Below are 72,089 nucleotides of genomic sequence, written 5' to 3' on the forward strand. Positions count from 1 at the left end.
GGTTTTGGCACATCATATTCTCATTCTCATTGCTTTCTAGAAGCTTTCTAATTTCATCTCTGATCTGGGCCAGTACCCACTCCCTTTGCAATAGAGAGTTATTCATCCTCCAATTGTTTGGCCTTGTTTTCTTAACTGTCCTTTTGTTGATTTCCAGCCTTATGGTATAGTAGTTAGAGAGAGAAATCTTTATGATCTCTATGTGCTGGAATTTACACAGATTTGACGTGTATCCAAGCATGTGGTCTATTTTCAAGTATGTGTCATCTGACCTAGAAAAGAATGTGAATTTGTTTGTGCTTGGGCAGAGAGCTCTGAAGCTATCTACCAGGTCAAGTCATCTAATCGTAATGTTCTGGTCTGTAGCCTCCTTGTTAAGCTTCTTTCTCTGAGATCTAGCTTTCTCATTGAGTGGTCCATTAGCATCACCTACTATAATTGTTGAGCCTGTAATTTCTTTTTTCATCTTTTGGAGTGTTTGACGAATTTTGCGGGTCTCTCGTTGGGTGCATATATATTTATTATGCTCACTGGTTCTTAGTCTACTTTTCCCTAGAGCATTATATAGTGTCCCTTTTTATCTCTTGTTATGGTTTGCACCTTGAGATCAATTTTGTCTGAGATTAGGATCACAATTCCTGCTTTTTTAAATTCTCATTTGCTTGGTATATTTTTCCTCCAGTCTTTGATTCTCAGCTGATTTTTTCTCTGTAATCTTGAAATGTGTCTCCTGCAGGCAACTTATCGATGGGTTGTGTTTTCTAAGCCAGTCTGCTAGCCTCTGTCTTTTAATGCCTTAGGTCAGTCCACTGGTATTCAGGGTTATTACATCCATCTGTGAACTCTGTGATTTCTCCTTGTTCCTTTTGTGTTGGGTGTTTTCCTACCTCCCTTTCTACTCAGTGTGTTGTGCACATCTATGTGTGTGTGCATGTCTGTTTCATTCTTGCCTTCTTTCCATCCTTGAGCTAATGCTATCTTGGGGACTGTTTTCTCTTTGTTGCCCTCTGGGTGGGGTTGTTCTATGTGGTGGTCTCTTATTTGTGCTCATTGAGTACTATTCATCTGCAAGTATCTTTTATAGGGCTGTGTTTCTTTTAATGTATTTTTTGAGTTTTTCCTTGTCTGAGAAGACTCTTACTTCTCCACATATCTTGATAGATAATTTGGCTGGCTAGAGTATTATTGGGTTTGTGTTAATTTCCTTCAATTTTGGAATATGTTACTCCACTCTCTTCTCTTCTTCATAGTGTTAACTGATAGGTCTGAGCATATTCTTATTTGGGGACCTTTATAGGTTACTGCTTGTTTTTCCCTAGCAACTTTCAAGATTTTTTTCCTTTTCCTCAAAGCTGGATAGTTTAACTGTTATATGTCTTGGTGACTTCTTCTTGGGATTCAGTCTCTGGTCTTCTTTCAGCTTCCTGAATGGTTGCCTCATTTTCATTCATTAAGCTGGGGAAGTTTACCTCTAAGAATTTCCTTACTATTTTTGCTGTTGACTTATTCATTGTGTCTTGTTCAGGTAGCTCAATTATTCTAATGTTGTTCCTTTTCATAGCACCAGATAAGGACCTCAGGTTTTCTTCAGCTTCTCTGATGATCTTATTTGTCTGCCTTTCCTGTTTGTTTAAGTCTACCTGGGTAGCCTCTAGGTCACTGGTGTGATTCTTGCCTCCTCAAGTCTGTTGGCATAGTCTGTTAATTTGCCGTTGGGTTTTGTTATTTCATCCCGTAGGTCTTGTATTTCCCCTTGGTGTGTGGCCTGTAGCTTTTCTGTCACTTAATCCTTTTTTTTTTTTTAATTTTCCCTCATATCCTATGTAACTCCATGCAGCGTTCTGAAGATTTATTTTTGTGGAAGATCAAGGTCTGCTTCTTGTATGCATGCCTTTAGGTTCAGGGCTTCTTCCAACATGGCCTTCTGTTTCTCTTGATTTTTTCATTGAGGTTTTTGGGACTGATTGCTGTTTGTGTTGTGTTATTTTAGAGGAGCCTGGCGCTATTCTCCAGAGTTGTAGAGCACTGTGCTCTCTCTGGGAGACTCATAGGAATGCGTCTTCAAACTGCCTGCAGCTAATTTCACTGTGGGGTTGGGCTACAACTGGAGTGCTTCAGAGGGCAGGTGGATTTGTCTGCTTTAGTGTAGAGCTCTACAGATACTGGATGGACTTGCACTAGTCAGCTAGATCACTGCATAAGTCGGGCAGAGGTTCTCGCAGTAGTATAGATCATTGGAGAATGTTGTCGGAACCGCCTTAGGTCATATAAGGCACTATGGCAGACGGGAGGAAGTTCCCTCTGCTACGTGGGACCGTGGAGGATGGGCAAGGGCTCCCTCAGTCATGTGGAGTTCCCCAAAGGCAGGCAGGACTTCCCTCAGCTGCTTAGAGGGCCTTAGTAGGTAGACATGATTTCTCCTGCAGCGGAAGATGGGCTGATTTCCCCAGCTGCTTAAAGTGCCTTGGAATTAGGTTTGAGTTCCCCTGAGGCAGGAGGTGGGAGGGATTTCCCCAGATGGGTGTTACTCCACAGAGGACAGAACTCCCCAAGCTGGGTGGAGGGCAGGCATAATTGCCCTAAGCAAAGGGAAGTGGCCTGGAGGCTGGCAATGGCCTTTGAGAAGAAAAAGATGAGAAGAAAAACACATTAAACTGAGCCTGCTGACACTGGAGAGAAAGAATGAAGAGAGAAACAAATATAACAATATAGCTGAGCCCCCAACGCCTCCTCATGGGGCTGGAGGAGTTTAACCCTTCCCTGAGGAGGTGGCAAGCTGTGTCTGTGTTGAGATAAAGCCCTTGGGCCAGTGGAAGATGCCTGGCTCTGACTGAGACTGTGGCAGGGCTAAGGTTAAGCCTTAGCCGGCCTCCACAGTGATAAGCCCAAATCCTCCAGTTCCTCAAAACCTAGTTGGATCTCTACCTACTTATTTTTATGATGCTTCTTCTGTGACCACTCTGTGGAATTTCCCTCTCAGTGACTCTCCTGAGTTGATTTCTGTGGAATCCCTCTGGTGTGTGTGACTCAGTTGCCATGCTGCCAGAAGTCTCCATTTCTTTTCTTATATGCAAGATCCTGAATGGAGCTGACTCAATGGCAACTAGCAAAACTATAGGACTCCAAAGTGAAATCCTATTATATAACTAATTTGTCTTTGTCTTAGCTCAAGTGACTGAAATAAGATAGTATCAGGTAATAGAGAGACTGGAAATGTCAAACCCAGAGAGCAGGCATGGCCAGCTCAGTCCCATTGTGCAGACTGGCTACAGAGTCAAGAATGAATCAAGACTCTGAACCAGTAGTGTTCATAGCAGGTTCCTCTGGAAGTTGCATCAGGGAGTTGGATGTGCATTTGGAATGAAGAAGGTGATCTTGCTGAAGGGATGTTCTCCATCTTTATGGCAAGTGCTCCAATTACTACCCTCTTCCTTCTTCAAATTCTTGACCCATGTCATCAAGAGTAAAATAAATGATTGTTTTTAATCAATAAGTTCTATTATAGAATGGCACACAGCACTAAACCAAAACTGAAAACTCTAGATGATCAGAAAAGCATAATTTATTATTTTAAAGTAAGGAAACTGATGCTCAAAGACATGAACTCTTTATGTGGGATCGTAGTGCTCTTTGGTATATTGAAAGGACTAGATAGCGATGGAGAAAGCCTGGGCTTTCTACTCTCATAACAGTTACAGTCTCAGAAACCCACAGTAGGGTTCCTGTGAGTCAGCACTGACCTGATGGCAGTGAGTTTGGTATGGTTTATGAATAGAGATGATCAATCTAACTTATTGTTTTCGAGTCAATGCAAACACATAAGGGCGTTACATGACAGAGCAGAACTACCCCATATTCCAAGGCTATAGTGTTGACAGAAGCAGATTGCCCCATCTTTCTCCTGTGGAGCGGCAGGTGGTTCTGAAACATCAACCTTTTCATTAGCAAGCATGTACTTAACCACTGTACCACTGGGGCTCTTTGATCATCAACCAACTCAGTATTGTGCCACAAAGAAATTATGGGAGGGATACTGGATGATACAGAGGATTTAGTCATTTTTCATGAGAAGAAATCCAAAGGCCAGATAGGATGTTGTCCTGGCTTCCGGTTATTAGCAAGCCTGGGCTGTTGACAAGATAAGGCTCCCTCACCTGACCCCAAGGTCAAGTTGTCTGCCCTTTAGGATTCTAATTCTGCCATCACCTGAAGAGGAAGGGCCCAACTGCCTGCACAATTAGAATGTGCTTTTGTTTCCTTTGTTGCTTGGCAATACCCTGTGAAAGCCAGCAGCAATTCTCAAGGGGATGTAAAATGAAACATTAAAGAATGTCATTGCCATAGGCTGAACATTTAAAGGGAAATTTTCTGGGCAATGAATCCTCCTGTTAGAGTCCATAAAACTGGAAAGGGGAGGAAGCATGAGGTCTGTCTCCAGCACAGGAGGTACCTGTCCAGGAGAGAACCCTGGAACAGGCCCCTGGACTGGCCATTTGTTTCTTTAAAAGAGAACTGTCTCTATTTATGCACATAATATGGTTTAACATAAGCCGACCAACACAAACCCACTGCCAGCGAGTCCATTCTTATTTATAGCAAAGCTGCATATAATATGGCTTCTGAGGCAGTATTTTTATTGTGAAATAGGTGGGGGAGGGTATAGGTTTTAAATCTTCACAGGAGCAGACAGTTTACTCTTTCTCCTTCAGAGGGCTCCTATGTGCTTAATATAAAATAAATGAAAACAATACAATCATAGCCACAGAGGCAATCATTCTTGGTCCTGTTACCCTTCTAGAGATTACTACCACTAGAGGTAATGTAGGTGTCAGGCTGGGTTCTTTAGAGAAGCAAAACCAGTGACCCTTGCATATGTATGTAGGCAGAGATGTATATCAAGAAATTGCTCATATGGTTGTAGAAGTGGGTAAGTGCAGTCCAGTCAAAGTTCATGGGTCAGATGGAAGCTAAAGGCCTGGCTGACTCTTATAGCTGCAGGGGATTACTAACAGGACACAGGAAGATGAAACAAGAAGACCACAAGCTGGTGGATGCAGAACTAAATGAATCTGAGCTTGACCAAATGAATCCAAGGTCGACAGTCCGTTGATGTCTCCTGTGACCAGCAGGTTATATACTATGAGTTCATTAAACCAGATGTGTGATCCAGAGACAGTAGACGTCAGTTAACTTCTACACTCTGCCAATTTGTACTGTCTCCATTTTGTAGGTCAACACATTTAGTCAATGTGATGGGTAGAAGACATGGTGACTCAGAGGTTATAGGATGTTGCCCACAGCCTCCTCTTCCCCAGGAATATAGCTCCTAGGTCCATAATACGTTTTCAGGTTAGGATTTTAACTCTGAGGTCTGGGTCTAGTCATGTGACTCATAAGCATCCTTAGGCCAAGTAATTGGGGACAAAAAGAGATGCTCAGTGAGGAGCACACTGGGGAAGGGACCACAGGTAAGTTCAGGTATAAGGAGATAAGAAAATATGCATGGAGACAGGTGGAGTTATAGTTGGCAGTACTTGAATTTTACCTTTTTTTAAATTAAAAACATAATTTTCAATAGTTGAAACTAGTTCATGTACCACAAAAACATGGAAGTCAGTTTCCACTTTACTTTTCTTCCTTTATAACCACTCAGACCAGTGTTTAGGTCTGAAGGGTAAGGAATCTGGAGGGTTTGCAAGGCTTTGCTCCTTTCTTAAAAATAATTTTATTAATTAGCTAATTAAAATAAAAATAATCATTTAATTAATTAAAATTATTAATTTTTAAAATTTTATTGTGGATTATAACACATTTAAAGAAAAACATATTATACATAGTAACATATCCCATATTATGAGAACAGTGTCAGTATCCCAGTAACCCCACTCCCCCATGTATATGGCTGTTTCTTCCTCTTATTTTGTGTCCCCTTCTTTTCCCCACTCTCACCTCTTCCCTCTCCAGTGCCTTCACACCCAGGCCTCTTCATAGCCTTCAAAGTCTTTTCCTTTGGTGTGAAAACTATTTTTCTTGTTTCTTTTTGTTTTATAATAAATAATATTTATCTTTATGAGATAGACTAGCTTTGCTAGACACAATGTCTCCCAGTTTTGTCCATGTCACGATGAGCTCGACAGTCTCATTACTATTTTTCAGAGCTGCATAGTATTCTATTGCATGCAAGTGCCGGAGATTAGTTTTCCATCCCTCCACAGATAGGGTTTGGGTTTTCTCTGTGTCTTTGCTAATAGAAATTGTTGTGATAAGCATGTGTGTGTAGGTTTTGACTTTCTTTAAATAATAGAGATAATTCTAGAGATAATTCTGTATATTTCTAGAGCTAATTAGCTGTGTTTTAAAAATTAAGTACACTCGTATATTTCCATAATTATTTAAAATATTTTAAACTTACTATTTTCTGATGATCAAAGCAACATTTTCTACTCTGAAAATAAAGATAAATGTAAAGATGCCGAGAAAGGCGTACCCATCACCCCACTACCCAGACTTCCAAAACCAATGATGGTGTTTTGGCTCTCTGACTTACACGCACCTTGTTATTGTTGGACTTACCGTCAGGGACCAATCCCTGAAGAAGGATGTCATGCTTAATCACATAGAGGGTGAGTGAAAAAGAGGAAGACATTCAATGAGCTGGATTAACAGGTTAGCTACAACAATGGGCTCGGGTGTGACGATTATGAGAAGAGAGGCGGCCAGAGAAAGTCCTTTATTCTGCTGCACGTAGGGTCGCTGTAGCCTGGAACTAGTTATGTGATAGTAACCGCAGTACAGTTATGGAGGACCACTCCCTCGTGGAATTTTCCTGAATTGCAGGTAACCCAGGTCAGCCATTTATACAACGGTCAAAATGGAGAGAAGGGACCAACTGATTTACTTATTATTTTAAGACAAAATCTGGAAGATTCAGTAAAGAGAAAGGGGGATGGAGAAAAATCGGGACTTCGAATCGGAAAAGGAGCATCTAAGAGTGATGTTTAACACGTGAAAAATACCCGAGCAAACAGCTCATTATTCACCTTCCTTGCTGCTCAGCATCTCAGCTCCTAGGATTCAATCTCGCCATGTCTTCATTGGTGGAAGCGCAGGAGGTTGGAGGCAAGTTAAACTCACCTTTTTAGTGAGCGGAGAAACACGGGACTTCTACTCTGGTAAAGAGTTATAGTTTTGGAAACGCAAAGGGGCAGTTCTACCCTGCCCTATAGCACTGCTGCGCGTCGTCGGCATCCACTTGCTGGCAGTGAGTGAGTTCCTTTGATAATCAGGGAGCCGGGAGTCAAGCGGGAGGTGCCTCAGAGTCCGCTTCGACTCCTGGAGGAAACCTTATGTAAAACACGGCCTGAGCCTGCACCAGCTCATGAGCATCGATTTGTTTGAGAGCATTCATTGTTGCAGCTGCTGTGCAGTGCCTTCCAATTTAGGGGACTTATCTGTCAGCACTCTATCAGACAATATCCTGTTGTGACACATCACGTTTTCATTGCCTTTATGTGAACGAATGAAACGTTGTTTTCATTGATTTTTGAGAATAAATCAGCAGGCCTTTCTTCCTTGTGTCTTGGTCTAGAATCTGCTGAAACCTGTCTACCATGGTCTTGGAAATGTCATTTGCATAGCTTCCGGCATCATAGTAACACACAAGTCATTGCAGCAAAACAAACTGACAAACAGGTGGGGGGCACTGAAACACAAGTCCCCCAAATTTGAAAATCAGCCCCCAAACAGTTCAACCTTTTCTTTTTCTAATTGTAGTTTTTGTATCTCTAAGAGGGGAAATCAAATGGTAAAAAGGAAATAAAGTCAAACAAAAGGTCAACTAAAACCTTTATCTCTGAAACTCTGACTTACAGAAAACTGGCAAAGTGGCTGGGAATAGAGTCTGGAAACCAAGGACTCTGGGATTGGGCTTTAATTTCACGTACCAAATAAATGGAATCCAGGATGTGGCATAATTCTTTTCTGTTTAAAGCATGCTCAAAAGGCTTCTTATTTAATTATGGTAGTTGCCATGGCAGGCAAACGGCTCAGGCATTGTCTCGGCAGCCCTCTGTCAAGGAGGTTTACACTAGGCTGCTCCCCCTCTCCCCGGGAGGTTGACTGGGCCATGCAGGGACTCCTGACCTTGTTAAGTTTGAGGGGCTCCTTAAATGTCAAAACATTTCTGTTTTCTCCACAGATGGCACTTGTGCTTCTAGCAACCCTTTGTAATTTTGTTGTCGTTGTTCATTAGCATAGTAGCTTCTTTCCTTTTTATTTTCATAGCAGTCTCGATATATATATATATATATATATATATATATATATATATATATATATATATATATATATATATATATCCATATAAACGTACCAATACCATCCATTCTGTTTCCTTTTTTGGGGGGGTTAATCACCCTTAACAGAAAATGAGTTATTACCCTTAAACAGTATCTTGCTGTCTCTTCCTCTCATTTACCCCTCGTAACCACTAAGGAAGTCTGGTTCTAGAAGCTTGAGGCTTTGGAGATCCATATAGGTGGGCTATACGTATATATAGACATGTAGGATGTTCTTCCACAGCCACAATGTTGTCAAGGTCAGGTCCACCCAGGCGTCAGCACTTATCCAGATGTCATTTCTCTTTCTGGTTGAGTACTATTCCATTGGATGTATGTACAGCCACAGCAGCATTGTACGAGGGAAAACTATAAACTAGTGCAGGGTGTGTGTGTGTGTGTGTGTGTGTGTGTGTGTGTGTGAGAGAGAGAGAGAGAGAGAGAGAGAGAGAGAGAGAGAGAGAGACAGAGAGAGAGAGAGAGAGAGAACGAGAATGAGAACTTGTGCTCTTGCTCAGACTGGCTGCACCGATTCCTGGAGCTCTTTGGCTGCTGTGTCTGTCTCTACTAGACCATCCCTGTGTTGGTGTACAGGCTTTACTCTGGTTTCAGCCTAAGTCGGTGTGCTCACGGGCACATCCCTCTGAGTGCTGAAAAAGTACACAAGAAAAGGAAGACCGCGTACAAGATGGTGGACAGCACGCTGCAGCCATGGGCGCACACGCAGCAAAGATTGAGAGGCTCTGGAGCATGTGGGTAGGGTTGGGGATTTTTTGACCCTACTGAAATACTGCGCAAATACTAGTCTGTGTGTGATTTTCCATCAGGGTCTGTCAGTCCCCTCAGATCTCCCCAGAGTCTTGTAACCCAGACCAAGTCCAGAACTCCTCTGTCTTCGGTGCTGTCACGTCAAGACTTGGCCTGCCTTTCCTAAGCAGAGGACTGATGGCAATAGCAATGATGGTCACGGGAAGGTAGCATGAGAGCTCCCCACTGGCAGGGCACTCTGCTTTTATAACCCTGTAGCCTTATAACTGCCCCTTTTCCCAGAGGCTCCCAGAAGCTAGATGCCTTTCTGGGTCCTGCAGAGAGAGCACCATAGAGATGAGGGGAGTGGGGCCGAACCTCCACACTGGGCTCTTTCCAGAGTCACACAGGGGGGAGCTGATAATTGCTCAAATCAGGATGCCCCCCTGGGGGCCCTGCAAGTGCATGAGGGTCATGATCCTCCCTTCGGGCAGTTCTGGCAGAACTGGGAGGGCACACGTTTTGCTTTCCTCCTTGCAGCCAATCAGCTGAGAAAATCGGTCCTTGCAGGGAGGCCTGAGGTGAGGCCCTCCAAGCCAACAGCTGCAAACCTACGGCTGAGCTCACAGAGGCCCGGGCCTGTCCCAAGAGAAGTCGACTCTCGGCTCTCTTCATACCGCTGCAGACAGCAGGCCTGTGGCCTTGTTTAGAGTTGGAAACAGTGTTCTAAGCAAGCTGACCCTGGGCTTCATTGGCCCTTCTTTTGACTCTGCAAGCCACTTCTTAAACAAGGCACCTATGCCAGGAAAGGGTCCACCTGGGTCTTGTCACAAGATCTCGATTAGTATCTCTGGGCACAGCTGAGAACCCCATATTCTTCCCACTAATGTTTCTGCCCCAGACCCACCTGCAGACTCCACTAAGATTCACTGGGTTTCTTTCTTAAGCTTTCTATACCACTTACAAGCTATGTAGGACCTCTGGTGGCAGGTTGGGCTGCTAACCATATGGTCAGCAGTTCAAATCCACTAGCTGCTCCTCAGGAGAAGGTGGAGGCTTTCTGCTCCTGTAAAGAGTTACAGTGTCTCAGAAACACATAAAGGCAGTTCTACTCTGTCCTATAGGGTCAAAATTTTGAGTGAAAATTGATTCAATCATAGTGATTTTTTGGAGTACGAGCTGGGTGTCTTTGGACGTTTGTCATCCCTGTGCCTTGGTTTCCTCATGGCTACATTGGGGATAATAGTCATGGTAGTAGTTACATGTTGGGCTGTGATCTGCGAGGTCAGCAGTTCAAAACTACCAGCCAGTCCAAGGGAGGAAGATGAAAACCTCCATCAAGAGTTACAGTCTTGGAAACTCACAGGGTCAGTTCTACCCTGTCCTATAAGTTGCTCTGAGTCAGAATGGACTTGATGGCAGTGAGAGATAACCCATAAGGAGCCCTGGTGGTGTAGTGGTTATGCTTTGGACTGAAATTCACAAGGTCAACAGTTCAAAACCATTAGCTGCTTAATAGGAAAAAGATGAGGTGCTCTACTCCTGTTAAGAATTAGGGTTGTGATACACCCTAATATGAAAAAACAAAAGCAAAACAAAAATACAGAAATGCTGAAAACCTAATCAGGTCCAGCATGCACCTGAGTGGAGATCAGAGGTGTTATACATTGGAGGTCACCCTCTTAAGGTTATGTTACATGTTTTTCTATGTTTTGGTATATGAAACCCAGGATTGATGAACCTAAGAATTAAGGTTTGGGGGAGGGAGGTTGGGAGTGTGGTTTACAGTGGAGGTGGGGTACAAGGGGGACGATGTCAAGCAGATCAGGAAGAAAAGAATGTTTGGAAACTGAATTTGGTAGCAATTGTATACTTCCGCTTGACATGATTGAACTTTGGAATGATATATATATTAACTCCCAATTAATAATGAATTGAAAAACAAAAAAGTTAGGATTGTTGTGAGAATTAAGTGAGCCAAGGGTACAAAATGCTTGCCATAGTGGTAGGAGAAAGTTTTAAGGGCTAGCTACTACTTTTATAATTGATATCATCATTGTTTCTACTATTATTATGTTATTGGTCATTTCCAGAAGAACAACATATATGCTCTCCATTTGTTGTAGAAGAAACAAGGTGCCCACAAAATCCTTACCAGGCTTATCAGTCCTGCATCTAACGTAGCGCCCAGTCTCTCAGCCTCCGTCCATGCTGTTCCCCTCTAACATGCTGACTTCTCGGCTGTCTGCCCCAGGACCTGGGGATGTTCCTTCTTCCATAGAGCCAACCTGGTTCCCCAAGCCCTGGTAGCTGACCCTAGAGTGGTAGGACTTGGCTTTTCTCCCCCCATGTCATGTAAGGAAGTCCTCAGATGGGAGAGCCGATTTATTTGCCTCATATGATCAGGTCAGGCCAGTGCGACCCTCGGTCAGTTTTCATAGAGTGAATTTGTTGTCTGCTTTGGTGCCCAGAGAGAAACTTTCAAAGCCTGGCCTTATTAAGATGAAAGACTCCCTCTATTCTGATTTTCCTGAAAGGGAAGAAAAAAATCAAAGAAATGAACTCTGAAACAGCTTCAGTTTTATATAGAACATATTATTTCTGAGCTAAATGATTTTTTTTTTCTGAAGGAAAATTTAGAAATTGTGGCTCCTAGAGGAATTAAGGGAAGGGAAATGAAGTCATGCCCAGATTCACAGCATCTGAGGAACTCTGTTTTAGAACCTATTTGCTCACTTCCATAGCTTGGTGTGAAAATCCAAGCTTCTAGGCTCAGTGCATCTTTGCAGGCACATGGTCTCCCTTGGGCTTCTCCCCAAATTGTGTGTATGTTTCTTTCTTTCTTTTTCTTTTTTCTATATTCAGTCAATTATTTGCCTTGGACGCTATTAGCTTTAAAAAATAATTTTATTAGGGACTCATACAACTCCTATTACAATCTATACATACATCAATAGTGTAAAGCACATTGGTACATTCGTTGCCCTCATCATTCTCAAAATATTTGCTTTCCATCTAAACTCCTGGCATCAGCTCCTCATTTTTCCCCTCCCTCCCCCCTCTTCCCTCCCTCATGAACCCTTGATAATTTATAAATTATTATTTTGTCATATCTTGCTCTGTCCCACGTCTCCCTTCCCCCACTTTTCTGTTGTCTGTCCCCCAAGGAGGAGATCAAATGCAAGTCCTTGAAATAGGTTACCCCTTTCCAAACCACCCTCCCTATGCCCTCCCAGTATCGCCACTCACTCCACTGGTCCTGAGGGGATCATCTGCCCTGGATTCCCTGTGTTTCCAGTTCCCATCTGTACCAGTGTACCTCCTCTGATCTAGTCAGACTTGCAAGATAGGATTCGAATTGTGTACATCCTCTGATCTAGTCAGACTTGCAAGATAGGATTCAGATCATGACAGTGGGGGTGGGGTGGGGTGAGGAAGCATTTAGGAAATAGAGGAAAGTTGTATTTTTCATCATTGCTATATTGCACCCTGACTGGTCACCTCCCCAAGACCCTTCTGTAAGGGGATGTCCAGTGGCCTACAAATGAACTTTGGGTCTCTACTCCACACTCCCCTGCTCATTCACTATGGTAAGATTTTTGTTCTGATGATGCCTGATACCTGATCCCTTGACACCTTGTGATCGCACAGGCTGGTGTGCTTCTTCCATGTGGGCTTTGTTGCTTCTGAGCCAGATGGCCGCTTGTTTACCTTCAAGCCTTTAAGACCCCAGATGCTATATCTTTTGATAGCCAGGCACCATCAGCTTTCTTCACCACATTTAGTTGTTCACCCACTTTGTCTTCAGCGGTTGTGTCGGCAAGGTGAGCATCATAGAATGCCAATGTAATAGACAAAAAGTGTTCTTGCATTGAGGGAGTACATGAATGTCCCTCTGCTACCTTAATACTAGCCTTATAAATATATGCACATAGATCTATTTCCCCATCCTCATGTATAAATATATTTGCATATGTACATGTCTTCTCTGCAGGTCTGTCTAAATAAGACAGGCTGGATGAACAATTGGAGGAGAAAACAACAGGACCGATAGTTCCATGGGGACATGGGAGACGGGGAGGTGGGGGGAAAGGTAGTGGTGTTAATAAACCCAGGAACAAGGGAACAACAAGAGATCCAAATAGGTGCTGAGGAGGGTGTGGGAGAGCTGGTTGGGCATGATCAAGGGCAATGTAACTAAGAGGAATTGCTGAAAACCTGGTGGGGACTGAGCATGATAGTGGGACAGGAGGGAAGTCAAAGGAAATAGAGCAAAGAGCTGGGAGGCAGAGTGCTATTAGCTTTTACACAGTCTCATTCTTCCCATGCTTTGCTGGCGCAGAAGCCTCTGATTATAAACATAAATGGTCTTGAATATCATTTGGAAACCCAGGGGCAGAAAAATGTCCCACCCACCCCTTCTACCACATCAGTCCTTCCCCTCCACACCCGCATCTCATGTCACAGATATTACGGTGTCTTCTCCATACCAGTCTTCTTAGTCTTCTCATCCTCAGAGGCTCAGTGAAGGTCTTAGTTGGTCAGGGAGTTCTCCTGAGCTCAGGAACGAGGAGGAGGTCCAGCAGCAGTGAACACAGACTGTGTGTGTGTGTGTATGTGTGTGTGTGTGTGTGTGTGTGTCTATGCCTGTACGTGTTGATATGTGTGCTTCTGTGAGTCTGAGTGGGTATAGTGTAAATATGGAAATGGGGCCACACAGCAGTGAACCATGTAGAGGATTGGGGGCAAGAGTGATTTCACCACCCTGGATTTGTATTAGCATCTTGTTTTCTGTATCAGCGGTTAGACCAGTCTCTGGAGAACTCCCTTCCTTTTCCTGGAGCAATTTGCCTCAATCCAGCCACCCTTCCGTCTCTGAGCAGACATATCCTGAGTGGAACCTGTGTTGGTTTTTGTCTTAGTTACCCAGTGGTGCGAGGACAGAAAGACCACAAGTGGATCGCTTGAACGAACCAGGATTTATATTCTCACAGGTTGGGAGGCTGGAAGTAGACATTCAGGGTGCCAGCTCGAGGGGAATGCTTTCTCTCTGTGTCAGCTCTGGGGGAAATGCTTATCTGTGTTCAGAGGGCTGCCTGGGCTCTCTGAGTTGAAATTGGAGATCCTTTGAGATCTCGTTATGGCTAGACACCTATCTTCTCCCATCTCTGCTTGCCTACCTGCTTGTTTAATCTTTTAAATCATAGGAGAGATTGATTTAAGGCACACCATATGATAATACTTTTATTAACATAGAAAGGAAAACTCATCCCCAAATGAAAATATTACCACAGGCGTGAATCTGCTGCCAGCTAGTCAAGTCCAACTCCCAGTGACTGTATGAAACGGAGTGGAAATGCCCAGAGGGTTTCTCTGTTAGGTTTGGTCCTCTAGAGAAGCCAGTGACTCCTGTATGTGTTGTTTATAGAGAGAAATTTGTATGAAGATGTGGCTTACACAGTTGTAGAAATAGGTAACTCCAGGCCAGTACAACTCAAGCTTCTCCGGATTCATGGAAGATGATAAACAGGAGCAGAATGATGAAGCAGAGGCAGCAGGGGGCACAAACTGGTGGACACAGAGAGCTGAAGTCTGTCTAACGGATCCACCGTTCATAGTCCACTGATGGCTCCTAGAATCAGCAGATGATTCAACAAGAGATCGAAGACTCAGATGCAAGATCCAGCTCTGGAAGAAGGTTAAGGACCAACGAGGCATCCATTCTGCTTGGTCTCTCTCTTACACCAGAAATCACGTGTCTCTACGGAGGTGTCATCAGACTGAGACACAATTGTTAGATTGAGCTCTGGCCCCACCCTTTCCCAGGAGAGTCTAGTTGCTACAAGCCCTAACCATCATAGTTTCTAAGACTGTACATCTTTTGAAAACATACTATCGCATCTTTCTTTTAAAGGTCCTCTGTTGGGTTTCAACCAGCCACCTTTCAGTTAGCAGCTGAGCGCTTTAATTACTGTGCCACCAGGAGTCAGAGTGGAAGGTGTGGGCTTTTCAACACATTGTGGGTCAGGCACAATTCCATCCATAATATTCTTATTTGTTCTTTGGAGGGCTGCAACTGTTGAAATGATGTAAACATTCCTCCCCAAACCCCACTTCTTATTATAACTAACAAACAATCAAACAAACCAAACCCACTGGCATGTTGTTGATTCTGACTCACGGTGACTCGGCACAGGGTTTCCAAGACTGTAAATCTCCACAGGAGGGGCAGCCTGTCTCCTGCCGTAGGAGCAGTTGGTGGGACTGAAGTGCCGAGCTTGGGGCTAGCAGCTCCTATCAAGCCCAGGGTTGAGAAGCCACCAGGGTTCCTTCTGCTTCTTAAAGCAAAGGGGGAGCTGTGAACTCGGAGTTCAGCAGCTGGAATCGATGGACATTCTCTGAGTGTTTGTGCTGAGTTTCATATTTCTCCCTGCCTCTCTCCTCTTTGACGAGCTGTCATTATGGGAGATTTCCCTCTGTCCCACACTTTATTAAATTCCTGCCCATTATTTTTTTTAAGATTAGTTTGTTCATTAGCGGTTCCACTGGCAGTCAGTTCACATGTCACACATTTCAGTCGTGAACCACATTCATATGATGTGACAACCATCACCACAGTCAGCTCCAGGACAAGGCTTCTTCCTTGTACTCATTGTGATTGGCTCCCCCTTTCCTGCCAGTCTCCCCTGCCTGGCCCCTTTGAATCTTTAATCCTGTGTTTGTTTCTGTAGGTTTACCTAATCTGGGCTCCATACACAGAAAATTATACAAAGTCAAGACCGAATACAAACCAATATAAATAACAACAATGCTAGAGTGAAACCAGAAAAGCCTCAATAAATAACAAATCAGAAAATATTAAAAACTGCATCAATTAGACATTAGATCAAGAGGGAGATCAATGACCAGGTGTCATCTTGGGGCCTGACCACAGTTGCTTTCTACTCTTTCTTCAACACTTCCCTCGAGCCCTCCTACAGCCAATCAAACCGCACCAAACTCACTGACATTGAGCTCATTTCCACTCTGGTCCTATCCCATTGGTCTGAGAAAGCGTGATTCAGCAGAACCGCCCAGAGGCCTTTAGAAAACACATCTGCTTGTCCAGGCCCTGCCCCAAAGATCTGCGGCGGGACAACATCTGTGTACTATCAAAGCTCCACTGCAGACTCTTCAGGGTTTGGGACTCACTGCTTTAGAAGCAGAGTCACCTATTCAAGTTCCTAATTGCTTTCCACTTCTACTTCTGGGGTTTTTGTGGTTAGGAAGCCGTCTGAAGAGGGGAACTAGCTTCATGCCGCTCTGGTCTGCCCCGTAGAGCCTAGTCACATTTGGGACACTCCGTATCATTTTAGAAAAATCACAGTCACATCCACTGTTGACTCCTGAGCTTGTGTCCCCAGCCCAGGCCCATCCTTTGAGTCTAGTCTTGTATTATCGTACTGATTATTAAGCTGTTGTTTATTAGGCCTAAACTGTTCTTTCTGTACCTGATTTGCGATGTTGGGGCTGGGCCTTTGCATTTCGCTGACATTCAGCTCCATCAGCTCTAGCCAATGGAGGGCTGTGGAGGAACACTGGAACCCTGGGAGACTGGATGGGGAAAAGGTACTTCTTTATATTCAAGGTATCCGGGTAGCACCATTGCCATGTGGCTAACATTGTCCATCTGTCCTTGGCAGGAGCAACTGAATTCAGTAGCAGTTGTTGCTTTTGGTCTCAAACTTTCCTCCTGTACTCTTAGAACAGTCAGGGGATTAAAATAATTTAAGCACCAGCTGGCTGCCCTAATGACTGTTTTAAGTATAACAAATACCTAAAAGGTAGTTTATTATTTCATATAGTTAATGCTTAAATAAGAAAAATAAAAGAGGTACATAAAATGAGCGGGTTTTAAGAAAGAGTTTTAACAAATTTTAAATCGTTTTAATTAATATTAATAAAAATATCAAATAATACCTGACAAATAACAATACAAACTGTTAAGATATAACCATATTGCTTCTTGATGGGCGTCCTCACTTGCAATAGTCTTTGCTTTGACCTGAGCATCCTGAGCTGTGTGATTGATTCAGAACCATGTCTTCACTGAAGGAGTAGCAACCCGTTCCTTTAGAGGTAGACTAATTAGGCAGTAGTCATTGTGTCTGATATACTGGGAGCAGGCAACTTCTCTTCTCTGAGCTTATTATGTCCACCTTTGAAGACCCCTCTCTGCTCCTGCTGCACTTAGAGCACCTGTTCTGACAACATTTTTAGCTCTTTGAACACTCTCAGGAACTGCATCATTCATGCACGATACTTGGGAATTTGGGGCAGAACGCAAAGCTGGAATGAATGACAGCATGTCTCCCTCTGGCTGTCTGGCCATTTCTCCTTTACATCATATGTTTGTTGACTGAAGTAACAATGCAAGAGTGAAAATGCAGTATTTCCTCAGAAGTACCATGATTTTTGTGAAATACATAAATAAATAAGCAGTTTGATGCATTTTTTATACCTATGGACAGAAAGAGCATTACTACAGATGCTTAGACTATGCTGTTATGTAGATAAATGTTAATAAGGATAAGGAATGTAAATTTGTGATTTCCACATCGGGTAGCTGCCCAGCTTCCTACCTTAGAGAGAACCCTGATTACAAGTACCATTTTAACAACCGGTTCGCTGAACAACAAAAAATTAGGTATTGATTATGCCGAACGCATGCAAACTGGCCGAATCCCACAACTGTTTTAGAACTAGCCTCATGGAACCTTCTAAGAGACATGAGCACCAGACAGACAATGATCTCTCCTCAGAGATTGGGATTCTAGAGAGGAGGTTTCTGCTAACCTACTGTGGTAGTTACATAATTTTTGTCAATGTGAAGATATAAAAATGCAAGGGTGGAGTCTAGCATGTCAATCAGGCCACAGCCTGATGGCGTCACTTTGTGAGTGTGACCTTCTCATAAGGAGGGTCCTGGAAACCCACCCCCTCTCTCCTGCTATCAGAGAGCTGCCAGAGCCACCGCCATTGGATTCCCGAGACATTTTACCCATCAGTTGGTGATGTTCTTGCATTCTGCATCATTGCATGTAGCTTTATGAGTCTGAAGAGGGATTTATGGACTAGTATCAAATTTATGGACTAGTATTAGACTTATGAATTTGAGTTGAACTGGGCTGGGATGTTTCCTTGATATGGCCTCTGGATAGAAAGCTCTTTCTTACATATATACATGCTACTGGATTTGTTTCTCTAGTCACCCAGCCTTAACACACCTACTGTCTTCTTTTCAATCCCTCCGCCATTGGTAGTGACAATTGCTGTCTGAATTTGCTGTGTTACCTTGGTGTCTCTTTTCTGTCCTGGTCCTCTAATTTCTATTTAATCAATTGCCAAATTTTAATTCTCTATATTAAAATGACTGCTCAGGTTTATATTTTCCCAACTGAACTCAGACTATTACCATCTCCAACTACGACTGTTGGATTACACTTGGCTGTCCTTCAAGACTCTCACCCGTCGGCTATCTAAGGCAGAGCTCTGCTATTCCCTAAAACTTGTCTGTTCTCTTCTGCCGCAACTCTCTTCCACGCAGCTGTTTAGGCCAGATGTTGGGCACCGTTCTTGATTCCTCACCTACAACTGATCAAAGAGAACTATTCCTTTCATCTCCAGATTGATCTTGAATCCTACCTATAGGTGCTGATAGGCATGCTTTTGTGCCCAGTGATGGAAAACATTCTTCATTTTTCTCTTGCCCTCCGCTTCAACTCATTTTCCATATAAAACCCAAACGATACTTTTAAAATATAAAGATAATAATACTGCCCTGCTTAATCTCCTTCAATACCTTCAATAACTCAGGAAATTTCACACCATCTGCCATGACTTCCAAGCTCTTCCTCCATGTGTTCCAGGCACACTGGCTGTTTCTGCATATTGATTAGGCCAAGCACGCTATGGGCTCAGGACTTTGGTACCTGCTGCACCTTCTGTCTAGAATGCTTTCCTTCTTTGAGCACCACACACTGGCTCTTTCACATTCACCTATTTAAGGAGTCCTTCAAGGATACCCTTCTTTAGACTTGACACCCCAGTGACAAGCCACTTCCCTTCCTAGCACTTCTCATAGTTTTCAGTTTTGTACCTATTTGTTCCTTTACTTTCTTTATCCGATTTTCTTATTAGGCTACAAGATCGAGGGAACACAAATCATGTCTACTTAATTCACCATTGTGTTCCCAGCAACTGGCACAGCCCCCAAGTCTCAGTGCAGATATGCTCAATAGGTGAACAGGTCTAGAAGGTCCATCCAAAAAAAAAAGGGCAAGAAAACTAATGCTTCCACTTAGATAGCAGCAGTACCAATAGATGTTTTCATTTAGACACTGCCTCTCGCCCCACTAACTCTTCTATCAAACAAGGCTGACAGTGTTGTTGAAGTATGCAGCTATACGGAGGGATTACTGCTAAACATAGTAGAATATATTTGTAAAAACCTATTGATTATTATACATGACATAGATATTGGCATATACAGGAACATACAGGCATTTATACACATATACATATACTTTATAAAAATGTACGCTTTTATATCTCAGGGGGGAGACAAACCAGTCAGGGCATGATGTAGCAACGATGAAACATGTAACTTTCCTCTAGTTCTTAAATGCTCCCTCCTCCCCCAATTCTACCTTACAAATGTGGCTAGACCAGAGGGTGTACACTGGTACAGATAAGAACTGGAAATGCAGGGTATCCAGGGTGGATGAACCCTTCAGGATCAGTGGTGAGAGTGGCGATACTGGGAGGTTGGAGGGAGGGTGGGCTGAAAAGGGGGAACTGATTACAAATATCTACATGTGACCTCCCTGGGGGGCGGACAACAGAAAAGTGGGTGAAGGGAGACCTCAGACAGGGAAACATATGGCAAAATAATAATTTATAAATTATCAAGGGTTCATGAGGGAGGGGAAGTGGAGAGGGAGGGGGAAAAATGAGGAGCTGATGCCAGGGGCTTCGGTGGAGCACAAATGTTTTGAGAATGATGAGGGCACTGAATGTACAGATGTGCTTTACACAATTGATGTATGTATGGACTGTGATAGAGTTGTATGAGCCCCTAAATAAAATGATTATTAAAAAATTACCCTTTTAAATAGTATTTTTGTTTGAAACCTGCCTTCACATGCACAGTTAAGCCTGTACAAAATAATGGAAGTGTTTCATAAATAAGAATATAAAATAAAATAAAAACAACAACAACAACAAAAAAGAATATAAAATGTGAAGCCCTTGCCTCTTGGCATATCCTACACATCCGCCAATACTCTCAAGCTGACGCCTCGTCTCTGAACACTTCTCTCTCCTCTGATTGGCACCACTTCCAAGGGATGCAAACTGTTTCCCTTGTAAGCGTTCTTTGGGTTTGGGGAGCAAAAAGTTGTGTGAAGGCATAAAAGCAGAGCTGTAGGGTGGATTGGGTGGTTTCTGAAAAAGATCGGTAAGGCAGCCCTTGTCACCCTCCAGGAATAAGCAGCTACAGTGTCATGACAGGAGGGGACATCCTCAGCACAACTCCATTGGCCTATTCTCACCAGTGTCGTTTTCTGGAAATATACTTTTACTAAGCCCCAATGCCTTTAAGCAAATGACTATCTCGTTAAACCCCCCCAACAGCAGTTTTCATAACCTTATTGGCCTTCTCCCCCTTGAGTTCAACTGGTTCGCCAGATGTCCTCAGAAGCTGCGGTTTTAATCTGGACTTTTATTATTTTTATTTTTGAAGCACCCTTACAAGACTGAGACGTGTATTATGGGGAATGCATGTCTGAAGCCATGAACTGATCACAGAGACAGGTTTGAACAGGCTTATTTGCATGTATGAATACTTTTTGACTTACCCTCATGTGTTACCTCATTTGAATCTGAAAATGATCCTCAGAAACAGAGCAAGGCAAGGAGCATTATTTCCTTTTTATTAAGGATATCTGTTAAATATCACTAATCCAATTGCTTCACTGTAGAGCGAGGCAGCTAACACTGGAGTGAGAGAAGGACTTGCCCAAGGTCAAGTTAGGGTGAAGCAGGCATAAGCCCAGCTCTTTTGCCTCTCCTCTGTTTTCTAACCCCTCTGGGTGTGCTTTGGAGGGGGGACCCTCCTTGTGCATCAGAATCCTGTGGGCTCCCCAGAGAATCCGGTCGACTCTCCTGGTCCCTGAATGCGAGTTTGCGTGTTCTCTAGACAGGCAAGGCCTGGGTGCTGTGACTTACTTAATTCTGGCCCTCCAGTTTGCACCCCAAGTAGGTGTGGTCACTGTCATGCAATATTCCTACAGCTCTATTTTTTTTAAGTTTAATTTCATTTCCATTGATCAGTAGTAAAATCCCTGCTGGTGTGTCATTTAATTCCCTCTCTGCGTTGATGATCATTCTGAAGCATTTTACAGAAATGATTATTTGGTAATACCAAATCTGCTGGTGGATCGCAGGCATCATTTACAGCAATAGAATCCTAATGAAGCTCCCTGGGGTTTCCCTCCTCTTAGCGTGCTGCGCTGGGGGCAAGGCAGCTGGGGGCAAGGCAGCAGCCGCTTCATCTTGGCACGTGACCAGAGGTCCCTCACTGGGGCTTTCTGCTGGGGAAGGGGCCTTTTTGGATGTGATACTGTTACAGGGGGGAGGCGCAGCCGGCTGGCTGGCCTCTCCAATCAGCCCGCGAAACACTCCTAAAAGGAGGGCTTTGGAGGCGGTGGAGGGCAGGGAGAGTCTCCCTTTCCGTGCTGGCTCCTACTCCCACGTGTAGACCTTGACTGTGAGATGGACACAGCGGAGGGGCGGTTGGAGCGTGTTGGGGGGGGGGGGTCCTTCGCTCTACCTTGCAGCGGTGGCCCCGCCTTCCTCCTGATGTGTCATGGGCACCCCACCTCGCCAGGCAGGAAGGAGCGGAAGGTGATGGGGCGCTGTCTCTGGCTGGGGGCACGTGGAGAGAGACTTTCATGAATCAGACTCACACAAACCCGCAAGGCCAGGGTCGAACTGCCCGCCCTAGCCCGGTAGAAACCCCGTGGAAAACCGTGGGTCTGAGACTGTAACTCTTTAGGGGAGTTGGAAGCCTCGTCGTCGGCGTCTTCTGGTACATTTGACCTGCTGACCCTGTGGAATAGCAGCCCCATGGAGATGCGCTAAGCCGACAGAACCTACTAGACTGCAGGGAGGACCTGGGTGCTTGCTGGGAGGATTCGAGAGCTTGGAGCAGACTGGAGGTGGGAGAGGAGGGCTTGTTTTAGTAGGACCTAGGCAAGTAGGGAGGTGTCGTCCCTAAGGACTTCTCCGAGGAAATGGTGGAGTCGAAATTGGAAAGGTAAGTGGGTACTTTTAAAATTATTAGTTGGGATGAACACATATGTCAAAGCATGCTGTAGTTCAATCACTCCGCAGGATTGCACAGTTGCTACCAGTTTCCAAACATCCTTTGTCTATTTGCACTCCTTCCCCCCACCGCCACCTCCGTGTTCCCCTCCCCACAAAACCCTCATTCCACTTGCTGACTCCATCGATTCACCAGACCTGGTCGACATACACCAAAAATGAAACAAAAACATATGCTACTCCTTCAAGAAAGTGGCCCCCAGTGCCATAACGCTCCCTAGACCCCCCTTACTATATACAATCAAAAACCAAATTGAACAAAGCAACCCACAAATACATAAGATTTGGAAACCAGATCAGGTCCAGCATACATCCTAGGGGGAATCTGTTCAAGTCAGCCTTCTGCCTTTGACCTTCTATACTCCAATCACCAATGTTTAGTGACCTCTTTCCTCCCATCCCTCGATTGTGGATAGGGGGAGTGCCCCAGAGGCCTATTTCTTACACAGTTCCCCCACTGAAACTTGAGCTCCCGCTGTCGTTCACAGCCTTCTGCAAATCAGATTTTCAGACTTTAGGCTCTGATACTCATCTCTCCCTTCAACTTAAGCTTATATGCTTCACAATCCTCCAGTGACTGATGATGGTGTGCTTCTTCCATGTGGACTTCGGTGACATCTCACTTAGATGGCTGCTTTGTTCTGAGACAAGCCTTTAAGACCCCAGATGCTATTTCATCTGCTAGCTGGGCACCATCTAATTTCTTCACCATATTTTGCTATAGCACCCAGCTCCTCCATCTTCCTTTCCTGAGGGCGAGTGTTGAGCAGGGCCATGATGTTAGTACTAATTGTTCTTAAGTTGGAGCTGGTACCTTTAAAACAGAAATGGGATAGGGTTTAGGAAAGGGTCATTCTAGACAAAGAAGGCCCAGTCAGATTAAGAAATCTTGGGGCTTCGTATTAGCTGAGGACCAGTCTGTTCCGCAAGGATGGAGTGGACACTTGATGCTGCCCTTCTTTCATGCCTTGCCCACCATCTCTCCTCTGCCCCGAGGCACAGGAGTGAGGAGAGGGCGATCTTCAACCTCAGAGCTCAGAAGAAGACTTCAGAGAATGGGGCAAAGTTGTGAGAAGGCAACGTCGGAAGGCACTAGTTAGAAGGAGCATTCTAACCCTGTTGGCTACTTAATATTGAAATGGACTGCATTTGGGGTGTGCTGAGCTCCCTTGTAAATCTGCCTAAAAGGACCCAAAGGCACATCCCTGAATACTGCCCAGAGGCTTGGTGGATACCCAATACTAGTTGCACAGGCCTGAGTGGATGAGACATGCAGACTCAGTGAGTGCTTTCTGTCTCAATTTCTTCATAACAAGCAAACAGCACGCCACAAAATCAGGCACTTCCTTTTATTAGCTCTTAGAAGACTTCTGTTGGAACAGCTCATGGGTCCCAGGAATATTTGTTTACAATCTGGCGAGAAAAATACATGTACACATACACATGTATCTACGTCTGTTTTGTGGTGTCTCTGAGAAGCTGCTGCTTGCTCGGCAAGGGACTCAGAAGCGCTTCTGGAGGGCAGACTGGATGTTCTTCAGCAGGCCCCACTTCGCTCGGTTCTTCCCACGCCCGTCGGGTGTGACCACCTGAAACCAAAAGCAGAGAGCTCTGTACCAGCTTCAGGAAAAGCAGCCCTTCGGTGGAGTGCCAGGCACCTCAGGCAAAATCCCGAAGGCAGGTGCCATTGGCTCCATTTTACAGATGGGGCAGGCAGCTTTCCCAAAGCCCCACAGCTAATACTGGTAGGGTTACCAGTTGAGGTGGGGTTAAGATTCCCCAGGCAAGGTCTCACTTCCTTCAAGGCAATTTCTATGGAGAGTAATGTTTTCACAAAGCACAGCATTTCAATCTACCAAGCGTTAATCTTTCTGTTGTGCACAAAGCACCGTCTCTAGCCACCAAGCTTTAAACTTTCTGCTTGTATCCAAAAGGAAAGGGGGCAGGGGGAGATAGTATTAACACAAGTATGTTGTTTTACAGAACGTATTGCCAGTTTTAAGAAACGCAGGGCTGTGTGCAAGGTAAAGATTATATTGCATACATGCCTGTAGATTGCCCATTGTTGACTAGAGATGGCTTTGATAATAGGAATAACCCCAATGAAGGTAGTGTAAATAGGATAAGATACAGATACAGAGCGATTGAAGGCAATAAGGAAGGAGATGATGAGGGTCAGGATTTTAGCTCTCTGTAGTCAAGGTCTCTAAAGATAAAGACTGTGAGGATTGAAAGGGGTCTGTGAACAAGGGGCTCAGTAGAGAAAAAATGGAACTTGAGTGCAAAAGAAATTGAAACGATAGTTGTTGTCCTCCTTCTTCCAAGTATCCCCGACTAGATGGCTCTCTAAGTGATTTTTATCAGACTTCACACACACACCCACAAGGAGTAATAGGAAACAGGAAAAAGCACAAGCGCCTCAGGTTATTTTCTGATGCTAATGAAATATTTATTAAAGAACCAGGTAAAAACAATATAAGCAAAAAACTATAGATCGCATTCTGTAATGACCATTAATGAAATAATACCAAATAAAATATCACCTGACTAAAACCGAGTCTACTAAAAAATTAATGCATCACGATCACATACAGTTTATTCTATGAATGGATGTGGAGCTTAGCATTAGTAAAAGCAATCAATAACATTCACACCATTAATAACAGTCTCAAGGAGAAAAACCACATAATTACCTCAACAATACAAACAAGCTCATAAGATTCACTAATGTATGTACAAAATTTCCTAGTAAACTAGAAGTAGATGTTTTTTCTTAATTTAATAAAGATTATATACCATAGAAACTAAGTAAAAAATTGTATTCCAATGGAAAATTTCAGTATTAAGAATGAGAATGGTCTGCCATCGCTGCCATCATTTTAAGTAGTGCACAGGTCCCAGCAAAAGCTATAGAGAAACAGAAAATCTAGTCTCCAGGATTGGAAGGAAAGAGAAAAGGCTAGTATTATGTATAGACAATCGGGATACATCTGGAGAAAAGTAGCAGCAATGGATAGACTCTCCGAATAACAAAAAAGCTTCTAAAAATTGTTGCCCTCAAAGTTAACTTACAAACCCCAGGAGTTTTTATTCTGAACTGGCACTCCATTAGAACATATAATCAAATTTAAACTAATGTCTACAAAACCAAAATCTATTAATTATCTAATTTGAGCAAGAATACATAGCTTCTCTATAGAAAAACTTAAAAATCCTATAAAGCACATAAAAGATGCTATGATTAAACACTCAGGCATATATAAAAATATCAATTTTTTTCCAAATGAATATAGAGACTCAATGCCTTCCTAATAACATTCCAGCTTGAGCTGTATTTTTAGGAATTCAGTTTACTCAAACATTTGCATTTATATGCTTAGCAAATGAAACATGGAAAAGAAAAGTACAAGGCAGACTTGCCTTAGTGGTTTGTCCAGACAAAGCACAAAGCTGAGGTTAAAAGCAATAAATCAGCTATGGTATTGACATGGAGCAGCAAAATGGACCAACAACATGTAATACAGAGAGTTCAGAGGCATACTCCAAGATATACAGGCTTTCAATAAGCTCAAAGTGATACCCTGTTGTATATCAGTGGAGGCAAAGCTTTGGGAAAGAGTCTGAGGAAAACTGGCTCACTAGATGGCAGAAAAGTACGTCCCCACCCAGCACTATGCACAAAGTTGGACTCTGAATGGAGTCAGGAAACTTAGAATTTGAAAGATAAAACTCTACAGCTAATAAATTTGAAAGGTGAAACTCTAAAGTTAATAAAAGAATACGTAGAGGATTATGTTTGTGACCTAAGTCTAGGGAATAACATTTTAAGGAAATTTTTGAAAGGTTAATCCATAAGGAAGAAAAGTAATTGATTGATTTGATCACAGATGTCTGCTTTTTCATGAAGTACATTATGTACAAAGTGAATAAACTAGTGTCAGAATGAGAAAATATATTAATAATGTCTAAAACCATTCCTCAGACTATTTAAGGAATCCCTTCATGTGATCTACAGGAAGACCACAAAAGCAATAGAAAAAGGGACAAAGGTTATTTACAGAAGAGGAAATCTTCAAAATTAAGTCAGATGAAAATGAAATTTAAGACAATAAGGAGCTATCACCTTATGCCTCTTGGATCAGCAATCTGGATCATAGCAAAATATAGTTGGGGATTAGGATTAGAGGTTCCCTCAGCCAATCCAGTCAAATCAGAAAGGTACATACTTCATGACCCAGAGAGTTGACCTCTGGTCTACATCCCAGAAAATCCTCACACACCCATCCTGGACAGAAGCCCACAGATGTTGGGCGTACGGCAACATTACTGGAAACCACCCGTGTCCGTCCTGGCTAAGAAGACAGGCCAAATGCAGTTTACACTGCACATTGTGAAAGGTAAAAGAGCCTTAGGAATTAGGGGTTGCATGTTCAACAGGAATGGTAGACAGTACTTGGGGTAGGGGAGGGAGGTAAAAATAAAAATAAGAAAGAGTACCATTTGTTAAAAGTAATAACACATTTATAACAATAATATACATTAAGTAAGAACGTGAAAAAATGAAAAGCTACATTGATCAAAATAGTCCCGTAGGGGAAAATGGTCACAAAAAAACATAAATAACCAAGAAAAGGCTTATGCGTATGCAAATATTGATACTACACAAATATCAATACTATACAAATACTGATAATGGACTATAAACTAAGGTGTATGATTAAGTCAACCCTCTGTAATGATGTTTTTAAAAATAATAACAGGTCTAGTTTAAGCCTAAATTATGTTCTGGGCTCAAGGGTTCAAGCCTGATGGGAGGTCAGGTAGAGTTCTATTTGCATGATAGATCAAAGAGCTCTTTGGAGAAGAATTAATTCTAAGGAGAGAGAAAATGCAAACCATTTTATTTCACGCCAGAGCCCAGAGCCACTGTCAGTGTGTGGGTGGCAACAGAGGCAGGTTTAGCGTTGTTACTCTGACTGTAATCGTCACCAGCTGAGTGGCCAATCTCGACATTTCCTTGTGTATTTCCACCTAGGGTGATGGCCTGCAGTACAGAGATAGGGAAATCCAGATGGATGATTTCCTGAAACCAGCATAAGACCCAGAAAGGCAAGTTGTACTCTCTGGCTGGATTTTCAACAAGAGCATGGCTTGTGCAGGAAGGCACTGCAGAGACTAAGGTAGGGGGCTGGACTACGTCATGAGCACAGGAGAGATGCTGGTGAGGCCTCCCAGTGCAGGCTGACAAGGGATTTGAGGGCATGGCTATGGGTAAGGGTATCAGATTTCCAGATTATAGAGAAAGACCCAGAAAAGTACCAAGTGTTGTGCCTAAATATTTGCCCTCAAATCCCAAGTGACCTGAGACATCCAGGTTATAAATTGTGGATGGTGGAGTAATGTCTATCACTCTCCCAATATCCTAATTCCTAGAACCTGAACATCTATTACTTGGCAACAAACGGGAAATGTGTTTGCAGCTGGAACTGAGTTTGTTAGTCAGCTGACCTTAAAATGGGGAGATTAACCTGAATCACGCAGGTGAGCACAATGTAATTCTCTGGGTCTTTAAGAGTGGTACCGAGGATGAAAAGATTCAGAGAGGTGGCAGCCTGGGAAAGACTTTGCCCAGCGTGTCTGGGCTTAAAAGGGGGCAATGGACAACTTCTAGAAGCTCCAAAAAGACCAGGAAATAAATCCTTCCCTCTAGCCTAGAGAAGGGATGCATCTCTGTCGTCTCTTAGACTTTAGCCCAGTGAGGACCATCTGCTTGCTACTCAGGCCTCCAGACCTAAAAGATAGATTCTATTGCTTAAGCCACAGAGTGTGTGGCAATAGGAAACTAATATGCAGATGTGTTATGGGAAGACTCCATGGAAGTGGCCATTCTTTAGCTGAGATTTTAAAATCTGTAAAAGAGAGTTTGCCAAAGTTCAAGGGACTATTTCCAGAAGTGGGAGTAGTACACTGAGGGTTGGAGGAGGAGGAGCAGGAGCAAATAAGGCCAAAGCATTGTAGAACTTGCCTTAAAACATGCTAAAGGTGGTATTCCTTCAACATTACCCACCAGACCCATTCTTCATGGGGCTCCAGAGGGGTGTGCAGCCGGAACATGCCCCGTGGAGTGGGCAACGTGATCCAAGTGCACCACTTTTAATCCAATGTTCCTTTCAATGCGCCATCTTGCCTTTCAACAAATTAAAGTTCAGTTCTCAATGATGGTATCTTTGGTAACATTCTCCCAATAGGACTTGTCCCCATGTCCCCAGGGTTAAGCCCACATTTCCCCAGACTTAGTTGCATCTGATAGTAATACAAAAGGACAAAGAGTCTCTTCCTTGGATACCCAGGTCCCCACAGAACAATTTCATGTTACATGAAGCCAGATGTTTTCCCAATGGGGACAAAAAATCTCCTCCTTCCCTCGGAGTTAGGATGATCAGTGACTGTGACACCGAGTCAGTCTTCAATAAATGGGATCTTTAACACAAGGTAGAGTTGATTTCCATACTTCATTTCTTATACTCCAAATATAATCCCTTTAAAGATCAACAAGCTTCAGATCATGAAAATCAAATAGAAAAGATGTTATTTCACACACACCCCATTTCTTTTTCTTTTCTTTTACAAAAGTACACATGATGTAAATGGTGCAGTTTGGATAAGAAATTATTCTGCTGCCTCATTGCAACAATTTAAATGAAACCTTTCAGGAATACCTGCATAGAGCTGATGCCAAAGGAAAACTACTTCGATTTTATAGGAAAGAGCTGAAGTCATTTACTTTTATGAAGCTTTATAAATGTCATTCAAACACACCATCTTATTTTCATTTGCTACTGAAGCCTTTACTTATGCAAATCATGACAAATGTTAAGGAAACTAGTCTTTCCCCTGGAATGCTAATAGAATCACAAGAAGAGGAGGAAGAATTGCTTCTGAAGGGAAAATCTATATTGCAGCCCTGCAAGTCAGAAAAAAATGAAGTTTCCAGAAAACCTCATTAATTAGGGCTCTGCTCATTTAGAAATTGTGTTAAAAAGCAAAGGGATAGAAATGAGTTGCCTTTCTGTTCAGAGAGTGCAAATTAAGCGCATAAACACAATTCAGAAGGAATGCTATTTCCTGACTGGTTGTATAAAGCACTTCTTGGCTTTCAGGCATTGTATTGCATTTTATAATTATTCATTTTACTTATCAATTCATTTCTCCACTCTTTAATTTAGACACTCATCCTTAGATTCATTTGTTTGGTCGCGTTTTCACTCATGTCTTCTCTCAATAACCATTAAGAACCTGCTTTGTGCAAAGTGCTGAGTGAGCGTCCTGGAAGGAAGAAAGCGGAAATAGACGCGAGCTTTGTTCTCAAGGAGTTCCTAGTTTCAGAGGCATCACAAATCTACCGAGAGAAGCCTGAGAGGGACTGAGATGGCAGACAGATGACATATTTAGTCTCTCTAATCCGGTCCCTATTCCTTAAAAACTTAAGGACATAGTTTTTTTAAAATATTTTTTCCAAAAACTACTAATTGTACTACAAAATAGAAGATTATTTTCACGGAAAAGACACTTTTGATTAATTCCTAGAATGGCAGATGGAATTAGGTGAAAGAAAACCACACTCGCCTAAAGCACACGTAGGAAGATATGGCAGCATTCCCTGCTCGGAAGAGAATGGGATGAAGAAAGGGTCTCAAAGGTACCCAAAAAGGCTGTGAGGACACCGACAGGGGAGTTGATTGGGGCAAATCAGTAGGAGCAGATAGGCTGCTTTTCCCTCCCATTTTCTCCTCCCAGGAAGTGTGAGTGCTGAGCGCGATCAGGGGAGGCCTATGAACTCAGTACTGACAACCTGAGGGAGTAGGTAGCCCCTACTCTAGAAGACCTCCATTGGCCCAACCGCTAATATAAGCCCACCTCACACTACCTTACTTCCTTGTTTCCTTTATCACTAGAGGTAGCAACCAACTAGGCTCCTTTCCTCAAACATCTGACCAAAAAGAAAGAGAGAGAGTACAGCTAGGTAGACACCGGTGGGCATTGGAATCCTACAATTGCATACAAGTTGTGCCATGGCCATTCCCAAATGACAGGCAAGCCGAATCTAGGCGAGAGAAGCTTAAAGTCAGCACACAGTGCCTGGTGCAGATGGAGAGGGAAGCAGAGAGCAAAGATTGGAGGCAGGGAGGGAAGGAACAAAAGCCTCTGGTGGCTGTCCAGGTCCCTCAGGTAACAAACAGATGTGCTTCCTGGAAAGCCCTATGGATTTCCATTTTCTAAAAGTGAAACAAATGGGCTTGTCCTTTTTGCTTCTAAATAATCGCTAGTTAATCCATAATCTGTGATTCTAAAGAATCCGATCGTGATTTTACAGTAAGATAGCTCTGGACAGTCTTAATATTGTGTTTCCCTTTTCTCCTTTTATTATCACTAAACTTATGCTCACAAGTCCGTGGATTATAAAGATGAATTAGCCTTGCATCACTAAGAAGATAAGGATCCCTCGGTGTGTATTCCTTGATTTTCAGATACATAATGACTATATATAGGTGAGTGTATGTGTATATACATACATACGCATGGAAGTTCAAAAAGTTCATGGAAAACTCAAGTGTCATTTCCATGAACTTTTTGAAATGCCCTTGTGCTTTTTGCACACATGTATATGAGTGTCTAGATACACACATCTATAACGACACATGGCATTGGGTGAAGTTGCTGCACGAGACCTCTTAGAAGTGTTCGGAAGCAAGGGTCTACTTGGAGGACTCAGGTGCTCCTGCCCCGAGCCATAGTATTTTTATTTTTATATTTTGAGTTTTACTTTTAAAGTCATAGCATTTTAAATGGCCTCATATGCTAGTTAGCATTTTACATGGCCTCATATGCTTTCACATATGCATGTGAAAGTTGGGTGTGGATTAAGAAAGACTGGAGGTGAATTGATGCATTTGCATGAAGATGCTGGCAAAGAATGCGGAAAGTACCCTGCTCTGCCCAAAGACCAAATGAACCGATCTTGGAAGATGTGTACCCAGGGCGCTTCTTGGAGGCAAGGACGTTGTCTCGCGTCCTTGGGACATGTTGTCAGGAGAGACCAGTGCTGGGAGAAGGACTTACATCATGCTCAGTAGAATAGACGCGTGGTGAAAAAGAGGAAGGCTCTTGACAAGATGGGTGTAGGGGCAGTGAATTATTTAATGTGGCTCTTTTATAGCTAGAAGTCTAACTCTCACCAAAGAAAATTTCCCAGCATGGATCTGGCAAGAAGGTGGAGGAAGCTACTGAAAGAATTCCCCTGTGAGTAATTGTGACGAGGATTGACTGCAGTGCCATCCCACTAAATAGAAAACAAACTCTCTGAGAAGGGAGATGGGGCTCGTATTACCATGAAGAGCCAAGAGTGGAACTCGTCCTTGGCACTCGAGATACCTGTGCCGTGAGCCTCCTTGACTCAGAAGACAGCTATAACACCAGAGCAGCAACAGCAGCAGAACCAGAAGGCAGAGCATGGAACAGAGTGACCGCTTTCCAACCAACAGAGCACGTAAAGCTGAGTACTTTTGTGCAGGTGGCTGTCTTGAGGAGGGAGATACTTTGGGACACTTAATTGGGGAAGTTGGGCTTGTTCATCCATAAAAGTGGAACCGAAATGTAAAAAAAGAAAAGAAGAGAAAAAAAATGATTAGGGCAAAGAATGTTCAGATGTGCTTTATACAATTGATGTATATATATGTATGGATTGTGATAAGAGTTGTATAAGCCCCTAATAAAATGTTTTTTTTAAAAAAGTAGAACCGAGTGCCTTTGACCTGAAGCTTACTGGAGTGGGGTGCCTCTGGGCATTTGACCCAAGGAGCTGGGTTTGTTAATCTCCAGAGTTTGAGCTGAATGTTTGGGGGTTGAGGTTTACAGTGGAGTGGCCTGCCCCTTTGGGCATTTATTAGCAAACCTGAATGAACTTTGCACCATGTCCTGATAAACAACAAACGTGAGCATTTCTCACTAGTATTCAAGTAGTTAACTCCCTTAGCAAACCCTTCTTTATGAATTTTGTCTGTGAGTGCTGGGTAGCCATTGAAATCGCTATCAGATCTCAGGGAGGTAAAGGAGAGATCGTTACTGAAGACATCACAATGGGTTGACACACTAGCTGACCCAGTGGGCTCACACATAAGGACAGTTGCGAGGATGGTACAGGACTGGGTAGAGTTTTCTTTTGCTCTACGTGGGATCGCTTTGAGTTGAATCCAACTTGCTGGCACTTATATAGTAACATGTACGAGGGAACTTCATGGAAAAATTCATGGAAAAGTTCATAAAAATGGAGTTAAATGATAATGGAATTTTTTTCTTGAATTTTGTGAAGGCCGTATGTGCGTGTATGTGTGTGGTGTGGTGTATAAGTATATCCTTAATATTCCAGAAGGTATACGTGCATTGAAAATTATTATTTGAAATTCAAATGCAACTCTAAGGTAGTCTATAGATTTTTGCTGAATCTGACAACCCTATTATTGCCTTGAATCACCACTGTTAATAGCCCTCCCCCTCCATGTGTCCCTCTCACACCACAAAGCAGTTACACCTATTGTTCACTTATCAACATGGTTAGATTCCAAAGACCAGGTCATTGTGCAAAAATTGCCATAAGGCCAAAATGAAGGCAGACCACATCCGATTGCAAGATGGAGAGTAGCTACATCATTACACAATTGTAAAATATGCTGCCAGTTTATATCAATACATAATAGCTGCCAAATCACTGAAAACGGTGTCACAGCCAAGTTGACACACAGACAAGGTTACTCAAACCTCAGCATTCATTACTACCACATGCACACAATCATAGTCGGACAGCTTTTCCATTACTATTTGAGATGCAAAATGTCAGTTAAAAAGATATTTAAAAAGTTAATAGTAAGTATATTTGTTTATTAGACTATGAACTCCTGGAAGACATGGGTTATATTTCTTTTTTTCCCCCCAAATCTCTACATTTTAACACAATGTAGAGATTTTAAAAATAAAATGAACTAATAATTCTCAGGGTTCATTTGAAAAATCTGGGTGAGGTTAGCAGTCCTCTCTGTAGGATTAGAACATTTTTTGGGGGGCGGCTAGTGGGGGGCAATCTTGCAAAGTGTCCGTAACTTACAGCAAGTCTGTCTGAGAAATGATATGCACAGTACCTTGCAGATGTCACTCCACTGCCCAGGCCCGTTCTCATTGATGGCTCTAACTTTAAACAGATATTCAGTGTTGGGAGTCAAGTTATGCAGCTCCAGGTTCTGCTGCATGATGTCCCGAATCTGCCCACAGAGCTCTGTCTGCACATCATTAGAGGAGGTAGTGATGATTTCATAAAATTCCATCTCAAAAGAGTCCACATCTTCTGTTGGGCACGTCCAGTAAACCTGTGGAAGAAGTGAACATAGTGGGCTAGTACTTGTACATGACACTCAGCTTTTTAGCCCATAGAGGTTTACATTGTTGACTCCTTAAAGCTGCTAAGGACTTTGAATTAAATCATGTAGAGACTGTGTGTTGTATGAGGATTTATATGCTGCTATAATCAGTTTCAATATCAAAACAATGCTGCTGGGGGTTGTTACTGGCACATTAGCAGTAGCTACCATCTGGAGGCAGACTGACTATGCCCTGAGCTGCTAACCTCAAGTTCTGAGGTTTGAACCCGCCAGCTGCCGCAGGAGAGAAACGTGAGGTTGCTGTCTGCTCCCGTAAAGACTTGAAATTTCAGAAACTCAAAGGAGTAGTTTTACCCTGTTCTATATGAGTCAGCATCTACTCCACGGCAGTGAGCTTTGTGTTTGAGTCTGTTAAGTGTTTGCGTCTGTGTTGGACATTGCTTTTCCTACCTCATTTAATCTTCCCAAGCAGTTGAACTGTAGACCGTATTATCCCACTGTACTGCTGAGGCTCAACAAGGTCGCAGTTACTGAGTTAAAGTAGAGCCATAGGATACTAGATGCTGAAAAGTTGATCTATCCCAACCCTTCGCGTATGCATATATTTCATACAGAAGGAACTGTAATTGCAGAGAGGTAAAATGATTTATCTGATTAATGGAGAATATATGTTCACTATCAGAACATGGAATATCAACTCCTTGGAGAATACATATTAACAAATATTAATAAATTATCAGATTACTCCTGGTATATACATATTTTATAATAATTATAATTTCAAACAGATGTTTTATGTTTTTATTAACATTTTAATAAATTTATTTGTTGTTTTAAATCATAATTATTTCTACATATCTATGAATTTTATACATATACAGAATTAATTTATTACTTTTCTACATGCACATTTAACATTTTTATGGATTTACAAATCATATTTATAAAAATTGATTTATTTTTAAATTATTAAAACAAAATACCAATGTTGAAAAATATAGAAAAGTGTAAAGGAAAAATAACTATGACTATAATTCTACTTTTCAATGTTTAAGTCTTTATTATTTCTTCCCTATTTGGTACTATATGCATATGTACATATGTATGTATCTATGTGCTTATCTGTAATGTGACATCAGGATTGGCTCATTAATAAATAAGCTTCAATATGCAGATGATACAACCTGTTTGCTGAAAGCCAAGAAGAATTGAAGCACTAAGCACTCATTGATGATTAGTAAAGCCTAGAGTCTTCAATATGAACCACAACTCAATGTAAAGAAACAAAATGTTTTTAATCCTCACAAGTGGATGAGCAGACATGATAGCATGATAACCAGGGTAAACATTGTAGTGGTCAAGACTTTCATTTTACTTGGATTTACAACCAATGCTCATGAAAATAGGAGGAATTTATGTACACTGGGCAAATCTGCGGCATAAGACTTATTTGACATGTTAAAGAGAAAAGATATTGCTTTGAGTCCTAAGGTGCATGTACCCCAAACCATGGTGTTTTCATTTGTTTCATATGCTTATAAAAGCTGGCAGTGAATAAGGAAGACCACAGAGGAACTGATGCATTTGAACTATGGCATTGAGAAAGAAACTCAAAGTACCACGGATTGCCAGAAACACCAACACCTCTGTCTTGAAAGAATCACACCTGAATGCTCCTTGAAAGCAAGGTGTGTGAGCCTTCAGCTCACAGCCTTTGGTCATGTTGTTAGGAAAGACTAGGCCTGGGAATGGATACAATGCTCGTAGAAGGAGAGTGAGATCCTTGACCAAATGCACCAGTCCAGTGGCTGCAAGAACAGACTCTCGCATGACGAATGTGAGGAGGGTGCAGGGCCAACCAGTGGTTCATTCTGTTCATGTGAGTTGGAGCTCTCTTGATCATCGAACAGCAACAACATCCATCTACACACACACACACACACACACAATTTAGATTATACATGTTTTCCTTTGATCTCTTCCATGTTTTCTTCTTCAATTTTATATATTTCCCTGTATCATTTAAAAATGACAAAGTACCATCTTTAATAACTGCCACATAAATGGTGTAATCTTTCTATAGTTGAACATTTAGGTTGTTTCCAATTTTCCACTCTAATAAGTACTGCTACAATTAAAATTTTGGGGCATGAATCTTTAATTTTAAATCATTTCCTTGGAAGATTTTCCTAGAAATAAAATTACAAAGTTTAAAAAATCTATCTGGAAACTTTTTATTGCATATTGACAAAGTATAAGATTAATTTTGTATAAGGCATCCTAAAAAGGAGTGCTAACTTGCTCACTCCCTCATTCATTGCCATTGAATTGATGCTGACTCAAAGCAATACATTGGGCAGGCTAGAGCTGGCCCCATGAGTTTCTGAGACTGTAACGCACTACAGGAGTAAAAAGCCTCACATTTCTCCCACAGAGCACCTGGTGGTTTTGAATTGCTGAGCGATGCAATCAAAGACTTAATTTTTTTGTATTATTTTAGTACTATGATTCATGCATGAATTGCAAAATTTTGAAATAGAGATCAATAATATTTTGGCATAAAATCTCAGTTTGGTGGTAGGTTTAGGTGTCATCTCTTGTAAGCCAGGAAGCGCATAACGACCTGACAGAACTTTTCCATACAGGTCCATTGTGAGCTCATAGGTGACATGAAGTGCCTAGTTCCCAAGCTCAAGTGTAGGGCATACATCACCAGTCATTTCTTTGCAGAGCAAGATCCTGCCAACCTACGAAGGTTTGATATGGAGATGAGACCTAATGCCATGGACACTGACAGAACACCCTATATGTAAAGGGCAGGGAGACTGTGCTGTGTTCTAATAGCGCAGGCTTTCATAGTACCATGCAAAGAATGGTTGTGCTTGGTGCTAGTTACAGACCTGAAAACAGAGACTGTGAAGTCACCTGAGAAGGGAAGAGTGAGTTTTGTCTCTGCCCTTAATTTTCTTGATTTCATTCCCTTGATATTAAAATGTGGTGTGCAGATTTGGCAGCATTGGCAACACCTGGAAGCTTATTAGAAACTCAGAATGTGAGGCGCCCCTGAGACCTACTGAAACAGAATCTGTCTCTTAACAAGGTCCCCAGGTATGTATTAATCTTTGAGAAGCACTAAGTTAGACTTCAAAGATCCTGAAAGCCTCTGGGAGTATTCTCAGATTATGGCAACATAGAACAAGTCCTGCTACACAGGCTGACCTGGGAGGCCTCCCTGTAGGAAACCCCAAGAGAAAGTAAGCTGAGCTCTAATAAGATATCTCAAAACTCAAAACCAAACTCACTCCCATCAAGTCAATTCCCACTCATAGCCACGTTTGAGGACAGATTAGAAATGTTTCTTTGAGTTTCTTAGTGTGTGAATCTTTAAGAGAGCCGAAAGCCTCATTTTTCTCTAGCAGAGTGGCTGTTGGTATTGAACTGCTGACCTTGAGGTTATCAGCCCAATGTGTAACCCTCTATGGCCATCAGGTTAATCTCTTTTCCTCTCTAAATTTTAATAGGGTATTCTGTAAATAGTCCAATTTATGATGTGAAAAGTCACATTAAAGGAAAGGCCGTATGCCCACGTTAGGCCAACCGAGCTAAGGAGGAGTTATATATCCAGAGGCCAATGAGATGGCAGTCACAGAGACCTACAAGCAGTAGAGTTCAGCCTACCTCCATATAATCTCTCTTCTTCTCTAAATAGTTCCTTCAGCTATAACTAGCTCTGTCCTGCCATACTTCTGTCCTGTAATAATCATCTTTGAGACCTTGGATCTCAGATTGAAAGATAAAAAAGATAAGAGGTAGAATTCCACTGTGGACTATCCTTCCAAATGTTCCAACCCATGCAGAGTCTGGATATTTTCTTTAGGAAATGTAATAGCTTAGTTGATCGATAATGAAACCTGCATTTCTCATTCTAATTTTGGGGCTCTCTACAATTACAGGCTTTACTTTGGGTAAGTAGTAACTACTCTCTAAGTAGTCCTTTAAAATTACTTTGACTTCCCAAACTGGTTTCCTTTTAGGAAGAAAAGCTTCTTGTTGCCTTTTGGGCAAGGCTGGGCTTTCAGACATACTTCTGATTATTAGTTAAATAAATGGACTGCTTAGTTTAACTTGATCTTGGGCTACTTATGATTTCAGGAATTTATCCCTTTTGAATGAATTGACTCCAGGGAAACAGATTTGAATAATCAAGCCTCAGGGTTGAAAGAAGCAAGAACATTTCCCAAGCACCCACTTGCATCGCACCCCACAATGCCTTTTTTACCTTAGCTGCTCTTGGATATACCAAAGTCTGGTAGATAACAAGTGGGCCTGGCGTCTTCGTAGAGCCATCATTGAATGAGTACCAGTTGTGGACGCTGCTGCTGTTCTGCACGGGCTGGCTTTCTGGGGCTGCACTCCAGTAGGTATACAGGCCGTCGACAGGTTTAGCGGGGGCAGCAGACTGGGCTCGCCCATAGGCCTCCAGCCCACCCTTGTTCTTCTCACAGAAGTTGTTGAGGGATATTAAGGAGGAGCTCCGCTGGTATATCTGCTGGTTGGCTAAACTGTGGGTGCTGAAGGTAACCTTCCTAGTAATCATCATTTCTGAATGCACAGGGTAGGGGATGTGCAGGGAGTCCCCCGAGGAGCACACCTTCTTGGGTCCTGAGGGAAAGAGCTCATGGATGGCGCTGGAGAGCTCCGCAAAGTCCAAGGGCAGGCAGTGCAAGGAGTGCAGCCGCAGCTGGGGGTCAGGCCTGTAGGTGCTCTGGATGCCATCTTCAATCTGGTCCACCAGGATCTTGGCAGACTGCAAGAATGCCACTTGGCTGGTCTCCTTCAGCGCCTCCTTAGAGTAGGCAATGAGGCCGTCCATTTCATTCACTTTCATGCTTGTGACATACACATACTTCTCAATCTCTTTCTGCCTGGACACTTCCAGGTTTTCTATCTGTTCCATGATGATTTTCTCTTTCTCCTGAAGAATGCTGCGCAGTTTGAGGAATCCATTTCTGATCTCCTTTCGCTTTAACTCTTTGTCAGCTTTAAAGCTGTTTTTTAAAATGTTGAATTCCATGAGGTCATTATCAATTTCATATCGAACTGCAAAATAACCAAGACAGTTATTTCAGTTAAAGGTTTTTCTCTTGAAAAATAAATACCAAAGCCAATAGTCAGGAAGAGAAAATTGCCTTGGGCTCCAAGGTTGTGAATGGAGAGAGAGAGAGAGAGAGAGAGAGAGAGAGAGAGAAGGAACCATAACCCAAACCAAACAAAACCTACTGCCCTCAAGTCAATTCTGACTCCTAATAACCTTGAGGGACATAATAGAGCTGCCTCTTTGGGTGTTTGAGGCTGTAAAATGTTCCAGTAACAGGTAATCTCATCTTTCTCCCACAGGGTAGCTATGGGCTCAAAACTGGTGAGAGTGGAATTTGCATCTACAAGAGGTTTATAAAATAAATCAGGCTTTTCTCAGGAGATCATTTCCTTCTTTCTTCTCTTACTAGCTCCCTTAGTTATAATCAGTTAAGATTTTTTGTTTTACAAACTCCTATCTTATGTTAGTAATCTCTAAGGCCTTGAGGTTCAGGATAGAATTTCAAGGCCATCCTTGATAATAATTTTCACCTTATTTCAATTAATTTTCAAGTTTGACTTAAAAAGAAGTGATGTTACAAAGTGGTTGGCATTCTTATCCCTGTATGAAAGTTAACATTTTTCAAAATAGAACACCCAAACCCAAATCAATGAAAATTAGTATGTCTAATGATGACTTCTAAATGCTACCTTGTGTAACAAAATGCAATTACATACAGTGATTTGTGAGTAGATGACGGGGTGGTTTCACATTAGGGTGTGACTAGAAAAGTCAGCAATTCAATACCATCATCCACCCTGAGGAACAAAGACAGGACTTCCTACACCCATAAGGAGTTATGGTCTTGGATACTCAGAGGGGCAGTTCTGCCTTATCCTATAGGGTTGCTGTGAGTCAGCATCAAATCAGTGGCAGTGAGTTTGGTTGGATTTTTGTGAGTAGATGCAGGAGGAGACATGTAGGCTGAATGGGTATGAAAGGGAGAGTTGGAGTATATTTAAAAATAGAGATAATATGGCAGATTACTTTTTACATGGGTACCTTTGCTGCAAATATATCTATGAATGTGGTGGGGTGTACAAGGGGCAAAATTATTAAAATATCTTAAACATAGCTTTGAGGGAATGAGTTCCTAGACCTGGGGATACCAAGGTGAATTTGTATAAAACAGTTCACAAATAAAGTTTTCTCTAAATCCTACTTTTGTGAGTAGTGGATGGAATCTTTAAAGCTCTTAAGTGGCTATCGAATGTGCAACTACTTGTCTGTCCCTGTCCAGAGGAAAGAAGACTGAAAAAATTAGAAGAAGAATTGAAACAATTAGCCCAATGGACTGATGGACCGTGAAACCAGAAGAATAAGAAGATGTCCAGCTACAATTACCAAATGCTCCAAAAGAGATCCTGGGTAGAATGGTTAAAAAAAAATGTTGAACAAAACTCAAAATAAAAAAGACAGACTTACTAGTTGAATTGAGACAGGCAGAACTGTTGAAACTCTGATCATTAGTTACTCTTTGAGGTATGGAAATGAACTTACCCCAAAGGCTCAATTTTCAGCCAAACAATAGACAGGTCAATAAGGGAAGCAATAATACCAGTGAGGTACGCACGTCTAAAAATAACCAACACTTTGAGATGAAACAGGCATCATTTATGTAAGGGCAAATCTCAGAAGGGGTTAGGAAAGAAGGAAGGATGGAAAGGGAAACACAAAAAGGAATGAGTGTTGTTACATTGTGGGGATGCAATGAATTAGAGGAAGTAAAATGTGCGTGAATAAGAAATAAAGTGGTCAATGTCACAAAAGGACCCTTGGAAATAAAAATGGCAACAACAGAAGGAAGAACTGTACTCCAACAAATTTAAAACTCTGAAGAAATGGATAAATTTTTAAAAATCGTTTTACTGGGGGCCCGTGCAGACTTTATCACAATCCATACTTACAGAAATGGATAAATTTTTAGAAACACATTACCTTCCTAAACTTACATAGACTTAGGAGAAATTTTGAAAATGCCCTTTAAGAACAGAAGAAATTAATCAGAGGAGCTAAAAATCTCCACAATGTAAACGTCTGGCCCCAGTAGGCTTCACTGATGAAATCTATGAAACATTCGAAAGCTGCCACAGATTCTACTCAAATTATGTCAGATTATAGGAAAAGATGAAATCCTCTTGAATTAATTTTATGATGTGAGCATAACTCTAATACCAAAGCCAAGCAAAAATACCGTTTAAAATTAGAAACCAATACTCCTTATGATCATAGGCACAAAAACCTTCCACAAAATACTACCTAGTAGAATCCAACAGCATGTTAATAAACATATATCATGATCAAGTGGGATTAATACCAGATATGTAAGGATGATTCAACATTTGGCAACCAACATAATCCACCACATGAGTAAAATAAAAGAACCTATGATCATATCAATCAATGCAGAAAAGACATTTAACAAAATCAAGTACTTATTACTGATAAAATAAAGACATGTGCATATGCAAACACTTATAGATGAGGATGGGGAAATAGATCTATGTGCATATATTTATAGGGTTAGTATTAAGATAGCAGAGGGACATTGGACTCCCCACTCAAGTACTCCCTCAATGCAAGAATATTTTCATCTATTAAATTGGCATTCTATGATGCTCACCTTCCTGACACAACCACTGAAGAAAAAGTGGGTGAGCAACTAAATATGGTGAAGAAAACTGATGGGGCCCGGCTATCAAAGGAGATAGCATCTGGGGTCTTAAAGGCTTGAAGGTAAACAAGCAGTCATCTGGCTCAGAAGCAATAAAGCCCACATGGAAGAAGCACACCAGCCTGTGTGACCACGAGGTGCTGAAAGGATCAGTTATCAGGCATCAAAGAACAAAAAAACATATCATTTTGTGCTCACCTCCCTGATAGGACTGCTGAAGACAAATGAGTGCATAAGCAAATGTGGTGAAGAAAACTGATGGTGCCCGGCTATCAAAAGATATAGCATTTGGGGTCTTAAAAACTTGAAGGTAAATAAGCGGCCATCTAGCTCAGAAGCCACAAAGCCCACATGGAAGAAGCACACCAGCCTGTGTGATCATGAGGTGTCAAGGGATCAGGTATCAGGCATCATCAGAACAAAAGGTCTTACCATAGTGAATGAGCGGGGGAGTGCGAGTGGAGACCCAGAGCCTATTTGTAGGAGATTGTATATCCCCTACAGAAGGGTCTTGGGGAGGAGACGAGACAGTCAGGGTGCAATGTAGCAACGATGAAAAATACAACTTTCCTCTAGTTCCTAAATGCTTCCTCCCCCACTGCCCACTGTAATGATCCGAATCCTACCTTGCAAGTCTGACTAGACCAGAGGATGTAGACTTGTACAGATAGGAACTGGAAACACAGGGAATCCAGGGCAGATGATCCCCTCAAGACCAGTGGTGTGAGTGGGGATACTGGGAGGGCATAGGAAGGGTGGGTTGGAAAGGGGGAACCTATTTCAAGGATCAAAATGTGACCTCCTCCCTGGGGGACATAGAACTGAAAAGTGGGTGAAGGGAAATGTGGGACAGAGCAAGATATGACAAAATAATAATTTATAAATGATCAAGGGTTCATGAGGGAGGAGGGAGTGGGGAGGGAGGGGAAAAATGGGGACCTGATGCCAGGGCTTGAGTGGAGAGCAAATGTTTTGAGAATGATGAGGGCAAGGAATGTACAAATGAGCTTTAAACAATTGCTGTATGTATGGATTGTGATAGGAATTGTATGAGCCCCTAATAAAATGTTTTTTAAAAATCCTTAGCAAAATAAGATTAGAAGAGAAAATCCTCTACATAATTAAGGGTAAGTATTCAAAACCAATGACCAATGTTACTCAATGGAGAGAAAGTGAAAGCATTCTTATGTATCTTGATGGGGTAGTGGGTTATGAGTTGGGCTGCTAACTGCCAGGCTCACAATTCAAAATTATCAGTCTTTCTATGGAACAAAGATGAGGATTTCTGCTTTTCTAAAGAGTTTTAATGGCAGAAATCCAAAGAAGGAAGTTCTACTGTGTTCTATAGGGCCATTAGGAGTCAGAATTGGCTCCTCACGTACCTACCAACAGAAATGCACTTGCCTTCTCCAAGATTTGTATACTCACCTCCCCTCATCTTGACTTGAAATTTTCATTAGATTCGCTTATTACTCTGGTAGGAGTGTCTGTTGGATTGCCATTCTTTGGAATGGGCCTAAATATAGATGTATTTTACACAGTTGCCTAGGTAGCTGTCTTCTAAATTTCTTGGTGTCAAAGAATGGACACCTTCAATAGCACATCCATTTATTAAATCTTTTCTGTTGATTTCTGTCCATATCTAGAGCCAGCAGCTCCCCTGGAGAAAGACTGGCCTTTCCATTACTGTAAATAGTTACAGTCTCAGAGACCCACAGGGAGTTTCAATGAGTCAGCATTGACTCAATGCCAGTGAGTATTATTTACTAAGCACATATCATGGACCCAAACCAACTCTTGGGCAGAGTCTATTTTAACTCATAACATCCCTAAAGGACAGAGGAGAACTGCCTCCAAGGTTTTCTAGGCTATAATCATTTAAAAATTTGAACAGTGTTCTTGACATTGACCTTCACATATCATACAGTTCAATAGTTTAAACATATTTAAATGAGTTGTACAATCATCACTATAAGAAATGTTGAACATTTTATTTTTTGTACTTATTGTTCCCCATTTCTCCCCAATCTCCCTTCCCATTCCTCCAAGAAATTATCAATAGCTGGATTAATAAATCCAGTTAGTCTCTATACAGCTATACCTATCCCAGATTTCATATAAAGAAAAATATACAACCACCAAAAAAACAACCAATGCAATAACAAAATAAGACATGGAAAAATCTCAGTTGAAAATAGAAAATAATAACGACTAGAAAATATTTAAAATAGGTCAAAAGAGAGAACAAATGATAAGGTGTTACATTTTAATGTAATTATATATGTATTCATACACTTTCCAATGCACTCTGATAATAAGACTTTCACTGTCAACGATAGCCTTCTGAAAACTGGGTGTTCATAATTTAAGCTCTAATACTTTTCCCTCCTTTGGCCTTGAATTTTATTATTTACAATCCTGGTGAGCTGGTGACATAGCTCTCACCTCACTTAGACAGCTGCTTGTTTGAAGATAACTCTTTAAGACCCAGATGCTATACTTTCCGATAGTCTGATACCAGCTGCTTTCTTTACTGTACATTGTGATAGCATCCCTCTCTTCAGTGATCTCTTCATGAGGGCAATTATTGAGTGAGGCCACATTCTAAGAACTCATTGTTTAGGACTTCCAGCAAGATGGCGACTGAGTAACACATACCAGAGGGACTCAACAGAAATCAGTGCACAAGAGTCACTACGTGGGAAATTCCACACTGACGGGTTGCAGGAGGAGCATCATAAAGATAAGTCGGCACAGGCCCACTAGGTTTTAAGGAGCTGGGGTCTTTTAGCTTACCACTGTGGAGGCCAGCTAGGGTTCAACCTTAGTTCCACCACTGTCTTAGCTCCACTACCGGGGTCCTTTGGAGCCGGCCCAGAGACTTTAACTCAATACGAGCACAGCTTGCCACTGCTCGGAGCAGGGTTTAACCCCTCTAGCCCCATGTTCAGGGATCTGGACTCAGCTATATAACTACTTTTGTTTCCCTCTTTCCCCCCCTCCCCCAGTCTCAGTAGACTCAGATCGGTGGGGGGGGTGTTTTTAAAAATTTTTTCTCTTTTCTCTCACATGCTACTGCTGACCTCCTGACCACTCCCCTTAACCTAGGGCATTTATGCCTCCCACCACCCAGCTGGTGGAGCTCACCCTCTGCAGCATAACATGAGGCTGGGGAAAGCACCCTCACCTTCCTCTGGGAGAATTCCCACCCACCTAAAAAGAAAAGATTTGTATGAGGAAAACTGCAGAACACTATTAAAAGAAACCAAGAGTGACCTCAACAAATGGGAGAATTTCCCATGCTCGTGGAAGACTCTATAAAGTCAAGATGTCAGTTCTGCCCAAGGTACCATATAAGTTTAATTCTATCCCGATACAAATACCATCCTCTTTCTTCAAAGAATTGAAGAAAAACTGATTACTACATATGGAGAGGGAAGAAGCCCAGAATTAGCAGAGAACTCCTCAAGAAGAAGGACAGAGTAGGAGGAATTCCTTTACCTGGCTTTACCACATATTATATAGCCACAGGGATCAAAACAACATGGTATTGGTGTAAGACAGACACTCAGACCAATGGAAAAGAACTGAAACCCCAGAAATGAAATCATCAACATGCAGACAACTGATCTTTCATAAGGGCCCAGAAAATAGCCAATGGGAAGCAGATGCCCTCTTCAACAAGTGGTGCTGGACAAAATGGATGTCTACCAGCAGAAAAATGAAGCAAGACCCTTATCTCACTCCATCCACAAGAATAAACTCAAGGTGGATCACAGCCCTCGAGGTAAAACCCCAAACTATTAGGGCCATCAATGAGGGAATTGGGTGAAACCTGAGAACTTTGGGGCAGGGAATACATAGACTATCAGCAATATGGAAGGTCACAAATACAGAGGAGGCACAAATTGACAAGAGGGATATACTGACTATAAAACACCTGTGTACATCAAAAGAATTCACCAGGAGAGTGATTCGAGAGCCCAAGGACTGGAAAACATCTTTAGCAATGACACATCAGACAAAGGCCCTGTTACTAGAATCTACAATACTCTGCTAGCTTCCAAAAAGAAAAAAAACAAAAAAACGAATTGGCCACTGAGGAGGTGGGCAGAGGTCCTGAACAGGAGTTTCACAAGGGCAGACATCCGAATGGCCAATAAACATGTGAGAAAATGTTCCCGATCATTAGCCATAAGAGAAATGCAAATTAAAACAACAATGAGATACTACCTAACACCTCAAACAATCATAAAGCAACAAGTGTTGGAGGGGCTGTGCTGAGACAGGAACTCTCATCTGCTGCTGGTGGACCTGTAGGTATGTAGAGACACTATGGAAATCGATTTGGCGATATCTAAAACACATGGAAATTGAGCTACCAGGCGACCCAGCAATCCCCCTACTGGGCATATACCCAGAAGAGGCAAGAAACAAACCACGGTCAGACATCTGTGCTCCAGTGTTTATGGTGACACAGTTCACAATTGCAAGGAGTTGGAAACAACCCAAATTTCCATCAACAGATGAATGGATTTTAAAACTGTGGTACATACATACAATGTGGTACATACAAACGCATCACTTAAAAAGCAGTGACGAACGCATGAAGCACATCGCCGCATGGCAAAAACTGGAGGAAGTTATGATAAGCGAAGTAAGTCAAGCACAAAAGGACAAGTACAACATGAGTCTGCTGAGGTAAGCTTAAAAATACAAAAGGGACATTGGTAAAAAGGTACTTTATACATACTTTCCTGGGGTGAGGTCCAGGTAGTATGGCAGGGGCCAGACCATATCCAGGGATACATGTGGTAGCCAACTAGAAAGTAGGAGGATAAAAAGGAAAAAAGAAAAAAAGAGACATGGGTAGTGGGGAAACAGGGCAGTAACCCATCCAAGGGGAATGTACTGTTTATATCTCCACAGGGAAAGAGGGACCAGACTTCAACCTAGTGCTCCAAGAAGTGAATGCAACATACTGGCATGAGGCAGGGAACCAAAAGAGAGGTCTGAGGGGCCAGCCCCAGTCCCGACTACATGGACAGTGCCCCCTACCCCGCAGAAGAATTCACTTCAGAGGACAGCACTGAAGTTACAGCTCAGGGAGAGAGACATGTCTGATCAGAGCACATGGGAACAAATGAAGGGGGAGGAAGAGAGAGTGGAGCGCATACTGGCCCACCAAGCCCTGAAGATGATATTCCTGCTCAGAGCAGCCAAGGCACAGAGAGCACCATAGGGCCGTCCTCAATATGAGACATGATGTCCCTCATTGACCAATAGCACTATGGGGGACAACACTGGAGACACAGTCTGACCCCACCAAACAGACAAAACACTAAAGGCATGCAAAAGAACAGCAAGGGGAGCAGAGCATTGAAGTCCCCGGGGAATATAAAAAATACACTTTGGGCTCAGGGCGTGGCACTTCATCAGACTTGACCAAAAACACCCTTAAAGGTCAACAAACAGACCTTGAATAATTTATAGGCTTTTCTTTTTTCTTTTTGTCATTGGATTTTTTGTTGTTGTTTTGCTTTCTTTAGTTGTCTTGTTTTGTTCTGTCTTCTTTTTTTGTGTATATATTATTATCTCTGCAGGTCTATCTTGATAAGATAGGTGGAATAAACAATCTGGAGGAGAAAAAAATGGACCAATAGTTCTGGGGGCACTTGGGAGAGAGGGAGGCAGAGGGAAAGGAAGTGGGTGTTAAGCCCAGGGGCAAAGGAACAACAAGTGATCTAAAATCAATGGCTAGGAGGGTGTAGGAGGTTGGCAGGGTTTGATCAAGGACAATGTACCCAAAAGGGATTACTGAAACCCAAATGAAGGCGGAACATGATTGTAGGACAAGAGGAAAGTAAAAGAAAATAGAGGAAAGAACTAGGAGGCAATGGACATTTATAGAGGTCTAAATACAGGTATGTACATATGCAAATATATGTATGACGATGGAGAAATATATCTATGTACATATATTTATAAGTTCAGTATTATGGGAGCAGATGGATATTGGGCCTCTACTCAAGTACCCCCTCAACACAAGAACACTTGTTCTATTAAACTGACATTCCATGATGCTCACCTTTCTGACATCACTGAAGACAAAAATGGGTGCATAAACAAATGTGGTGAAGAAAGCTGATGGTGCCTAGCTATTAAAAGATATAACGCCTGGGGTCTTAAAGGGTTGAAGATAAACAAGTGACCATCTAGCTGAGAAGCAACAAAGCCCACATGGGAAAAGCATACCAGCCTGTGTGATCACGAGGTGTCAGTGGGATCAGGTATCAGGCATCAAAGAACAAGAAAATCATATCATTGTGAATTAGAGGGCATGTGGAGTGGGGACCGAATCCCATCTATAAAGATATGCAGCTGTGCTAAACCCAAGGGGGCAGCGACACTCTATCCTATAGCAACACTGTGAGTCAGAATCAACCCGTGGGCTTGGGATATGTGTGCATGATCTATATTGAGATTTGGCCACTGGTTAGAACAGAGTAGTTAGACAATGGAATGTTATGGAGCCAACACTGACATCAGAGTGAGGGAGACTGGGTTGGGAATTTGCCAGTTTCCATCACAACAACACTCCACAGCAATGGTCACGGGCAACTGTCGGAAATACCGCGGGCAGGCTTACAGAGGAGCACTCCGGGCTCTTTCCAAAGGTTCTTGTTCTCTCCTTGCTAAGTTCATTTACTTAGTTGTTTGCAACTTTTGGAGAAAATTGTGGGGGGAAACTGAACATTCATATACTTCCTAACATAGACTTAATCCACCACCACCATCACCACCCGCCGCTCCCCATCCCCCAACACCCTGTGCTCCTCCACAAATTGTAAAATAATGAAATCCAACGTTAGGGACACCTTGGACAGGCTTATAGAACACAGTCTTAGGGCTTAAACCCTTTACTCTCAGAGGGGAAAACTAGTTTAGAGGACACACTAGTTTAGTTTCGATAGTCGGGTTTTGAGCCGGTATTCTCTACCACATACTGCACATAGAATAACCAACTGGATACTCAAAATAACCCATTGGGGCAATACTACCCTTACCCCCATTTTACATGGGAGAAAACCCAGGCCCAGATAGGTTAAGCATCTAGTGGCACTTGTCAAGCCGTGGACCTGCAGGCAGCTTTGAGCTGAGCTCAGTGTTTCCCAATTCTTAGGAAGCTCCACAAACGCTGTCGGCAAACAGTCTGCCCCACCCCATTTCCCCCATCCGTGCCTGGATGCGGTGTTGTAAGGTGGTGGGGAGAGGAGCCAAGGGGCCCAGACCTGCTTTGAACTTGGCGATGGCACTAAAGAGCGCAGCGGCCCTCTCGGAGCAGGCATCGATCAGGCTGACGGTGTCGTGGCCGTTGTGTAAGGCAGTCTTGCAGAAGTAGCAGAGCAGCTCGTTGTCGTTGCGGCAGTACTCGATGATGCGGCTGGATGGGTGGTGGATGCAGATCTTCTCGTCCTGGTCTTCCACGCTGGTGTCCACGAAGATGTGGTCCTGCATGGCCGCGTCCGAATGGAAGGTCTTTAGGCATTCGTTGCACAGGTTGAGGCGGCAGGTGAGGCAGCGTTTGTGGGCGATGCGCCGGGTGCGGCAGACTTGGCATTGGATGGGTCCGCTGGACCGGTCGAAACGCCACTTAAGGTAGCCGTGCTCCTGCATGTAGCGCTTAGTGAGGCGCCCGCGCAGGTAGTTCTCGGGAAGCTGCATCTTGTTGCTGTAGGGCATGCAGTGCGAGCGGTTGCACATGGGGCAGATCAGGATGAAGAAGTTCTCGGTGACCTCCGCCGTCTTCTGCAGCTGCCGCAGGCATTTCTCACACAGGCAATGGTTGCAGGGCAGCATGAAGGAGTGCAGGCGCAGCCGGTTGCACATGGGGCAGGTGAGATGGTCGACCAGGTGGCTTTTTCCTGGCACCTGTTTCACAAGGTCGGTCTGGGAATCGCTGCTCCCAAAGTGCAAGGCGGTCTTAGAACTGGAAGTGGAAGCAAACACAGGGTGTCAGGAGACAGGCCCAAGAGCTCTCTCTCCGTTCCTTGAACTCTGAAAGGCCTTCCAGGTCACTGACCAGCAGTCCAGGGTGATGGTGATTGGATTAAAACACATCTCTACCATCTGATAGCCCGTGACTCTAGATAAGTTAGTTAACCCCTCTCTGTGTATTTTCATGACAAAATGAAATTCACTACAAAATGGAATTCTAGTCATAGGTGGAAGGATTGAGGGCAGCTCAAATTGTGTTCCAGGGGCTGTACTTAATACTTATCCCAATTATATCCAACTACAAGCGTGCTGGTTTTGGTTTTTGCCTAGAGAATATGGAGATTATGAGGGTCCTTGCACATACAGAGAGTGGGGTAGAGAAAGGGACTTTCTGGGACATCAGGCAGTCATGGTACCCATAGACAGGCCTTAGGCATAGAGGTGACCCATGGAAGTTAAGACTTGCTCAATTAATGATGAAGTCATCAAGAATTCAGAGGAGGAGGAGGAGGAAGAGCCATTTATACCAAGCAAACCTTTGTACTCACTACATCATGGCAAACATTGCTTTCCATTCTATGACACATTCTTCTAAAGTTTAGGGCATGGACTCTAGGTTTGAATCCTGTCATTGCATCTTACTAGTTGAGTTATTTCAGGATGTGCGGCTTCTCAAAGCCTTAGTTTCAGCGTGGCTATACTGGAGATGCCACGCCTAGGTGCATGCTAACGTTCTTAAGCACTCAGTAATACCAACTATTGTGCACAGAGGAGGCAACCATGGGTCAGTAGAGCATGACACTCATTCACACAGTGAGTACAGCTTAGACCTGAGACTAGGGTCTCAAGTAATTAAGATACACTTCATTACTATAAATGGTTGGCCCATTTCTTGGACCCAGAGGGCACCTGGCCTGCCCTATAGTCTCTGTAACTGGCACAGGGCCCCTGGTTGTCCTGAGCCAATGTGATCCCATATTCAAGAAGGCTGGCACTTACGAGGTGCGGATGCTCTTGAGGCGGCCCCTCTTGAACGTGATGGTGGCATTGCGGCAGCAGCGGCTCTCATAGTAGTGGCACATAAGGTTGCTGGTGGTTGTGCAGCAGCATTTGCAGTTGGGGTCGTTGGCCCAAGAGCAGCAGCACCAGTGGCAGTTGGGGTTCTCGGCGCAGGTGCAGTGGCAGCATTGGCAGTTCCGCTCATCTTTGTAGGGGCAAGGGAAGCAGGTGCAGTTCCTCTCCGAGGTGAAGAGGAACTTGCAGCACAGACAGGAGCATAGTCGAGGACAACATCTCTGCCATGTACAACATGGAGAGCAAACACACATAGCAGTCTCCATGGTGCCTACATGATTGCAACCTGCTCTGGGGAGCTTTTAGCGCCTCCTCTACTAGAATTCTGCTGTCCTTCTCCAGTAGAGGGGTCCCTCACCCCTGATGAGGCTTCAGCTTGGTGGCTGCAAAAGGTTGGCTGTTATGAGGCCTTCACAGGCAGTGTCCCTACTGAGAAGTTCATAGGATGTCATTGACATATAACAGTCTGAGGACATTTGCTTATGTCACAATCCCTGTCTCCCCACCTTATCTCTCTGCTCTGTGTAGGTGGGGCAGGAGGATGAAACTTTGGGGTGGGTAGCAGGTGGTCTGACAGACACTATGGACTTTCACAAGAACAGCTCCAGAGGAGTGATCTTACATTTGGAAGGTTTAGCTGTCCTTCATCACCTTCTATCTTATGGGCTAGATTTCAGAAGTGATTTCTCTTGCATGGTGCTATTTGGAGCAAGCTGACTATTGGATAAGGCTGCACAGCCTACAAGGCGTAGGTATGATTACTTGGGAAACTGGTTGGGCATGTTTTCTTTATTTGGGGCTTCCCCTACACCGAGTGAGCTCCAGTTACAGATACTAGCAGTGCCACACATAAAGGAAGGTCAACATTTGGAGAAAAGGGGAAGACCGAGATAGGCATAAATGGCACGCCCTTCATGCTCCTAGATTCCAGTATCCACCGCCCAGCCGCTGCTGATTTTCATGAAGGTGCCTGTGTATTTCCCCAGGGTATTTCCTGGCTTTTCTGCAGCTGGATGGAGTCTGGATGCGGTTCTAGTTCTGTTTGCTTTTTCGCAATATACTACCACACGGGTATCTTTTTGAGGAAGAGGCTGAACATAACATGAACAATATTTAACTGAGCTGAAGTTGCCTTGTTCTGCTAGGAACATAGATTCAAAATCCCTAGGAACAGGCTTTCTGTTTTCAGCGAGATGTTAGAGTCCTACTTTATGTAGCTTGCAAAGACTAAAAGAGCAGACAATTTATGGCCATACCCCTCGGCCGTATAAAGATAGTATTTCCCAAAATGACGCAGAAGTGAACATTGAAACATAGCTGCAGGAATTCATTGCATAATTTATTATTTCTTCTGTGATTACCACTTTTACAACAGGAAAAGGCCTTCACGGAGGACTCCATGCCAACCACAGGTTGGTTCTAGATGCCAACCATTGGAAACCCTAGGTGATGGGGTAAATGCTTTATCTTTTATCTTCTATTACTGAATTGCTTGCTGTGCACCAGCTGATTCTGACAGCCGCGATGTCTGAGAAATCCCTTTCTCCGCAGGTTCACTCAAACAAAATGTTACCAATATCTGTCCCTATCCTGTGGTACCGAGCTTTGTACATTCTCATTGGTCTCTGCAAGGTCTCGTTTCCTTCTTGTTTGAGATACTATTAGATACCATAAAATTCACCATTTAAAAGTGTTCAATTTAACGGTGTCTAGTATATTCATAGGATTAAGTAACCATCACCCCTATTGAATTCAAGTCTCTATATAGTTTTATTGGGAGCTCCTACAGATGTCATAACGTTCTGTAAATTAAATGAATTGAGCACAATTGTATACTTGCTTCTACAATCAGTTTCAAAGCATTTTCTTTCTTGAACTCTTTGATATCAGCTCCCCTTTATCTCCTCCCTTCCCCAAGAACCCTCATTGTTATCGTTATATATTCATATCATTCTATATTATTATTTTATATCTATATTTATTTATTTATAGCCGTATCTTATCCCAGCCAATATATCCATTCACCTACAATTCTGTTATTTGCTCCCCTCAAATACGTTATACAGTCATCATTGCTATCAGCTCCCCTCCAGCCCCCTTCATCCTGAGTCCTCAGGGAATCATGACTCACGTTGATCGAATGTCGTTAATTATACAAATGAACATACATAAGTCTAACAATATTAATGAGGTAAAACATAAGCCTTAATAGTAAGGGGAGGAAATATTTAAGAACCAGAGAATAGTTATATATAATATATAATAACTGCACATTATTAATAGTATAACGATTATATTAATAGTGATAGTTAGAGTCAGTGCTCGACCACACCCTGGATTTATCATCCCTTCTGTGCAGAGCCTTCTGAGAGGGGCTTTCCAATTATCTTACAGGTGGATTTGGGGTCTTGTGGCAGTTACATAATCTCCTGTCAACTTGAGTGAAGGAGTTGAGTTTAGCCTGTCCATCAGGTCATAGCCAATGAGGCTTCTGTATGGGCATGGCCTTCTCATGTGGATTCTGGGAACTCCTGTATTCCTGCTTGGAGGCAGGACACACTCTCTGCTACACATTTCTATTGACAAGCCACAAGGAACTATGCTGATGGAGCCAGCGCCCTGGAGCTGGAGGAGCCATGTGGAGACCCATGCCAGCACAGAGATGCTTCCATTGCCACTGGCTTCACAAGACTTTCCACCCACTGGCCTGTAATCTTCCTGTATTTAGCGTAGTTGACTGTGTTGTATGAGTCTGAAGAGGAATTTATGGACTGGTATCTGACTTATGGGCTAATATCTGACTTAGGGACTTGGTCTGGATGAGTCTGGAATGTTTCTCAATATACAAATGCTCTGTGTTTTAAACTTCTCTCTAACACATATATGAGTGTCAATGAATTTGTTTCTCTAGTCTACCCAGACTAACACATGTCTCCATTACATCCACTCTCCTTCACATGTATTTGGTTGATTGTGTTTGAACTTCTGATACCTCTTCCCATCGACACTTCATGATCACACAGACTGGTGTGCTTCTTCCATGTGGCTTTGTTACTTCCCTGCTAGATGGCTGCATGTTTAACTACATTCCTTTAAGATCCCCAGATGCTATATGTCTTAATGGCCATCCACCATCAGCTTTCTTCACCACATTTGCTTTTGTACCCATTTTGTCTTCAGTGATCATGTCAGGAAGGTGAGTATCATACAGAGCCACATTATTAGAACAAACTGTTCTTGTACTTAGGTAAGATTTTAGTAAAGGCCCAAAGCCCATCTGCTCCATTATTGTATTTGCATATATGTATACCTATAGACAAATATACCTAAATTTATATAATTATATATATATTTATACCTAGATGTATATAATTTTTACTTTCTTTCATTTTTTCTCTTTTCTTTCCTCCTGCCCCACTATCCTGCATACCTGTCATTCACCTCTCAGTAATTCCTCTCAGACACTTTTTGATTGGGCAAACACCCTCATCCCCATCACTGTTATTAAACCTTGCTGTTTCCCTCTCGGTGTCATCATTGGCTCACCACTCCTTGCCTTATCCACTCCCCTGTCCCGCTGGAACCATCTGTAATGTTGCTGTCTCATTGGATTGCTTATCCTGCCTATCTTATATAGATAGACAGCAAAATAATAATAATAAGACCATATAAATAGTGCCAAGTCTAACTGGTATCCTGACCCAGAGTAGATAAATATCTCTCTGTTGCTAGTGAGCAGGACCTGTTATAATCCCTCAGCCCAGTCACCTTTTCATTTATGGTTCCATATCCCAGGACCTGCTTACCTAACAGCACTGATACCCTTGTAGTCCTCAGCATTCATCTCCCAAGGTTACGCACACTACAAGTCCCCAATGCCCTTTCTGCAGTCAGGGATGGAGCGATCTAGTGTTCTCCCCAAGTCCACCCCTACCCTGTTACACCTTTAGGCTTTCTGTGAGTAAGCCCCAATCAGCCAGATGAGGTGCCAAGTGCTGACCCCAGAGTCAGAAGTCTACAATCAGACTTCTCCAGAGACTTCAGGATATTTTATAGAAATTAAATTGTACAACGTGACCTTTTGCACTTGACAATTTCCACTTAGTACTATCTGGTCTAGGTTCATCTTCTTTGTAGCATGCATGGCATCTCATCCCATGTTTATAGCTGAATAATACTTTATTGTATGGAATGTAGTAAATGGTTTGACTAAACCCTTAATTTTATGTAAAGTTGCTGTCACTCTGAAGCAACTAAGTTAGCCCCTATTTGTAAAAAAAATCTTTATTTCAATCATTTTTTCCTTTCTGCATGCTCAACTTTTCGATCATTGAAAGGCTGTGAGATGCTTCTTTTCCAAACTAAGGATAACATAAGAACTGTGTGCACCTGCTATGACTTTCCTACAAATTCAACTTTAAAGAACTTAGGAAGAGATCTAATTTACAACCGAGAGAATGCCTGCAACACATTTTATTGATCCATTTATCCCTATATGAGAAATGAAGTGTTTCCATTTTTCTCTAAGGAATAATGGATACTATAAATAATGTTGCTTTGAAAATTTGTGTGTGAATATACATATTTTTATATTTGTTGGTTATATACTAAAGAGTAGAATCCCTGAGTCATATAACAACTCTATGTTGAACATTTTAAGAAAGTGCCAAAATGTGTTACAAATCAACGGTACCATTTTATGTTCACACCAGTACTCCATCAAAGTTCTAATTTCTCTTCAATTTCACCAGTGTTTGCAACTGCGCTCCACACTCTGCCACCCTTCTCCTCATGCCCCTTGCAGCTATTAAGCCTTTCTAAACTCACCTACTGCATGATTTAAAATCAGGAAAGGTGTGTCAGGGTTGTATCATTTCACCATACTTATTCCATCCATATGCTGAGCAAATAAACTGATAAAATGCACTGTGAGAAAAAGAATGGTGCACCAGCAGGAAATGTTTTTTAACAGCTTGCAAGGTGTAGATGACACAGTCCTGCTTACTGGAAGTGAAGAGAACTTGAAGGACTTGCTGATGAAGATCACAGATTGTAGTTTTCAGTATGGATTGCAACTCAATGTAAAGAAAAAACCCCTCAACTACACCAGTAGGTAATATGATAAATGGAGAAAAGATTCAATTCATCAAGGATTTAATCTTGCTTGGATCCACAATCAAGACTGATGCAGGCAGTAGCAAGTTAATCATATTACATTGGGCAAATCTGCTACACAAGACCTCTTTAAAACATTGAAAAGAAAGGATGTCACCTTAAAGACTAAGGTGTGTTTAACCCAAGCCATGGTACTTTTAATCACCTCATATGCTTGTGAAATTTGGACATTGAATAATGAAAACTGAAGAAGAGTTTGAATTGTGGTGGTGCCAAGGAATGTTAAAAGTGCCATGAATTTCCAGAAGAACAATCAAATCTGTCTTGGAAGAAGTATAACCAGAGTGCTGCTCAGAAGCCTGGTTGGTGAGATGTCTCACATACTCTGGGAATGTTATCGGGAGAGACTGGTTCCTGGAGGAAAGACATTAAGCTTGTTAAAGTAGGACAGTAAAAAAGAGGAAGGCCCTTAATGAGTTGGGCTGATACTGTGAGTGTAACATAGCAACAGTTTTGAGGATGCTGCAGGACCAGGGAGTGTTAGAAAACCCACCCACCACCATTGAGTTGATTCAGGTTCATAAAGCTCCTTTAGGACAAAGTAGAACTATTTGCAGATTTTCAGAGACTGTAAATCTGTTTGAGAACAGACAGACTCCTCTTTCTCCTGCAGATCCCATGGTGGGTTTGTACTACGCACTTTCAGTTACCAGCCCAGTGCTTAACCCAGAATGCTACTTGGAATCCAGGATGGTGAGACTTTGTCTCACACACTCTGGACATGCTGTCAGGAAGACAGGTTCCTGGAGAAGGACATCATGTTTGGTAAAACACAAACTCAAAACAGCAAACTCGCTAACACTGAGTCAACGCTGACTCATAGTGGTATTGGATATTGGATTTTGTCGGATGGTTTTTCTTCACCAATTGATATACTCACGTGGTTATTTTATTTACTGTTTTTAAATGGTGTTCATTGATTGTTTTTAAACATTTAGCCATCTTTACCTACCTGTTTCGAATTTCACTTGGTCATGATGTATTGATTCTTGAATATATTGTTAGATTCTATTGGATAGGATTTTGTTGAGAATTTTTGCAACTGGGCTCATGAGGGATATTGGTCTGTAATTTTCTTTTCTAGTGATGTTTCTGGATGGTGTTGGTATGAGGGTTGTGTTTACTTTATAAAATGAATGAAAGAGTTTCCCATCTCTTCCTATAATCTCGAATAATTTGGGTAGAATTAGTCTGAGATCTATTCTGATTGTTTGGTGAAATTCACTAGGAAGTTGTCTTGGTTCAGACTATTTTAGTTGTTTTTTTTTAATGACCAGATTAAGTTACTCTTTTGTTATAGGTTTGTCAGATTTTCAGCTTTAGTTTTGTGTTAGTTTTGGTAGGCAGTGTGTTTTGAGAAATTTGTCCATTTTTTCTATGCCTTAGAATTGTTATCCTTTAATTTCCAATGGTCCAGTTTTGATATCACCCTTTTCATATCTTATATGTGTTATTTGAATTATCATCTTTGTTATATTTGCCAGGGTTATATTCTTGTTAATATTTTTAAAGAACAACTTCTTATCATGTTGATTCTTTCCACTGCTTGTCTGTTTCGTTTGTTTTCTGCTTTAGTCTTTATTATTTCTTTTCTTCAGTTAGCTCTAGGCTTCTTTTGTTGGTATTTTTCTAATTCCTAATTTTTTGAAACTTGGTTTTAGTTCTTTCTTCTTTTGTGATCTATGCATTTTTGCTATAAATTTCCTTCTAAATACAGCTTTTGCTGTTTCCCAAAAGTTTTGATATGTTGTTTTTTAAATCATGTGATTCAGGGAGTGTAAACATTTCTTTTGTAACCCTGTAGTTTATAAGTGTTATTCAATGTCCACATATTTGATTTTACCTTCATATTGTTGATTTCCAATTTTATAACATTGTAATCTGAAGTATTTATAGTATTTCAATCTTTTAAAGTTTTCTGAAGGCATGCTTTATGTCCTAATACATGCACTATCCTAAAGAAAGTTCCATGTTCACTGGAAAAAATATACATTGTTTTGTTGTTAAGCCAAGTGTTCAATATATATTATCTATGAAGTCAAGCTTTTTGATTTTGTGTTATTTAATTATGTTCTTTGTCTTATTTCTTTCTGAGTTGTTCTATCTCTTATTAAAAGCAGTATGTTAAAGTCTTCTATTATTATTGTAGAGATGCCTATTTATTCAATTCAGTAACAGTCTGATTAATGTACATTGAGATTCTTTATTTGGGTTCATAGATATTTATTGTGGATATATCATCTTATTCAATTGATCCTTCAATCATTTCATAATGTCCTTCTTAGTTTCTTATGCTGGGGTTCTTTTGGCTTTCAAATCTACCTTCCCAAAATTAATATTGTCATACCTACTTTTTTTGATTGCCTTTAGCTATATATATATATATATACATACATATATATAAAAATATAAGTATATAATCCTTTAATTATTCATAGATTTTTTTTGGTGTGTGTGTTAGTGTTTTTCTTGTAGGCAAAATATTGATGGGCCTTATTTCTATCTATACTGTTACTCTTTGTCTCTTCAATGATTCATTTAATCCATTTACATTCAGTATGATTATTGATAAGTATAAATTTATTGCTGTCATTTTGCTGTGTTGTATTTATTTATTTTTGTGGTACCACCAGCTTTTATATTTCACAAATTGCATATAGTGACATCATTTAGTTCATGAATTTTCTTATCATTTTCTTCATTGCTGTTGCTTGTGAATTTACTAAAACTTTGAGTCTCCTCTTTTAAGTATTAATTAGGTTTATTATTTTTCTTTGAGTTTATACTCTAATTTATTAATTTCTCCAAAGTTTAAGATTGTCTGTCTTTCATTTGAAAATTTTATAATTATACTGCTCCATCTAGGTACTTTCTTTTTGTCTTTCAATATCAATTGATCTCTTACTCCCTATTGTAATTCTTGTAGGCTGGCTTACTTACTATGACTGGCTTGAATTCTGGGGTGCATTGTCATGTATGCTAATCTCAAGCTATGGACTACTGTTGTTGATACTCTGTTTTGAGAATTAGTTTATTTTTTGTTCAGTTTATGTGATTTTTTGCTAATTTCTGTTTATCTGAAAATGTCTTAATTTTCTGTAATATGTGAGGCACATTTTTCTTTGGTATATGTATCCTGAGTGGGAATTTTTTCTTTGAGTTTTATTATATATGTCATCCCACTGCCTTCTTGCCTCCATTGTTTCTGCTTATAAATAAGAGTTTAGTCTAATTAATTCTCCTTTGAAAAAAGCTTTCCATTTCCCCAAGCTGCTCTAAGAAATTTTGACTTGTCTTGGTTTGGGGGAAGTTTGATTATGACACATCTTTATGATTTTCTTTTGGAAGTCTATCCTGTTTGATATTAATCTAGATTTTTGAATGTATGTCTTATCATTTTTTCATGAGATTAGGTAAGTTTTCTTTCAACGACCTTTTGACAATTTTCTCTGTGCTTTTTGTCATTTCTTTCTGCTCTAGAATTTTGATAACATGTAAGTGTTTTTCTCTTGATGTTGTCTTACATAATTATTAGATTATATTTTGTTTTGGGGTTTTTGTGCATTGTTCCTATAGCAAATTATTATTGAGAACATTGTCTTTAAACTAATTCATTTGTCTTTTCATTGATTCAATTCTACACCTTTTATTTTTTCAATGTATTATCTGTTTCTGAAATCCTAGCATTAAACTTGTGGATTTCCAGACACTTCTATTTTAGGGCTTTTATTTTTTACTTTATTTTGTCATCTTTCTTGGAGTAGTTTCCTAAATTCTTGTAAAGTTTTTTCTTTATCTTCTTGTTTTACTCAACTTTCTCTCTCAATTTATTGAAGACGTCAAAATACTATTCTTTTAAATTATGTATCAGGCAGCTCCTATAACGTTTTTTCTTGAACATGGATCTGATTCAGTGTGTAGGCCATTTGTTTGAACCACCTGCTCTTACTTCTTCAAGTGAGCCAAAGTGTCTTCTGAATCTGAGAATTGTTGTGCTGTTACATTTTTATTTATTAGATAATTGTATTTTGGTTTATTCTGAGTCACTTGTGGTTGTAATAGAGAATATGAGCATTTGAACAGTTTTCTATTTGTTGTTTCTATAGCTCAGTTATGGATAGATTTGGCTTTTGTTTTCAACATAATATGATCAGGTAGGTGTAAAGGAGTAAACAATGAGTCTTGACTGGTAACTACATTTTCAGTAAATGTTGGTGTGAAATGGTCATGTAGGCACATTTGTGGTGCTATTTCCAGTTAAATTTAACAGTGAAAAAATAATAATCCAAGATAAACAAACAGATTCCATAAAAGAAAATCATTTTTAAAACACAAACTAAATTTTTAAAAAGGCAAACAGGACAAAGCTGGCAGACAGACAACAGCAAGAGAAAATAATTTAATAATTATAAAAAGGAAGGAAAGGAAAAATACAGGTGGTGAAAAAAAAGCAAAAAAAGAAAGTACAATAAGCTAAATCAGAGAGAAAAACAGAAAAGAAAAAGTGAGGAAAATAAAGATAAATGAAAAAGGAATGAACATAGAAAGGGAAAGAGTGAAAGAGAAACAAAAACGAAAGCAGAAATTAAATATATAGAAAACAAGGAGAGAGCAGAAGGCAGGGCAGAGTCCAGAGAAAGAATACTCTGGAGGGCTGGCATGGCACCCTCTGCCAGCCACGGAGCTCATGGAAGGTGGGGGTGGCAGTAGGACGCACTTCTGTCATCAGAGACCTGATTTGGAAATAGTTTGTGTAGGCTTCGATTGTGGCAGATGTCAATCCTTGTTCCCAGAAGGTAATTCTTTAGAGCCCAGAGAGTAGCTAGGGATAAGACGGTTGTTTGTGTAGCCAAGATGGCCAGTGATAGGCCACTTGTCTGTCACTGCTCTCTGCTTTTCTGCTGAGGCCGAATTCATGATCCTGTGGGCACAGGGGTGTTGTACTTGACGTCTGCCCACAAGATAATGATTCTAACCTCAGACAGAGCAGGGGATTCACAGGGGACTATAAATTGTCACATGCTGGGGGAAAATGGAGGCTATTTACTTCTCTGGTCATCAGGAAGCTCTGGGAAACAAAGGAGGATCACATGTTTCTTGTCATCTGCCAAGAGTATGGGTGCTTGAGGTGGTCCTGAGCAAGTAAAGCCAATTATGGCAGTGCTTATGTGAATTGGCATTGACCCAATGGCATGATTTTGGTTTTTTGGTTTAGTATCAGTCAGGTTGAAAATTTACCCCCAAATCTTGAGAATGTGAGCTGCTGGGTCTGAGCGTTTAGAACCAAAGTCTCAGAGAACACTGAGGTCAATTGGCATAACAAGGTACACAAAGACAATTTACATCATACTTTAGTGAGTAGAACCTGGAGTCTTAAAAGCTCCCAGTGACCACTATCTATGTCACAACTCTTCTTTGATGAAAGAAAGGAAAGTGAAGAAAATTGAAGAGAAATAGAAGTCATTAGTCCAATGTATTAATGGGCCACAGGATTTCAATCTATAGGGCCTTGAGACTAGAACTTGATGGTGCCTGGCTCTAATTAACGACTGCTCTGAAAAAGATAATATTAGAAGTTCTTAGACAGAGTGGGATAAAAATATGGAACAAAACCACAAATAAAACTGACCAGGCTACCCAGTCAGATAGAGGACAGTGGAAACTCTGAGAGTATGGCTCTTGATTTCCCTTCAGGTCTGGAGATGAACTCACCACAAGTAGTTATGTGTGCAAGGGGAACAGTGACCCTAGGGAGGATCCCATATTTTAAGATTTCATCCTCTTAAGAGCAAAAGACAGTATTTACCCAAGAATAAAGTTCATTCTGGATAGGAACCAAGCAGTGGAAAGATACAACACAGGGAGAATGTAGGATGAGAATGTTACACTGTAGCTACTGCAGTTGATGACATGACACAGTATGTATATGAATTATTGAATGAAAAATGAATGTGCTATGTAAACTTTCCCCAATTCATAACAAAAGGTAGAAAAACAAACATGCAAAAGTGAGTATAACCTAGTATGCAAATAAACTCACAGTATTCTACTGAGAGAAAATTGGTTATTTTGTGACACTCATGGAACTCCATGCCTTGAAGTTGACAAATAGTATATATATGTATATGTGTGTGTGTATATATATATATATACACACACGCGCGCTCTCTCTCGCTCTCGCGCGCTCTATCTATCTATCTATCTATATCTATATATATATAATCCTGCAGAGTTTGGTAGTTAGAAAGAAAATAAGAAGATTGGAGAAGAGGTAAGAAATAGCAGAAAGGGAGGAAGCAAGAAACCTCCTAAAAGAGCCATAACACTGTAACATTGAACTGTAACACTGGAGGGTTCCTGTGGTGTAGCTAGTGATGACAGGCCTCAAAACGTTCTTGCATCAGAGTTGGTGGTGACAGGCTCAGCAGTGGCTATGAGGGTCAGTTGTGTTGACAGAAACCCGTGGACTATGCATGCACCTAAGAGATCTAAACAAAACTGCTCCCCTGGATAGGAATGTGTCACTTAGCTATGGAGAGGCTGATGGCAGCAAAGTGGGAGTACACCAATGAATGTTTCTGTATTGGCAGAGAGGCCTGCCCTGACAGCTCTGAGAAGAAGCCCCAAAGGAGGTCTGCATGGAGACGGGACAAGCACAGCAGACAGAGGACCTGTGTGCTGGCATGGCCAAGAGCAGCTGCGAGAGGTGATGTACTAAAGAAACGATAGGTGTGCCCTCCACTTTGAGGAGGCCTTTCAGACTTGCCTGTGTGCTTCCTGATTCTGAATCTGATCCTGAGTTTGATCTCGCGGCTTCTGATCACGAGAAGGAAGTGAGGTTAGATGGGAACAGCCCAGATCACGTGAGCCTTGGGTGCATCTGGAGGACTCCAGCTTCTACATGGAATATAATGGGGAGCTATTGCAGGTTCTGGGCAGAGCAGATGTAACCCAGTTCATAGTTTTAAAAGACTCACTTTATTAATTTCCTATTGCTGTACAACAAAGTGTCACAAGTGTAGAGGCTCATCTTTGTCCTTAAGGTTATATCTATACATTTTGAACACTGTGAGGAGGGCTTTTGAAGCAAATGTGCACAGAGCAATGTGTAATTTGTTTCCATGGGTATTACTTGTGGATCTGAGTAAAATGAAATCTTTGACAATTTCAATCTTCTCTGCTTATCATGATATTGCTTATTGGTCAAGTTGTGAAGATTTTTGTTTTCTCTGTGTTGAGGTGTAATCTATACCAATGACTGTAATCTTTGATCTTCATAAGTACTTCAAGTTCCTTCATGTTCGGCAGGCATGTTCGCATCAGTTGCATATTGCACATTGTCAACAACTCTTCCTCCAATCCTGATGCTGTATTCTTTTCCATGTCATCTAGCTTCTAGGATTATTTGCTCAGCAAACTTGGAATCATATGGTGGAAAGATACAACTCTGATGCACATGTTTCCAAATGTAAAACCATAAAGTATTTCCTTATCCTGTTTGATCTATGTACAAATTGCTTATGAACACAATTAAATGCTCTAAAATTATGATTCTTTGAAATGCTATCCATAATTTGCTATGATCCATATGTTCAAGTGTCTTTTCATCAATAAAACATAGATAAATATCTTTCTGATATTTTCTGCTCTCCACCACAATCCATCTGATATCAACCTTATTCCATGTCCTCTTCAGAATCCAGCTTGAATTTCTGTCAATTCCCTGCCTATATACTGCTATGACTATTATTGAATTCTGTTCAGCAGAAATTTTACTTGTAGTGATATTAATTATACTGTTCATTAATTTTGGCATTCTGTTGGGTAACTTTTCTTTTGAGAGGTCACAAATAAGATCTCTTCCACTTAATGCCAGATAGCCCAATTTCTTGGCATAGATGAATAAGTGCTTCTTTTGTTGAAACACTTTAATTGATATTCCACCAGTTGCTGGGGCTTTCTTTGTTTTTCATCAATGTGCAGTATAATTTGGATTTCTTTGCTACATGTAGTGTTTCCTAATTCATTAAATCAAAATGATGATGACGAAGCTAACTAATATTCATTGAGGCCTAACCTTTCCCTTGTTTATTAACCTTCCTAGGGAATTATGAAGCATGAAGTTATGTATACTAAAAGTCATAGACTCAGAAAAGGGCTGGAGGTTAGAGCTTGAAGTATTCTTTAAAGTAGAGCAGTTTATACATCGACATTTTAGTAGTGAAGTAACTGAGGTTTGGAGAGAGACACTGATTTGGTCAAGATTACCCAAGGACAGCTAGATCAGTAATCTTAAGTGTCCTGCGTGTTTGGGTGCCTCGGGGTTTCTCTTCCATCCTGCTGGGAGTCAGGCGCTCTGAGGCTAGGATAAAGAGTGCAACATTACAGCTGTTGAAACAAACGGCAGGCAGGAAGTATGTGCTGAAGACATTTGAGGTGACATTACCATCCAGGGAGTTCCGTTTACAAGCTCTACCTCATTTAAGAGCCTTTTAAGACCTCTAATTACTCATTTATCTGATGTTACAAAAACAGTCCCCATAGATGTAAACTGACAGGTAAATAGCCCATTGAAAATTTATTTACATTGATAAACTAACATAATGTATCTTCTCTTGAGAGAATTATCAAAATAACAGGTTCATGCCATCGTTAGCAGCAATATTTCTTCTTACTAGCTGCAGCCTCCTAATTTTCTTGGGAAATAATTCATTCCCTGCCCCATGAGCTACTGCACTGTAAGTAAACTTGGCAGGTTCTATGAGGACAAATAGGTTAGGCCAATGTACTGAAGGATAAGAAAATGGGATTAGGGGATGGAAAGATCTGGGTGTGAATCTGGGTGTAAATACTGTCCCTGCCTCTTATATGTGTTATTTTTTGGCAAGTACTTCATCTCTCTGGGCTTCAGTTTTATCTCCAGTAAAATGGTACTGAAACAATACTGACCACATGGGACACTTGTAAAGGAGTCTTGGTGTGCAATAGAGGGGCCTTGCAGTTGGAACATTCCACCCACTCCATGGGATAACGTTTGGCTTATACTCCCATAAAGAGTGACCATCTCAGAAACTCACAGGGTTTCTTCTACCTTGTGCTGTAGGGTCAATATTAGTTGGCATTTACTCAATGGCAGTGAGTTTAGTTTACATTTGTATGTATTTATTTGTTTGGGTGGGTTGTACAATAGGCTACTCAGAGTCTCTGTGGGAGAGAAGACATGGTGAGCAGCTCTCATAGGAATGACAGTGTCAGAAACCCTATAAATCAGTTCTCCTCTGTCATAGTGTCACTGTGAGTTGGAATCAACTTTACAACAAATCACAGCCACAGGAGAGTTGTGAGAATAAAATGAGCAAAGTCTTTAAATGTTCAATGCCTAGCCTATAATAGGTGTTCAATAATGGTGAAGCACTTAACTGAGAGGCAGAATCGAGTCATGTCTATCCATCATTGCAAGTGAAATCCTTGGGCCAGCAGTATCAGTAACATTATATAATAATGTACAGCTGTGGCGTATGAGTCAACCTGGCTGTAACAAAGTCCCAGTGTGATTACTAATCAGCTAAGTAGCATTGGGTAAGTCAGTAGAAAAGTTTGCATTTCCTCATCTGTGAAACAGAGATAATGAGGATGAGAATGGTGACAGTAACTATTATATATTTTTACATGTAAATGAGATCCTGAAATCTTCACACAATTTCTGACACATGAGGAATTTCTAGTATGATTTTCTAAGTTCCACTATCCAGAAGCAGTAAGCTTCTAAAGAAAACAAATTTGTGTAGGATTTTGTTTTGAATAAGGAAAGTGATTTCTGTGTGGTTGCCTCAAAAAAAGTATTATATAGGTCTTAGGTGGCCAGACCACCTAGAAGAACTTTGTCTTTGCATTACTAAACCTTAAGAGTAACTAGTACATATTGCAGTGGCTGATGAAGCGGAGAAAGGAGGGGTCTCAAAATTGGTTAGATCATATCCTCAAGTACGAGACTGACAACAGCAGGACTGGAATGGACTGTTTTAGTTGATTTTGGGATAACTGGCTATTGGGAAGCTTTGAGTTAATATGTAATAAAACTCAAGGAACTAGATTTTTTTAGGAACCAGATTCTTTTTTTTTTTTTAACAATTTATTGGGGCTGATACAATTCTTTTCACAGTTCATACATATACATACATCAATTGTATAAAGCACATCTGTACAGTCTTTGCCCTAATCATTTTTTTCTCTTTCTTCTTTTACATTTTATTAGGGACTCAAACAACTCTTACCACAATCCATACATATACATACATCAATTGTATAAAGCACATCCATACATTCTCTGCCCCAATCATTCTCAAGGCATTTGCTCTCCACTTAAGCCCCTTGCATCAGGTCCTCTTTTTTCCCCCCCTCCCTCCCCATTCCCCCCTCCCTCCCCATTCCCCCCTCCCTCATATGCCCTTGGTAATTTATACATCGTTATTTTGTCATATCTTGCCCTATCTGGAGTCTCCCTTCCCCCCTTCTCTGCTGTCCCTCTCCCAGGGAAGAGGTCACATGTGGCTCCTTGTAATCAGTTCCCCCTTTCCAACCCACTCACCCTCCACTCTCCCAGCATCGTCCCTCACACCCTTGGTCCTGAAGGTATCATCCACCCTGGATTCCCTGTACCTCCAACCCTCATATGTACCAGTGTACAGCCTCTGTCCTATCCAGCCCTGCAAGGTAGAATTCGGATCATGGTAGTTGGGGGGAGGAAGCATCCAGGATCTGGGGGAAAGCTGTGTTCTTCATCGGTACTACCTCACACCCTAATTAACCCATCTCCTCGCCTAAACCCCTCTATGAGGGGAACTCTATTGGCCGACACTTGGGCCTTGGGTCTCCACTCTGCACTTCTCCCTTCATTTAATATGATATATATATATACATATATACACATACATATATACATATACACATATATACACATACATACACACACTTATATCTTTTTTTTTTGCATGATGCCTTATACCTGGTCCCTTGGGCACCTCATGATCGCACTGGCCGGTGTGCTTCTTCCATGTGGGCTTATTTGCTTCTGAGCTAGATGGCCGCTTGTTCACCTTCAAGCCTTTAAGACCCCAGACACTATCTCTTTTGATAGCCGCGCACCATCAGCTTTCTTCACCACATTTGCTTATGCACCCATTTGTCTTCAGCGATCCTATCATGGAGGTGTGCAGTCAATGATATGATTTTTTGTTCTTTGATGCCTGGTAACTGATCCCTTTGGGACCACTCGATCACACAGCCTGGTGTGTTCTTCCATGTGGACTTTGTTGCTTCTGAGCTAGATGGCCGCTTGTTTATCTTCAAGCCTTTAAGACCCCAGTCACTATCTCTTTTGATAGCCGGGCACCATCAGCTTTCTTCACCACATTTACTTGTTCACCCACTTTGGCTCCAGCTGTTGTGTCGGGAGAGTGAGCATCATAGAGAGGAACCAGATTCTTTGAAGTATTGTTTTCTCTTTAAGAAATCTTTAAGAAGGCTTGAAGATAAACAAGCAGCCATCTAGCTGAGAAGCATCAAAGCCCACATGGAAGAAGCAAACCAGTCTGTGTGATTATGAGGTGTCGATGGGATGAGGTAACAAAAAAAAATCGTACAGATGTGAATGAGGAGAAGGGTGGAGTGGAGACCCAATGCCTATCTGTAGACAATTGGACATCCCCTCACAGAAGTGTCACAAGGAGGAGACGAGCCAGTCAGGATGCAGCATGGCAGAGATGAAATATATAACTTTCCTCGAGTTCCTTAATACTTATACCCACCTCCCACTATCACGATCCCAATTCTACCTTACAAATCTGGCTAGAACAGAGCATGTACAAGGGAACAGATAAGAGCTGTACACAGAATCAAGGACAAATAACCCCTCAGGACCAATAATGAGAGTAGAGAAACCATGAGGATAGGGGGAAGGTGAGGAAGAACCGATCACAATGATCAACATACAACCCAATCCCAGGGGAATGAACAAGAGAAAAGTGGGTGAAGGAAGACAGCAGTAAGTATAAGACATGAAAAAAATTAATAATTTATAAATTATCAAAAATTCATGAGGGAGTGGGTGGGGTGCGGAAATGAGCTGATACCAATGCTCAAATAGAAAGAAAATGTTTTGAAAATGATGATGGTTTGAATTTACACAGATTTGACTTGTGTCCCCGTATGTGGTCTATCTTCAAGTATGTGCCATGTGGGCATGAAAAGAATTGGAAGTATTTTTGCATTTGTGGGGAGAAATCTAAAAATATCAGGTGAAGCCGTCTAATTGTAATGTTTAGATCTGTAGCCTCCTTGTTAAACTTCTTTCTCTGTGATCTTTCTTTCTCAGAGAGTGGTGTATTAAAGTCACCTACAATAATTGTTGAACCTGTGATTTCTTTTTACAACTTTTGGAGCATTTGATGAATTTCACAGGTCTCTTGTTAGGCACATATATGTTTATCATCCTCACTGGTTCATGGTCAACTGTTCCTTTGAGCATTATATAGTGCCCCTCCTTATCTCTTGTTATGGCTGGCACCTTGAGATCAATTTTGTCTGAGATTAAGATTGCAACCCCTGATTTCTTTGAATTGCCATTTGCTTGGTATATTTTTCTCTAGCCTTTGATCCTCAGCCTATTTTTGTCTATAACCTTGAGATGTGTCTCCTATAGGCAGCAGATCGGCGGGTTGTGGAGTTCACTCCATTGATACTCAGGGTTATTATGGCCATCTGTGGACTCTGTGATGTCATTTTATACCTTCTGTATTGGATGTTTTCCTACTTCCCTTTCTTATAAGTGTGTTGTGCGCACGCGTGCGCACGTGTGTGTGTGTGTGTGTGTTCATTTTTGCTTCCTTTCCCCCATAGAGCCAATGCTATCTTGGGGGCTGTTTGCTCTTTGTTGTCCTCTGGGTGAAGTTGTTCTAAGTGGTGGCCTCAGTGAATGTTGTTCTTCTGCCCATACTGGGTCTGCAAGGATCTTTTGTAGGGCTGGTTTTCTTTTAATGTATTTTTGGGGATTTTCCTTGCCTGGGAAGACTCTTACTTCTCCATCAATCTTGATAGATAATTTTGCTTGATAGAGTATTTTTAGATTTGTGTTATTTTCTTTCAGTTTGTGGAATATGCTACTCCACTCTCTCCTCTTCTTCATCATGTCCACTGATATGTCTGAGCACATTATTATTTGGGTGCCTTTACAGGTGACTGCTTGTTTTTACTTAACTGCTCTTATAATTTTCTCCTTTTCCTCCATGTTGCATAGTTTAGCTATTATAAGCCGTGATCACTTCTTCTTGGGATTCAGTGTACCTGGTGTTCTTTTGGTCTCCTGAATAGTTGCCTGGTTTTTGTTAATTACGCTGGGGCATTTTCCTTTAAGAATTCCCGGGCTGGAAAAGATGAAGGGGGAGGAGGAGAGAGTGGAGCACATCTTAGTCCACCAGGTCTTGAGGACGATGTTCCCAATTAGAGCAGCCAGTCCACAGAGAGGACCACATGGCCGGCCCCACTATGAGACATGACACCCTCACTGACCCATAGCCCTACAGGGGACAACACGGGAGACATAGTATGAGAATTGTGTCTGATCTGATCCCGTCACACCAAGGCAAAACACTAAGGAGTTGGAGCAGAACAGCAAGGAAATGGAACAACGAGGTCCCCAGTGAAGGCTGAAGGTGGACTTTGGGGCCAGGGCGTGGTGCCTCAACAGACTAGACTGGAAAACACTCTAAAAAGCTAACAAACAGTCCTTGAACTAACTACAAGCTTTTCTTTCTTGTTTTGTTTTTTTGTCATTGGTTTGTTGTTGTTGTTTTGTTGTATATTGTTGCTTGGTTTTGCTCTGTCTTGTTTTTGTGCATGTTATTATCTCCACAGATCTGTCTAAATAAGGTAGGCTGGATGAACAATCTGGAGGAGAAAACAATGGGACCAACAGTTCTGGGGGGGGCATGGGAGAGGGGGAGGTGGGGGGAAAGGTAGTGGTGTTAACAAGTCCAGGGACAAAGGAACAACAAGAGATCCAAATCAGTGGTGAGGTGGCTGTAGGAGACCTGGTATGGCATGATCAAGGGTAATGTAAACTAGAGGAATTATTGAAGCCCAAATGAAGACTGAGCATGATAGTGGGACAGGAGGAAAGTAAAAGGAAATAGAGAAAAGAGCTAGGAGGCAAAGGGCATTTATAGAGGTCTAAATAAAGGCATGTATATATGCAAATATGTTTTATATGAAGATGTGAAAATAGATCTATGTGCATATATTTATAGGTTTAGTATTAAGGTAGCAGAAGGACATTGGGCCTCCACTCAAGTACTCCCTCAATGCAAGAACACTTTTTTCTATTACATTGGCATTTTATGATGCTCACCTTCCCAACACAACCACTGAAGACAAAGTGGGTGAACAACTAAATGTGGTGAAGAAAGCTGATGGTGTCCGGCTATCAAAAGATATAGCATCTGGGGTCTTAAAATCTTGAAGATAAACAAAGGGCCAACTAGCTCAGAAGCAACAAAGCACACATGGAAGAAGCACACCAACTTGTGCCATCACGAGGTGTCGAAGGGATCCAGTATCACACATCATCAGAACAAAAAATCATATCATAGTGAATGAGGTGGGGAGTGCAGAGTGAACACCCAAAACCCATTTGTAGGCTACTGGACATCCCCTTAGAGAAGGGTCTCGGGAGGAGATGAGCCAGTCAGGGTGCGACGTAGCAATGATGAAATATACAACTTTCCTCTAATTCCTAAATGCTTCCTCCTCCCCCACTATCATGATCCCAATTCTAAGGTACAAATTTGACTAGACTAGAAGATGTACACTGGTACAGATAGGAACTGGAAACACAGGGAATCCAGGGCGGATGATCCCTTCAGGACCAGTGGTGTGAGTTGTAATACTGGGAGGGGTGAGGGAGGGTGGGTTGGAAAGGGGGAACCAATTATAAGGATCTACATGTGACCTCCTCCCTGGGGGACAGACAACAGAAGAGTGGGTGAGGGGAGACGTTGGACAGGGCAACATGTAACAAAATAATAATTTATAAATTATCAAGGGTTCATGAGGGAGTGGGGAGTGGGGAGGGACGGGATGAAATGAGGAGCTGATGCCAGGGGCTTCGATGGAGAGCAAATGTTTTGAGAATGATGAGGGCAATGAATGTACAAATGTGCTTTACACAATTGATGTATGTATGGATTGTCATAAGAGTTGTATGAGCCCCTAATAAAACAATTAAAAAATAATTTGACATATTTTTTGCAAAAAAAAAAAAGAATTTCTGTGCTATTTTTGCCATTGAATTCTTCATTGTGTTTTGTTTGGTAGTCAAATTATTCTCATGTTGCTCCTCTTCAAAGAATCAGACATGGCTCTCAGATTTCAGAGAAGCACAATTGGACAAGTACATCATGAGTCTACTAAAGTAAGATTAAAAATGCAAAAGGGCATATGGGAAAAGCTGCTGTACCCATACATTTCTGTGGTGAGGTCCAGGTGGCATGGCAGGGGCCAGAACCAATCCAGGAACACATATGGCAGCCATGTAATGGTGGGGCGGGGGAAAGAATGGAAAAAGACATAGGTTGTGGGTGAATAGGACACTAACCCACCCAAGGGGAGTGCATTGTTTATATCTTTATAGGAGAGGGAAAGTGGGTCTATAATTCAACCCGGTGCACCAAGACATGAACACAACATACCAGCATGAAGCAGGGAGCCAATAGAGAGGTCTGTGACCTGTCTCCAATCCCAACTACCCAGACACTGCTGCCCCCCTCCCCCAGAAGAATGTACATAGAACATAAGCTACAGGTCATGGAGAGAGGTGCGTCTGATCAGAGCACACATGACTAAATGAAGAGGGAGGAAGAGAGAGTGGAACATATCCTGGCCCACCCAGCTGCGAGGGCAATATTCCTGCTCAGAACACCCAGTGCATCGAGAGGATCATAGGGCTGACCCCACCATGAGATATGATGAACCTCACTGACCCATAGTGTTACAGGGACAACACTGGAGATACAGTGCAGAAATCATGCCTGATCTGATCT

General features: G+C 41.8%; 1 protein-coding gene and 1 non-coding gene across 2 annotated transcripts; both read right to left on the minus strand.

The window, feature by feature from the left end:
- Positions 1 to 5,572: 5,572 nt before the first annotated feature.
- On the minus strand, positions 5,573 to 5,692 carry LOC142447708 (small nucleolar RNA SNORA61). The gene has a single exon (XR_012784368.1). It is a non-coding gene; the product is annotated as a small nucleolar RNA SNORA61 (small nucleolar RNA).
- Positions 5,693 to 24,010: 18,318 nt separating this feature from the next.
- On the minus strand, positions 24,011 to 51,086 carry TRIM42 (tripartite motif containing 42). The gene is made up of 5 exons (XM_075548836.1): positions 50,746 to 51,086; positions 49,041 to 49,738; positions 38,217 to 39,037; positions 33,701 to 33,925; positions 24,011 to 24,097 (listed from the first exon to the last, which is right to left on the minus strand). The coding sequence occupies exons 1-5, from the start codon at positions 51,084 to 51,086 to the stop codon at positions 24,011 to 24,013; spliced, it is 2,172 nt and encodes a 723-aa protein (XP_075404951.1).
- Positions 51,087 to 72,089: the final 21,003 nt, after the last annotated feature.

Source organism: Tenrec ecaudatus, chromosome 4, assembly GCF_050624435.1.
Source record: "Tenrec ecaudatus isolate mTenEca1 chromosome 4, mTenEca1.hap1, whole genome shotgun sequence".
NCBI classification, from domain to species: Eukaryota; Metazoa; Chordata; class Mammalia; order Afrosoricida; family Tenrecidae; genus Tenrec; species Tenrec ecaudatus.

What these genes read in the sequence shown, in the direction of transcription:
- TRIM42 (XM_075548836.1), bottom strand. Translation starts at nt 51,086, where the DNA reads ATGGAGACTGCTATGTGTGTTTGCTCTCCATGTTGTACATGGCAGAGA. An exon ending in CTCAAGAGCATCCGCACCTC is followed by an intron (nt 49,739 to 50,745) that starts GTAAGTGCCAGC and finishes TTCCACTTCCAG; the next exon opens with TTCTAAGACCGCCTTGCACT. An exon ending in AGTGGAGTGACATCTGCAAG is followed by an intron (nt 24,098 to 33,700) that starts GTACTGTGCATA and finishes TTTTGGTTTCAG; the next exon opens with GTGGTCACACCCGACGGGCG.